This window comes from Polyodon spathula, chromosome 3, assembly GCF_017654505.1.
Source record: "Polyodon spathula isolate WHYD16114869_AA chromosome 3, ASM1765450v1, whole genome shotgun sequence".
Taxonomy (NCBI): Eukaryota; Metazoa; Chordata; class Actinopteri; order Acipenseriformes; family Polyodontidae; genus Polyodon; species Polyodon spathula.
Genome location: NC_054536.1, coordinates 74046531 through 74118619, shown reverse-complemented (window position 1 = coordinate 74118619; position 72089 = coordinate 74046531). Strand labels below are relative to the sequence as shown.

The 72089-nt window shown below is 37.0% G+C and overlaps 3 protein-coding genes across 3 annotated transcripts in view; 2 read left to right on the top strand and 1 right to left on the bottom strand.

The window, feature by feature from the left end:
• Positions 1-27217: 27217 nt before the first annotated feature.
• Positions 27218-33392, bottom strand: xkr9 (XK, Kell blood group complex subunit-related family, member 9). The gene is made up of 4 exons (XM_041241126.1): positions 33310-33392; positions 30953-31477; positions 29523-29713; positions 27218-28417 (listed from the first exon to the last, which is right to left on the bottom strand). The coding sequence occupies exons 2-4, from the start codon at positions 31231-31233 to the stop codon at positions 27783-27785; spliced, it is 1107 nt and encodes a 368-aa protein (XP_041097060.1). The 5' UTR covers positions 31234-31477; positions 33310-33392; the 3' UTR covers positions 27218-27782.
• A 3892-nt stretch (positions 33393-37284) lies between these two features.
• Positions 37285-47675, top strand: lactb2 (lactamase, beta 2). The gene is made up of 7 exons (XM_041245897.1): positions 37285-37570; positions 39105-39268; positions 39362-39488; positions 40231-40409; positions 46630-46778; positions 46932-47013; positions 47464-47675. Exons 1-7 carry the CDS (start codon positions 37449-37451, stop codon positions 47505-47507), a joined length of 867 nt encoding a protein of 288 aa, XP_041101831.1. The 5' UTR covers positions 37285-37448; the 3' UTR covers positions 47508-47675.
• A 12007-nt stretch (positions 47676-59682) lies between these two features.
• Positions 59683-72089, top strand: part of LOC121313402 (translocating chain-associated membrane protein 1-like 1) — a 17657-nt gene continuing 5250 nt past the window's right edge. The window contains exons 1-10 of the mRNA XM_041245896.1: positions 59683-59937; positions 61149-61212; positions 61699-61820; positions 62056-62172; positions 63940-63998; positions 64418-64502; positions 69640-69710; positions 69797-69901; positions 70740-70883; positions 71294-71451. Of these exons, the coding sequence (XP_041101830.1) occupies positions 59815-59937; positions 61149-61212; positions 61699-61820; positions 62056-62172; positions 63940-63998; positions 64418-64502; positions 69640-69710; positions 69797-69901; positions 70740-70883; positions 71294-71451 (1048 nt within the window). The 5' untranslated portion in view covers positions 59683-59814. The remainder of the gene's footprint in view (positions 59938-61148; positions 61213-61698; positions 61821-62055; positions 62173-63939; positions 63999-64417; positions 64503-69639; positions 69711-69796; positions 69902-70739; positions 70884-71293; positions 71452-72089) is intronic.

The window sequence follows — 72089 nt, the reverse complement described above, 5'->3', positions numbered from 1 at the left end:
AAGTTTAGTTATGCTTTCAACATTCCTCTTTGTTTCTTTCCTTTCTTTTGCATTTTTTATTATTTGTTAGAAACTATGACTGGCTTTAGCAAGCGCTTGTTATTGTGCAAGGTACTGTATGTTTGTTTTTTCTAAAAGAAAAATAATGCGTGTGTTTAATTTAAGATTACATAGAAAGTAATGCAGGTGCACCAAGGAATGTTTCATTTCTAGTTTTAAAACATTATTATTATGTACTTTTCAACAAAATAATACTACAAACTGGATCAAAATTCTACCTGTCTCTAACTGTAAATCATACCTATTTACTGTAATAAAATATTTAATTGCATACCACTTTGGATATGGAGAATACAATTCCCTACTAAAGAAAACCTAACAAAATATGACAAAAACAATACTTTTGCATAATACCTTTCAAACAGACACAATGATTCCTCCCTAGAACTAACTTCAGAGAAGAAAAAAATAGCAGACCCTATTATGTTATTAGCTGCCACACATGTTCCTCTTTCATTTATTATGCTGTGCTCGTTGAGATGCTGCTGAAGAAGATCACGTGTAGAAAGGTGAAATGTGTCCAGCACGAGTCGATGTAATCCATTCCAGACATATGTGTAACACTAGAAAAACAGGTGCAAACAATTGAGCCAGCTGTCAGTAAGCTGCAGTGATCTCTTTTGATATCTTAATTGTTAGTCAATCCAAGTGCAACTTTGGCAACATAACTGTCAGAGCAGATTGCTCCCCACACATCTGTGAGGCTTTTTATTTTCTTTTGGGGAAGGCTGATAAGTGTGAGAGTCCACAAACTGTTGGCAACTTTGACTAAATTAGGCATGATTGCTGCCGTTTCTGTTTTCCCCACAGCCCAGTCAGGTAGTTGACAATGTTCATAATTGCTACAGTTTTACTTACTACCATTTGTCATCAGTGCATTCTTTAAAAAAAATAAAAATGTTATGAACGTTAAGGTTACTCAAAGAGTCACTGTTAGTGCACTGTTACAACACATTGAGCATCTGTGTTTTAATGTATTACCGGTAATTATTCTTAATAAAAACATGCATGTACTATGTAAACAAAAATTCCCTCCCTCCCTAGTAAAGTACAGTAGGCCTACACAGACAGTTGCTCATAATGTTTTTTAATGGGCATGCTTGTAAAAATGAAAGAACATTTCTTTATACATTATAAAAGGAATCACATGCCCATTTCAAAGTGTTTTGCTGCAATGTAACAAACTGTTAATGTTATAACATTATACAGCCCCCAAGATTGGTTATGCATAATAAAAGGCCACAAGTTTGACAAGTATGTCAGTAACATATATCCCTGCGATGACTAAATGAAAAATTAGAGATATAAGTATGACAGAAAAGTTGTCTACCAACTACAGGATAAGAAATTGCAATGAATATTTTAATGAAAATTGGTTAGGTGGTATATAAGCCATAAAATATCTTAATGATTATAATGTAGTTCACTCTCCTGGTCTGTGTGGAACAATCCTAAGCCTTGGAGATTTGTTTGAGTATTCAGTGCAAAGGTTTGATGACATATATGCTTTGGCTCCTTTTTCAAAGGGAAGCACCTGCTTTGTTCACAATTACCCACAGAATGTACAAGATGATGGAAATTCTACATCTCAAATGGGAACCTCTGTAAAGCATTACTGCATCGCATTACCATTACAAACAACCAATGATTGCTGGTAGATCACAGATTGAAAACTTATATTTCTCTTAAAATCTTGACTACAGATGAACCACTAAAAAGAAAAAATAAATGATCCTGTACTGATCCACCAAATTGCATGCCGTTTTTTTCTTTTGAAAACCAAGAGGGACATAATTTTATAATTCTTGACAAGAACCTTCCTTAATCATCCCTCCACTAGCCAATTCAGTAACTCTAGAGATAGTTAAGCCCTTATACCAATAGTGATAAACTGACATCATGTCAGGATTCACCTCAAAGCAGTATGGCAAATCATAAAGAACAAATATATGGTAATGCATATTAATAACAAGGCAAACTATTGAAAAAGTCATAGTAATACCATTGGAAAAACATGGTACAGTAAAGGTGCAAAAGTACCATGCACAAATACTGTGGTAAACTTGTATAAGGTATCTCACAAATATAAAACCTTATCTCACACCTCCTTCCAACTCCTAACACTAGTGATTCTACATCTGGAAGTGCAGTCATTAAAGCTAGGGAAGAAAAATCTTCATGGAATCTGAATCTGCATAGGTAGCATTGCAAATGTTTAGAACACAAAGTGCCTCATGATTTAGGAGCAAAGAACATTGCCCTTATACATTCTTGGAATAAAACCATTAAAGTTATGATACAACTTGTTTGTACCACATGCTAAAAGTTGTCACCACGCAAAACTGTTGGTTTGTTAACTGATCGCATCTGATTTACAGAAATCATCGTCACCTGGCTTCATTTGTTTAAGTGCTTGTCAAAACAATCTGTTGGTGTTTCTGGCATGCACATTATCTATGTAATCAGATCTCAAGCAACCGAGACATAACTAATTAATCGTTCACACCTATTTAGCAATTCATAGAATTAGCTAAAAGCCTGTTTTATTTATTTATGAATCTAACAAAAGAACAATAAAGCCGCTATCCCTGGGAAACCATTTCTTGACAGCCACAATTATCACCCTCTCACAGTACAGCAGACAACCATGCTTTACTCGAGTTAAAAGTAATTTCCTATGACAGGTAAAGTAATGAAATTAATGGAATCTTGTCAAGACAGATGGGCTGCAATTCCTACTAATTACTGAACTCCTACTAGTTAAATTTAGATTATTGATTAGATAGACAGAGATAGATGCCTCGCCATGCAGCATTTGTAAATCAAAAGACAACACCACAACCATGCATTACTTAAAAAAGGAATGAAAGTACCCTTTTTATAAGGAGGGTGGAGTTTTCATGGTGTACAGATTACTGCTCATAATAATAGCTCATATTCGTACACCTTCATATTACTTAAAAGTCACAGAGATAACATTGTTTCAATATACTAAATAATGCTGTGAAGTGGATTAAAGTGCTTAAAAACTTTTTTCTAATATGAGTCACCAGGCAGACTGTGAGTCGAATAGCTGCAGGTTACCTGCACACATTTGATATTCCTGAAGCTCAGTGGAGTAGACGGCTATCACTTTTCATTTGTGAAAATGTCACTTAAACAAACACAGCCTAAGTGAAGGTGCCTTTTATATGTCCACAGTGGCAAAACAGAAAGAAGCAAATGAGGGCACTCCCTTTAACAGTTGGCTCAGTAGTCCTGTAAAAAATCACTAAGCTGCAATATCAAACTGGCACAGTATAGAGCATCAAGTGAGTTTCTGTTTGAATTGATTTCACATGGAAACAGATGAAGTGTGATGACACAGCATGTGTCCAGTTAAGTTCTCTTTTAATTAAAGGCCTCTTGTGACCAGCCACAAAGCATGGGATCTCTAACAGGTCCAGACCAACATTAAGGAGAGGGATAGCATTATACAATACCTTCAGAGGCTTTTAAAGAGCAAAGAGAATATATCCAAAATAAAAACTTCACAGTGATGATAACAGCCCAACTCTGATAAGATCAGGTATCAAGGTGGTCAAGCTCTGCAGACATTGAGTCGTTTGTTTTTATTGTGCTCTTGAAATGTGTATATGGTTTTAGACGAGTAGCATGAAGAGGTTAATTAAAATATAACCACCACAGTGCTGATTTAGGAAGCGTATCAGGGAATGTGCATTGCAGCAGGCAGCATCGGTACAAAATGTTCTTGCTGTTATATCTATAGTTACCATTTTTTGGATATTTATTTGTATACAGGTTTTAAAGTTATCAACTAATGAATTAATGGATTAGCAATTAAACACTTAAGCGAGAAACAAGATGAAGGAAGTGGTTCATTTAACAAATAATAACAATCATGTACAGTTGAAAAAAAAGCACTCCCACATCTAAGACTGTCAGCTGTAACCTCAGCCATGTGAAGGGAAAAAGTGGAGTGAGTAATTCCAAAAACTGTAGTAGTGGTTAAGACAAATGTTATAGCTTGAGGACATGCAAAGTGTATAATACATGCTATATGTGTGGTATAAAGTAGACGACTTAACCAGGGAGTACTTGATAGAATAGGAGCCAAATAAAAAAAAATTGAAACCTAAGAGAAATGCTGTATACTAAATTAGGAGTAGAGAGAGTGCAGATACACACAGCTTATTAGGACATGTCTTTAGAGTCTAGCTACAGAGAAACATTATAGAGGAGAAAAATGATTTTGTTTTTTTTCAAGAATTCTAAACCTACAGCTGGAAATTGACCACCCACACACTAATAATATATGAATATACTTACTTATTGTGATGTAAACCGGATATAAGTTAATCTGGGAAATTAGTTAAAAGTCAACAGTTTAAGTCAAAAACATGTATGCTAATTAAAGCAACACTGAGTAATTTAAGAGACATAAACAGAATGAACTAATTTCACAGATGTCTAATGGAAACAAACAAACCAAAAACTGGTATTACAGTAGTGTTTTGGGACACATATATATATATATATATTCTAATGGTAAATTTTTTTTTTTTGACTATCAAAGATGAGGTTTACATGGCAGTCGTCTGACAAAACAATCTATTACACACTAAAAGAAACCACTGCATTCATTAAGGGTAAAAAAAAAGAGCTATGACCAGTGACATTTTCCAAATTTATTTGCTCTATTTTAACATTTCCATTGGAATACAATACATTTATACAAAGAAGGTCAAGTAGGCTTGAATTCATCCCTGCCAGTCACCAGTAAACGTCAGAGGGCTCCTACAAGGAGTAGGTATTTACTGTAGCTCGGATAAAAAGAAAAGAACACATGGCTCATATTAGTAATGTGATCTAACACCTGGGAGTTGGACAACCTTTCACCTTTCAGCAGTTAATGTATATTACTGGTAAAGCTGGTAAATTCAAAGGTTACCCAGTCCAAAACTGGTCAGGACTCAAACTGTCTGGCTAGTTATAACAGATATACAAGAATGAACTGCATAATCCCAGCTCTAAATTACATCTAAGCTTAACAGTAACATACACACATGATAAACATACATAGGAAGAGCTAGACAAGAATGTAATTACCTGACACACTTCATGTCAAAATGTGCGTGAAAAACAAAAACAACAAAATAATGATATGATAGTTCCTGCTATGATTAGATAAACTTTTTATTTATTTATTTATTTTTTATGAATAAAAATGTGCAGGAATTGAAACTGTTTTGATGTTGCTCACATTTTCATACAGTTGTAGTGCCATCTGCTGTCAAAGCTGAGTAGCACAAGTGTTCCACACAGCTGCAGTTTATTTATGAAACGACTGTAAGCATGACGGACCCTTTCAGAAACTATAGATAACAGAGCTGCATTGGCTATGTTTACAACAACTTTTGGCATCAAGAGTGTATGTTTTATTTCCCTCTAGATCAATAAAAGGGTCAAATTTTCCAAAGGGTCAATATAACTACGTATATATATATATATATATATATATATATATATATATATATATAGTAGGCTGGCGACCTCTGACCAGGTAGCATCACACAGGACGAGGGTGTGTGCCTCACAGGCGGAGGGCAGTGTGCGAACCTTTGGACCTCTGGAGAGCGTGATTTCGTATCGCGACTATGACGACATCGTTTTCTCGGCCGAGGATAAGTTCACCTCCATAGCCGAATGTGAGAAACATACCACTAATGTAGTGGATGGTGGGACGACGACGGAGGAAGGCGTGCACTATATATATATATATATATTATTATTATATATTATTATTATTATTATTTATTATTAGATAATAGGATTGGTACTATGTGATGAGTACATTTCGATGACTGTCAAAACTGCACTATGAGACATTTCACAACAGACTTCTATGAATGATCTCAAAACATTTTAATCTTTACAGACGTTTATTTAAAAATAAAAAATGAACTATTTGTTATAAAAAAAATGAAAGGATGACAAATAAAACGCTCAGTTGTAATTAGCCACTTCTGGCACCAAGAATGGAAGTTATTTTTCTAGAATGTTGATGTATTTTTGATGAATTTTGATGTACTATATGTTCTAAATGCGGCGTAAAGCAATGCGTTTCGTGCGATTATCATCACTCCATGGATTCATATGCTTCAAATTCAAGGATCAGATACTTAAAAAATAATTTAACATTCCTTGGAGGAAAAAAAAACAGACGACCAGTATAAAGTTCCAGTTACATCTGCTGTAAACCTAGGTGGCCATGATTAGGTTATTTTAACCTTTCTGTTATATCATTCTAAAATCTTTAAAAAAGTTTAATAAAATGTGTGTTTAAGTAACGGTACATTCTTATGTTGTGTGATATTTGAAATATTAGCATAGCCCTTCCTTAAGTACTGCTGAAGTGTTATTTTCAGGTACGCGGGTAAAGCTTGCCCATGCCTAAACAACTTCCATTAAGAAAGCAGGGAAATGTCCATTCAAATTTGATACATTATGCTGTTTTCGATCTTTTACATACTTTTTAATTGAATTTGTCATATGTTTCTGCCACTAAGAAAATATTATGCAAATATTTATCATGTGCAATACATGGGTCTTGTACATTTTTTTGTTTACTTCCACAACTTACGCAGACTTTTCATTTTGTCTTGTTCGTAGTGAATTGTTTTTTTTTCTTTTTAGAGAAATTGATTGTTTCCAGTTTAAGTTTGCAAAAAAACAATGTATAATTCATGGTAAATGTACCTCTGTTTGACAATAGGAAGCACATTGCAATTGATTGCACCTGTACCAAACTCTCAAAACGTACCACTTTCAGTGTGACAGCGTATCACTTTCTAATATTACACGGGTCAAGTTTTGGTGCATGTACCACATTGTAAAGATGTACTGCTTTTTAACAGTACACCGTTGTAGTGTTATTTCCAGGTATGCAGCGCACTGCACAATGCCTAAAAGACTTCTGCTAAGAAACAAGGGAAGTACCCATTCAAATCGGGTAGGTTATGCTGCTATAGATCTTTTCCAGTCTTACATTGTTGTTGATGTAATTTATCATATTTTTACACCATTTAGAAAATAGTATGTGAATATTTATCATATGCAATACATTGGGTCTTGTACATTTCTTTTATCTGTGCAACTTTGTGGTGGGCTTCTCATTCTGTCTTGTTCATTTTTTTTTTCCTTTTAGAGAAATTGATTGTCTGTTTCCAGTGTAAGTTTGGAGGAAAAAATGTATAATTAATGGTAAATGTACCTCTTTGACAGTAGGAAAACACCCACCAGATCGCAATTGATTGCACCTGTACCAAAATCTGACAGCGTACCACTTTCAATGTGACAGTGTATCGCTTGCTGACATTACACAGGTCATGTTTCTGTATGTGTACCACTTTCTAACACTACACCGGTATCATAAAATGACACCCACTGACACGGCACTTGGAAGTCTGTTTTAAACCCTTGGCAAAATGAAAAAGGACAGGGTCAAGGGATTTTTTTCTGGAATAATAGTGCTATAACCATAGTGTGCTATTTCTATTTTCATTGTAAATCCCAATCAAAAATCTTGCAAAGTCGATTGAAACACCATTTTTAATACAATGTGGGTTTAATTAATAATACAGTGCTTATGATGCATGACATCCAAAATATTAGCATATCCTATGACACTGGTGCGGTACTCAGGAATTTGTTGTAAACCCATGTCACAATGAAAAAGGACAAGGTTTTCTATTTTTGTTGTAAACATAGCCATTCTCCAAAATGTCGATTTTTTTTTTTTTTTTTTAGTAATGGAAACAAACAAAAAACAACTAAATAAAAAAGGTACAGTATGTCAACAAAGAGCGTCTTATTTTCTACGTGGAAACTATATTGTCCAGTCTCCAGTTTGCCTCAACAGAGAAGGGTTACAGAGAATTGTAATCTACAGTATAAAAGGGCACAAAAGGTTTAATAAGTCACATTTCTCAAACTGTTCATGACCCTTTGTGAAAATGCATTTCATGTACTGAGTCCTCTGATGCAGATGGGTTAAATATGACATCAAAGGTTCTTTAATGTTTCACAGAAGTACTTCTCAGATTTCTTCCTGGTATCAGGTTCAAAACTACTGCATGGTCTATTTTTTACAGTAGATTTAATGGATCACAGTTCATAATCAGATTATCACTGCCTTAATGTATAACAAATTTCAGCAGAACAGTATCAAAGACTAGGTTATATTGTAATTCTTCATAGCATCTTTTTTTATAATTTAATACTTTACTGGTAACGAGGAAGAGTCCAATGAAAGTACTGTATGTTCTTTGTGTGGGTGTCCTGTGAAAAACAGGCAACTACTGGGAGTGTAAATTTGAGATTAATTCGGTTTACTAACTGTAAGATTTCTGAAAGCAGTTCTGTAAGATATTGAATTAAAATGACATGTTTGGTCCTAGTCTGCTTTTTAAACAGTGGTGGGGTTTAGATCCACCACTGTTTAAATCAATCTAATAGACCTCCAGGTATCTAAAAAATTAAATAGGATTAGACAAAAATTTACCCCCCTGCCACAAGACTGTTTATATGGTTGTAGGGTCCACCATGAGCAGCAGATAGTTTTAATTGGACTTGTCTAGTTAGCAAAGTGCTTATGTATTTTCTTTTCCTTAAATACCATTATCAACTATTGTTTGAGGGGGTTGCAGTACGTGAATATGCACGTATATGTTAGGACCCCAACCCATCTAGACCTTATTATTTTTTTTAAGCATATTTCATGTCTGAAATGAAAAAGATGTTATCCCCAAGGTGATTGGCAACTCTTGTAATTACATTTGTAATCTTGTATTTTATGTATTCTGATTGGTCCAAATCAATACGCGTGCTAAATATTTGAAACACATACTAAATAATGCGTTTTAGGCCCGGATGACCTTCGATACTAAGGAACTAATTGAGCAAGTAGACTGCTCAGTTGATCCGGTGCTGAGTTGATCAGAAAGTCCTTTGGCTGGGGGACGTACCGGGGAGGATGCATGGCGCTCAAAAAGCATCTGCGCCACAACTCAAGGCTACAGTTCACAGCCTACCTCTGTAAAGCGCTTTGTGATGGTGGTTCACTATGAAAGTCGCTATATAAAAATAAAGATATTATATTATTATTATTATATTACTTCATGGCCATTGCTACACAGACAGGTGCTGAGCAAAAGTTGTGTTTGTTTACATTGAGGAGGAGAGCCTCTTCTCTGCAGGAACGACTACACGAAACCCTTCCAATCCAAGACCGCGCTCATGAAGGCATTGCCCAGCCGAGGCTGTGTGAAAAGGTTGTTTGAAGAGGCTGGAGTCGTCATGAGAATGACGGGACTCCGGGAGCCCAGAATTAGGTCAGTTTAGGGGGTGTTTATTCCAAACAGTGTATAGAAAGGGTTTGCACAGGGTTAGTAGGTTCCTGGAGTGGGACTTTCCTTTTAGTGGGGCTAGCGTTCACCATTTCTGTGACAAACTTTTATTTTTAGCTTTGTTTCATTTTGTTTTCTTTATTAAATGTGATACTAGGGCTACCATTGCTGGTGTCAGCACTTGTGTTGATATTAAATCTGTGCTCCTGTGTGGCATGTCAACACCCAATGCTCTGTGTCTGCCTCTGTATTGTTCAGTGACGACCCACTCACGTAATGAATCCCTGTTACAGATCATAATTTTTAGGTATTTTATTTACCATTAACCTGTCTCCCTGCAACCGTACAAAAGACCCAGAACCACCTTAATCTCCTGTACATCACAGGGGTCAGTCTAGTATCCACTCTAGCTGCACCTCATTCCCTGCATGTGTAACAGGCAGTGTTGTGTAGTGCCCTGCTGTTATGGGCTCTGTTCCCTGCCAGTTATATCAGATAAAGTTCAAAGCTCTATAACCGTGAATGCAGGTGAGCCTGGCTCACTTACTTAGTGGTGAAGACATTAGCTTGCTGCGGAAAAAGTCTCTGCTTTGCACCCTGCCTCCATCCTGCTACCTGTGTCATTTACAGATTAGCATACATGTCAGTTCCCATATATACAACTTCAGCAAATGAAGACATCATTTAGAGAATATAAGATTGCTCCAGATGGCTACATTGGTAGCTGACTACCAGTAAATATCAAATCAACAAGCAAGCAAGCAGTCCTCTTAATCAAACTGGGGTTCTATGACTGCCAGGCAGGATGTGTTGATTTTACCAGGCATTGCTGATTTCATGATGTATATTCCTCTATTGTAGCTGATTGCTGTGCGGGACAGACGTATGCTGGAGGTTTTGCCCAATCCTTCAAACTGGCCTAACATAAATAAACAAAGGCAAAGTACAATCCATCATGCCCTGTGTTGCAAAAACATAACCAAGGAATATGGAGCTTCTGTTTTCTATCTTTACAAATGGAATGGGTAAGACATCCTTGAAACGGTAAAATGTGTCACAGTCACTCAGGCCCCTACGTGAAGATTGTGGTGAAACACAAAACCCCTTTGCAGTACTCTTGATTAAAGCAGTAATGTTTTTTTTATATTTCAGTTTTTTAAATTTCTATACATGTGCTGTTTTTAATCTTTCTTTCTACGCATACAGAAAACTTTGGCCTGCAGAGTAAACAAAGCCTGAGACTCCTTCTATTTAAATTGTTCAATATGCCTCTAATAGCAAGAAATACCGATGGGCACATGGCCTATTCTACATGTTATTTGTACATGCTATGTTTTCCAAAGTGAAAACAGAAATGCTGAACTGAGGTCAATTGAACCCCTCCCCCCTCAATCACCATGAATAGAGACTTAGAGACAGAAACAATTTTCAGCCTGATGTATAGAGCAGGGCTTCTGGTTTTTATTTCGACCGAGCTCTCAATTACTTAACTAAACCCTTAATTTAACTAATGATTTGCTAAATTTCACTTTTTCATTTTTCTCAACTACTAAAAAGTTGCAGATTTCAAGTTACTTAGACAATATTATAGTTAACTTGAAATCTGAGCTGAGAATAATTCAAAAGGTCAAATTAAGCCAATTATTAGTTCAATTAATTTCAGTTGTAATGAAAACCAGAAGACACTGGGGTCCTGAGGACAGGGTTTGGGAAGCCCTGGTATAGAGCAAGTAATCTTTAGTTTATTATCCCCTCCTCTATTCCCCTTATTGAAGAATGCAGTGAGCCAATGAGAAGCTATCGAGTCTATCCTGACTGCAACAGAGCAATACAGATTCTAAAAGTTGTGATAGGTAGAATAGCCAATGTCACAGTTCCATCTACCACAGAGACTGATTTGAAACTGAAATCAGTCCTGTTCATTTCCGTCATCAGCTGATGAGATCAAAAAGATTTGAATTGGGACTAATGGAGGAAATTGTCTATTCTGTGTCCAAGACAGGTTTCAAATCTTGGTCTGCAGAAAAACAAAAAAGTAGGCAGAATGGAGGGCTATGAATTAATTATATTGCTGGGGAAGGTAGGTGAATTAATTTAATTTATAAAAAGCAATTATACAAAAATGTGATACATACAGGCAATATTTGACCTTCATGTAATCCAACTCAGGGTTGTTTCACATTCTGGATGAAATTTGTATGTTTCTGTCTCGAAGACGGCTGTAGTGAGTGACGTCAGAACAGAAACAGGAACCACCCCAAAATAAACAGAGAGAGGTGGAGTTTGATGAAGCTGAGTGCTTGGATGCGCTCAGCATTTAATAAATAAACAAACAGAAAAATAAAAGGTTGCAAGACAAACAAAACAGGGAACACCACTGGTAGCCAAAACAAAGAGAGGAAACAAAACGGACTAACATTAAACAGTGGACTAACAGACAAACACGGTGAGTCAAGACAGGTCTAACTTCGTTATTATACTTTGTTTACTCTCCTTCTCCACATCCGTTCTCCACTCACCGAACACACAACCCCGAGTGAGTGAAAACATGCTGCTTTTATGCAGCTGTACTGAGACTTGATTGCTAATCAATCATTCAATTGGAGTCTCGGTTCAACTGCCTGTGAATTAATAAGTGCAATTCCCTGTGCTCACATATTACTACATTTTACCTCCACATGAAGTACTGTGCAATCCTCGTGCCTAAATACAAATATACATTTTAAACCACTCATGTTACACAGACCCATTTATATCCCGTGTACCAATGACTATACACCAACATTAACATACTACACGTAACATACAACACAAATAAATATACCAGGGGCGGGGCACTTTGCCACAGTTTCATTTTAATTTTATTTCTAATATAACATTGATATTTATTTTAAAAAATATTTTACCAGAATATGGTTAAATAAGATGCAAAATTTACAGTGGGGGCAACAGTACAAGTTGTAAGATACTATTATACATTACTTAAAATTACAGTGTTAGACATTCCACTTGGTGGTTTTACAATAAAATCTTAAAAATAATAATCCAATTCACAATTTCCTATGAAAGGTCCACATGCCAATGCTTGAAACAAAATCCCTACATTTTTCCTGGGTTTTCATCACAATTTTGCATACAACAATATTCCTCCTTCAATCCTCTGCTGAGAACTATAAAGCACAGCTCAGATTTCCATGCACTGACAAGATTGACCAGTCAATTAGTAACAAATATCCATCAGATCCAGTCACACTGGAGAAGTGCATTGCACCTCTGCTGCTTCAAAATGATTGGATGTGTAGAATGTCATTAAACTTGAGTGAGCCAATCAGAAGTAAAGGAGTGCAATAGATCCTGTGGTATTGGTCTTCACAGGCACAATGTTGTGTATGCATACGAAGCAAGTTGAGACACTGGAGACAAAGCTGCTTGAGTCTGATCGTTAAGGAATTATTTGGCAATAAAGTCAGAAACAATGTACTGTATGTATAGAACAATGTTCTAATGTGAGTTTTGTGTGACAGCTTATTGTGTCTTCTATTTTATTTATTTAGAAGGTTGTTTTAGTGTAGTTTTACTCTGAATTAAAGACTACATTAGCAAATAAGAAGGTATTGAGAGAATTTCTGCTGTGCAGCTCAGAGTAATAGAAAGGTGAAATCAGATGATACATTGCGAATGTTGGCAAGTATGAAAGGTAAATCAGCCAAAATCTTAAAAACAAGATTGTTCATTGTATTACAGTATGTAGATGTACATGCTTATACACTTAGACAACTAGGAGCTGAGATATTGTGGAAACTTGTCGGACAGGAACTGTGTTATTTTCCATCATCTCAAACATCCCCCATGTTGAACTGAACTGAAGTATAACTGGTCTCTATTTCAGTTTATTACAGAGATTGCAGTTATTTAATTCTGGGAATTGTCGTGGAGTTTCTTAATACTCTGTTACCAATGACACCAATGACAGTACAGACTATTGTTAGTATGGTATGTGTCAAAGAGGAAAGAACCAGGAAATACAAATTGATCAATAGACACTAGACATCATTACCAACCTTCCCAGAAAATGTAATCTGTGGTATTTGTTGTGTGTACGTCAGACAACAAAGTCAATTTACATCAGCAATTAAAGGACACAAAAACAAAAACCTGAAATGTTAATATTCTTTGAGCATGTGAATTACATCAAAATGTGATTAATACACAATAATCTTCATGAACTAGACAGTCATCTGCTCTTTTGTGAGGAGAGGGGTTTAGTACATCACTGGTGGCTGGTTAGTAATTAAGGGGGTGGAGATCAACTGAGTTAAATAGCCAGGCGGGAGGGGTAGGCAGAACTGAATGGAGCAGGTCAGGAAAAGGATCCCAGGCTACCCAGACCATATAGCTGATTAGCTAAAGAGGGGCTACTTCAGTGAGAGAGAAAGAGAAAAGGAGAGACACAATGAAACAAACAGTATGTACAGTAACTAACCACACTGAAACCAATGCAATAGCTTTTAGGATGACACACTCATAAGGGAAGACCAACAATATTTAGTGTGTTATCTTTGCTGTAAAATATCTACGTTTCTGCCATGCACTCCTTCAAAATGAGATGTGTGTGTTAACAGAAACCATTAACAGATTGATGGGGCCATTTATATTGTTTCTGTGTTGAGTCTCTTCTTTTCATTAAAATGATTTAAGAACATATTCGACATGCCACATTATACAAAACCTCTCAACCATGTCAGCGAGCAATGGGCAGATTTTTTTCCTCCTCCTCTTCTTTTTTTTTTTTAAGTCAGTCCCCCTGTGTTCCATGTGGTCTTTATTTACTGGAGAACACTGTGCCGTTCTATAATCAGCAACAAATGGACTGCATTTAATTTACCTTTTTCATTGACCAATCTATCATTGACAGGGCTAATCTGTTATTGTGTGTGTTCTATTATTATAGAGGGTCAGAACTCTGTTGCTCTGTATACAACTAAACCCTCAGAACCTCAGATTTAGGCAAACCCCTGTGTCAGTAAGACCCCTACAAGACATTTACAAATTGCACAAGCTGCAAATGTGTCTCTGTATGTACCAGTGGACGATAGCAATGGCAATTAAAGACACGTTGTGTCTTGGACGTTCATTAATCACGGTTTATATAGACTTTGAAGTGGTAATGAAAAACAGCCATTGAAAGTTGACTCGAGTTTATCGTGTCTGTACATTTTGGCTTTTTGGGTATAAGTGATTGTTGAGATACTGTTGCAACAGAAAAAAAATATAATGTTAACACTGTTTTGAAAAAAAAAAAAAAAAAAATATATATATATATATATATATATATATATATATATATATATATATATATATATACACACACACACACACACACACACACACACATATACAGGGCCAGCCAAGAAAAATTACTGAGGCACTTGAAATTATGAAAAACACTGGGAATTGTAAATACATTGAAAAAAATATATAATAATTTGGGAAAGCTAATACAAATGTACTGTATGTATTTTTGATTTTATTTGAAATGTGTCAGGCAGATCAATAATGATGAATTAATACAGCAATGAATGCATCTTTGCTCATACTAGGAATTCCTTTAAGAAGCATTTATCGGCAGGTATTCAATAAATCCATTCATTAACATGTTGATTTCAAAACCAGAAATGCTGTCCTTCCCTCATCTTTACAACTGTGTACCAATCAATGGCAATAAACTTCTGGTTTCAGTGTTTTTAAAGCCAATTGGAAGATTCCATTGACCAATTCTCTCATCGTGCTGCTGTACTGGTGTACCAAGGCCATAAACTCACTTTAATTGTTAGTTTACAGCCTCGGAATGCCAGTACGGCAATAAAAACGTCAACACCCCGGAAGAGTGGAAAAATTGCTTCCAATTGGCTTTTAAAACACTCACAGAGCAGTTGTAAAGGCGAAGGAAGGACAGCCTTTCTGTTTTTTTAATCAACTTTAGAATAAGTTAATAAATTGATTTATTGAATACCTGCCGATAAGTGCTTCTTTAAGAGGAATTCTGAGTATCAGTATCAGCACACCCCTAATTATTTATTTGCTTTCTTTTACACGTTGGTCTTTCGTAATCAATCGAATACTTGTTTTGGGTTATTATAAATGAATGCAAATGGCAGGCTTGTTATAGATTGTTTATAAATAATTCCATTGGAATACTATTGATGTTATAATACCAGTGTACTCACAAGAACCCCTGTGACCACGGCATTACATGCAATGGCAACCTATAATGTGATATTGCAGTACCTTATTGTAATGTATTGTGCGTTTGGTTCATACCATTGCCATTCCACTGGTAATATGAAAATATTACTGCTGTGCTACCATTCCATACCATTGTAGTTTCCCTTTACTCTTCATTGCAGAACAATTGCATTGTAATGATGAGTATTTGGTAAAGGAATGACTCACCTACTTTTGCATTATTACATTAAAGATTATGTTGTATGGTAAAACACAATTGTCTCTTTTGTGCACATTAATTGCTCAAGGTTTTAAAAGCAGTAAATACAATTTTAAGAGAAAGTCACTTCAAATAATCACTTTTTTGGTCTTTTTTTGTTTTTGTTTCACTACCTCCTTCGCTGTTTATGATGTCAACAATCATGCCGAGTGTTTTTTACTTTGACGCGAAAAAACAATTAACATATTATTTCTCTCTCTGCTGTGTGTGTGTGGTGAGTTTGCCTGCGCGTATGGAGGAGCGAGAATTTTTTACTTAACTTTTTGGGAGAGAGAGCTAATAAAAAGATCTATTAAAACCAGCCCAGGTGTCCTGTCTTTTCTGCACTTCCATTACATTGTTGTTAGAAGGCGAGGCAGGTACCCTGACACACATTTGGCAGCTGGCAGGGGAGAGTGTAGAAATGCAAAACTAGGCTAGCCCAAATAATTGGCATAGGTAAAACTAGATAGTTGTGGCATATCAAGAAGCTGATTAAACAGCATGATCATTACACAGGTGCACCTTGTGCTGGGGACAATAAAAGGCCACTCTAAAATGTGCAGTTTTGTCACACAACACAATGCCACAGATGTCTCGAGTTTTGAGGGAGCGTGCAATTGACATGCTGACTGCAGGAATGTCCACCAGAGCTTTTGCCAGAGAATTGAATGTTCATTTCTCTACCATAAGCCACCTTCAACATCGTTTTAGAGAATTTGGCAGTACGTCCAACCAGCCTCACAACTGCAGACCACATGTAACCACGCCAGCCCAGGACCTCCACATCCGACTTCTTCACCTGCGGGATCATCTGAGACCAGCTACTCGGACAGCTGATGAAACTGTGGGTTTGCACAACCGAAGAATTTCTGCACAAACTGTCAGAAACCGTCTCAGGGAAGCTCATCAGCGTGCTCGTCGCCCTCACCAGGGTCTTGACCTGACTGCAGTTCGGCTTCGTAACCGACTTCAGTGGGCAAATGCTCACCTTCAATGGCAACTGGCATACTGGAGAAGTGTACTCTTCACGGATAAATCCCAGTTTCAACTGTACCGGGCAGATTGCAGACAGCGTGTGGGCGAGTGGTTTGCTGATGTCAACATTGTGAACAGAGCGCCCCGTAGTGGCGGTGAGGTTATGATATGGGCGGGCATAAACTACAGACAACGAACACAATTGCATTTTATCGATGACAAGTTGAATGCACAGAGATACCGTGACGAGATCATGAGGCCCATTGTCGTGCCATTCATCTGCCACCATTACCTCATGTTTCAGCATGATAATACACAGTCCCATGTCACAAGGCTCTGTACACAATTCCTGGAAGCTGAAAATGTCCCAGTTCTTTCATGGCCTGCATACTCACCAGACATGTCACCTATTGAGCTTGTTTGGGATGCTCTGGATCGACGTGTACAACAGCGTGTTCCAGTTCCCGCCAATATCCAGCAACTTTGCACAGCCATTGAAGATGAGTGGGACGACATTCCAAAGACCACAATCAACAGCCTGATCAACTCTATGTGAAGGAGATGTGTCGCGCTGCATGAGGCAAATGGTGGTCACACCAGATACTGACTGGTTTTCTGATCCACGCTCCTACCTTTTTTTTAAGGTATCTGTATCTTTTTTTAAGCATATCTGTATTCCTAGTCATGTGAAATCCATAGATTAGGGCCTAATGAATTTATTTCAATTGACTGATTTCCTTATATGAACTGTAACTCAGTAAAATCTTTGAAATTGTTGCATATTGCGTTTATATTTTTTGTTCAGTGTAGATTCGCCTGATAGGATGCTGGCGAGTATTGAAAAAAAGTGGTAACTTCGGGATTCGCCCAGAAGCCCTTGGAGAAACTAGATTGGCCCTGGCAAAACTAGACTCGCCAGACCACCAGGTTTCGCCCTTAACATATATAAGGGCTACGGAAAGTCACTTGAAGTGGGGGGGCCATCGATTTTCTCCATCATCGCCACCGCTTTCACAATTGTGCCTATTTGGTTGGTACTAATGTAAATGGGCTCTTGTTAAGTTACATTTAGCCCATGTGCCAATGGAATCTTCTCTACTCAGAGTTTAACAACGTTAGATCAGTATTGAACCCACAACCTTTACTTCACAGACTATACTACCCTTGAAGACATTTAATTAGTAATTGGAAAATTGCTTCCACCATGTTGACATATTCTTGGAAACAGTTTTCCATATTAACAGGAGGTGCACAATTTAAAAATTACATTATTTAATAGAAATATGTGTATTGAAAGAAATGCGAGTTGGTCATAGTTATTCCAAAAAACTGAAACCCAAAACTTGATCGTAACAGTCTTCCAGTGGTTTACCGCTGCATAATTTCTTCATTAAACCTTGCAGCTTTATAGGATGCTTGACAATCATTTGATGTAAGCCAAGTGCTCTTTTAAATAAACAAATAAAGAAGAATTGGATAGAAACTGAAAGAGTCTATTTATTTGAAAAGCAACTACTGTTTCAGGAAACTGCAGCTCATCAGAGTGTTTTGCAGGTGAGCTCACCAGCTCCCGCAGATGTCAGCCCATATATAAATATCCTAAAGGAAACACGTGGATTTCTTTTTTTAGCTTTCACAATATTTTCATGGTAGTCAAAACAAAATCAAATGTGTATGTTACCATAAAACTAATTCAGCAGTATTTGGGAGCCTCCAACGTCCCCTATCACCTAATGGAACTTACTTGGATTCTGGGATGGTCAACACCACACAGACCCATTATAAATTTGTCAAAATGTGACCATGTATCCCGCTCTGACTCAAAGAATGGTAACATCATGCACAAAATAAGGAGAGTAAAACCTATCATCCAAAAAATAGATGTCAGCATACCGGCATAAGAGGAATGGTAGTTCAGTGAGAACTGCCATACTCTATACAGCAAGGATAGTTTACGTGTTTTCCGGACTGTTGGCATAGAAAAAGTAAATCAGCCAAAAGCACCATTTTACTTTTAATTTGTAGTTCCCAACACTCTCAGGTGAAATGTAAAAAAAAAAGTAAATACCTGTGTGACAAAGTGCCCGCCCCTGTGTGTATTTTCTGTTATATGTTGCGTGCGATATGTTAAATGTTGGTGTATAGTCATTGGTACACGGGATATAAATGGGTCTGTGTAACACGAGTGTTTAAAATGTATATTTGTATTTATGCACGAGGACTGCACAACACTTCACGTGCAGGTAAAATGTAATATGTGAGCACGGGGAATTGCACTTTATTAATTCACGTGCAGCTGTTCCACGACTCCAATTGAATGATTGATTAGCAATCGAGTCTCAGTACAGCTGCATAAAAGCAGCATGTTTTCACACACTCGGGGTTGTGTGTTCGGTGTGTGGAGAACAGGATTGGAGACAGAGGTAATAATAACAATAAGAAGAAGAATAATCGTTAGTTAAAATATCTGCTCACCGTGTTTTTTCTGTATAGTCCGTTTAGTTTGGCTCTTTTGTTTTGGCGAATGTGCCATGTCCTGTATTTTTGTTTGTTACAACCTTTTTATTTTCTGTTCTGTTTATTTATTAAATGCTGAGCGAAAGCATTCGCTCAGCTCCACCAAACTCCACCTCTCTGTTGCTTATTTCCTGGCTCTGGTCTGACGCCACCCACTCCGGCCATCTTTGTGACAACCTGTCATACAGTAAAAGAAATGTCACCAAAGCAAGGTAAACATAACCTTTTTTTCCCATTTTTTTGCAGATTTTTGCAGACTCAGGCACTTTTATCAACACTTATGTATATTACAGGATATCTGTGTTTACTGACAGTTAGCTTGTTTTTTCAACATGGAAATATACTAGGGAACACACTTATTATGACATCTACATCATTGATATTAAAAGATTTGTTTTTGTTTTAAAATAGAACATTTGCCTGCCAAAAATAAATTATATCTATATAATATAAATATAAAAAGTCTGTCATATAAAAAAATATAAAAGGTCTGGCATGCATGAGATTTGATGAAACTGTAACCTTCAGTTTGCAAGCGTGTTTTTTTATACTGTCAGTGCTACACGTTTAGTTGAGAATTCTCCGGACTTACTTTTTGTAGATTTTTTTTTTTTTTTTTTTTCGAGTCATCTCATCATTCTGAGATTCTGATCTTGATCTCTGAAAAATTTTTGGTTTCCTGTCAATGTAATGCTCATTGTGGTCCCTATTGGTGCAAGGAAGTACTGTTTCCTCTGATACTGTTTGAGAGTAACGCTATTTGTGGTCCCCACTGGACAAAAAATATATTTGGTAAAAGTAAAACATAAATAAATATTAGTATAAATATTGAAATAAATGAATAGACATGTATTTATTTATTTATCTTGATATTTATTTTTCACTATCATATAAACACTGCCATTTAATACTGTATGAAACAAAAATAAATACTCAACAGTTTTTGTTCAATTATATATTAGTGAAGATCTTTGTACATAATCATGCTTTCATATATTTTTACTTTCAATTTAAAAAATATTGTTATGACCCAGACAATTGCTTTGTTGCATGACTTGTCTGTTCAGTTTGTCTCGTCTGTCTTTTATCTATGATACATGTATTGTAGGGGGAAAGGGTCACACTGTTAGCATGGGAACAGGGAGTGAGTGAATGAGTGGAGAGAATGTGTGTTGCTGTTTTGGGGGGTTGCAGAGTATTTTGAGAATTCAACACTGTCTCCCTGAGTTAGGGTTGCCACCTGTTTGGAATTGACCGGTCAGTCCGGGAATTGGCATCTGTGTCTGGGTGGCAGGAATTAACAAGCCCTGACGCCCTAATGTCTGTTTTTTTAAGTGAAACGCATATGAAACACCAACCTTCCTATAATATTTTCTTTGCCATACATTAGTTGCCTAAACGATTTCCACTATCCTGTTAGAAATGTACTGTTTAGTACTGATCTGTACATTCTACACAACAAACATATCCACGTGATGTAAACAATCCAAGTTAGGGGTTAGTCACGTGGCGGTATTTGCAACCACACAGCAATTAGAAAGATATAATTTATGATGTGCCAGATACTTGGAATTTGTGACCCCTACTGTGCACCACCGGTGAGCAAGCACACTTTGACGTGATTTGACCAAGTTTCTTTTTTCCTTTTAAGAAAACTTATTTACCTGTACATGTTACCAATTAAGAAAAAAAATACATTTTCGATAGTTTGTTACAAAATGCAGTTCAAATATGGATTGTATACAGTATTTCTATGTCTTTCGTATATAAACGTTGAACATATTTCATTAAATAGACTCACAATTAAAACAATGTATATAACACATTTGATATAAGAGTATCATAACTTTGTACAGAGATAAAAACAAAAGAAAAAACTTGTTCTACGAAACGTCAGTAACTAGAATTTATATATTTCCTGTAAAATCAATTTCAGCGAGTGACAGCTAATAAACGGTACTAAACTGTACTAAAAGTACTATGTTGTGCAAAAAAAGGAGCACAGCATTAACAATATGTAAAGTATGTGCAGAATGATTTCTGTTCAGTTTTCAAGTTGCCTAACATTACAGGTAGATGGATGCTGTTCGCAGTTATTGTGTTTAAGTGTTGATGTTTCCATGACTTCATATTAGTTCAGTAAAATAATAAATGTAGCATAATGCATTCTGTTAACGGTAAAGAAATATTTTGTATAAGGACTATGAATCACCAACCCACTAAATTGTTTTAAACTGTATATACTGCAGTTTTGATAGACCAAGGCTGACTGAGAAATAGAGTGGGTTTAGTCTGTGGAAAAGATAGCAACCCTACACTGAGTACAACTTGAACTAAACATGAAAACGTTACAATATACTAAATGAACAGATCAAGCTTATTATGATATCTGCAAAATGAAATGAAAACTTTCAATACAGTTGGGATAATGTATGATCATTATTTACAAAAATTCACTATATATGTTATAAAAACTGTAACTTTACTGCCAACTACTTGCAAATGTGAAACGGAAGTACAAACTTCATGGTGTGAAAGCCACAGCGCCTGCATTGCAAGCAGTATTGGAAGCATGTCTTGGGTTCAATTCTCACACAGGGTTTATATTGCAAACTTAAAAAAATTATGACCATACATTTTATTTATGCGTAACAAACACATTGTTTATGTGAAAAATGTAGTTGATATGAGTGACACTTTCATTGAACATACATACTTTTGCACACATAACTTTAATATTCTAGTCATACTTCCACTCCAACTACATAACCTCTACGCTACACAGATTCGCATCTTAACCTTTTCAATAGATGAGGCAACTATTTACATTTATCCAAATGTTGCTATTCCCATAATGTGTGTGTTATCAGTAACGTGTTACAAACTGCTTCTGCATTTTACATTGTTTATTAAGTCAGTTCTCCACTTGTGTGTGTGAGTGCCATTTTACTAGACATAACATGAAGTTGTTTGTACTGTTGTTTTTAGTTTTGTTGGATTTTATGTAAATACCAACTGTTTTAAGAACATTTCATTCAATTTCACAAATCTGTCCATTGGATTTCATTACAAATGATCACTGATTCTTCTAGGGATTAATGCACATTTCACAAAGTGGTGAATTTAAAGTTGTGAATTCCACACAAATTTGAGGAACAGCCCTCTGAACCAATTGGGCCAGTCGTTTTGCAAATCCAAATATTTATAGATTTTTACTTTGCTGCATTGCAATATGATATTGCAATGTCATTTTATACTACATTTTGTTACTCATGCTGCAAGCTCATGGGAATATGGCTGGAGTCTTAATAAAGTAATTTAATTAAGGCTCCAGGCATAGTATAAAAGACTCTGGGCTCAGAGCAAGAGAGTTAAGAGGAGAGTTAAGAGAATGCAAATGCTACCAGTAAGCTAACCAAGGTACACGTTTTTATACAAAGATAATTTGTTAGTGGGAACAATGGGAACATTACTGTAAGAATCCAAAGCTAAAGCAACGACAACAGCTGGAACATTACTGTAAGAGTCCAGAGCTAAAGCAATGACTACGGGAACATTACCGTAAGAATCCAGAGTTAAAGCAACGATGACAGCTAGAACACTACCATCAGGATCCATACCCTCAAAGACAACAACAGCAAGAACAGTATCACTGTCACCCAGAGCTAAAGCAACAACAGTAGCGTGAAAGTTACCATGACAACCCAGAGCCAAAGCAACAACAGCATTGCGAAACTAACTATGACAACCCAGAGCCAAACGACAACAACAATAATGTTACAGTGATGACTTGGAGCCAAGAAAATCTACGCAAAACAAACATCAAAGACCCTGGCTTCCAAACAACTACTAGAAAAAGTAGCAGATAGAAAACCTCATGCAGGGCAAATTATGCTGACAACATTTTGCTAGAAGACAAAATTTACTACAGGGTCAAACAAATAACTAACACATACAGAAGAGTTGTAAGGCACCATCTCAAAAAACAACACTACATCACACAACTTGAACTTGAAAGACAGAAGTCCTTCTGCAAAACTCATGACAGCAACATATTTTGTTGAACTGTCTCTCCAAATTGCTGTGAAAATGCATGAAAGCTTAGTTTGAGAATTTGTTGCATTACAACACAAAATGCATGCAGGTCTTATTAACATACCTGTACAGGACAACATTTCCCAAATGGCAAACATGTTATGTGGCACAAGTCAACACACATCAAACACTGAGGCTTACTTTTGGGAAGCAATGTATGACACCACTCTTCTATCAATCATTCTCTTTAATGAAAAAGGACAATGCCAAATTATCCCTGTGTGCCACCAAAAGAGCCCAAAAACAATGCTCAGTCTGACGCACTGCCAGACAAAACCACAAGTGATAAAGGGCAAGTAAAACAAAGCTTACACATATGGCAATGTCATGAGAAGATCTGTCGAATTGACTCCAACACTGATCTTATTCCTTGTGTACATGACCTTTCATGAACAGATCTAACACTTTACGATTGGAGTAAGTTGAGAAAATCGGAAGATTGGAAAGCAAAAAAAATACATAATTTCTAGCAATGACATGTTCATGTCATTCACTTTATGATTGATATGCATATGGAAGTTTGTAGCCAAGTGTACAAATAAATACAGTGTTGAACATTTTGGGAAATGTTCATTCTTTTTTTACCATTGATATGGTAAAATTAACAATAGAACAATTAACAGTAAAATTAAATTAAACAATGTGCTGGCGCATATATTTTAGGCAGGGAGGAATCTGATCCTCTCCCTGCTCTCCCTGCTCACTATATATATATATATATATAGTGTGTGTGAAAGCAATATCTGAAACAAAAACACATTTTCAACGAGAAAAAATGCCAAGTTATAAAAAGGGATAAGCCATTTAAAGTGGAGATATCAAGCCAAGTTTCAAGAAACCATTAGGGCAACATTGCCCAGCACAAATTCACAAACTGAATGCAGTAGAATTCAATGAAACATATGTACATGGATTAGGGAGTGGTTAACATTTAGAAAACAGAAAGTACTGATTAGAGGAGAAACCTCAGAATGGAGTACCAGAATTAGGTCCTCTGATATTCCTAATCAACATTAATGATTTAGATTCTGGTATAGTAAGCAAACTTGTTAAATTTGCAGATGACACAAAAATAGGTGGAGTGGCAAACACTGTTGCAGCACCAAAGGTCATTCAAAATGATCTAGACAAGATTCAGAACTGGGCAGACACATGGCAAATGACATTTAATAGAGAAAAGTGTATGGTACTTCACACAGGAAATAAAAATGTGCATTATAAATATCATATGGGAGATACTGAAATTGGAGAAGGAATCTATGAAAAAGACCTAGGAGTTTTTGTTGACTCAGAAATGTCTTCCGCTAGACAATGTGGGGAAGCTATAAAAAAGGCCAACAAGATACATTGTGAAAAGTGTTGAATTTAAATCAAGGGAAGTAATGTTAAAACTGTACAATGCATTAATAAGACCTCATCTTGAATATAGATCAGTTTTGGTCACCTCACTACAAAAAGGATATTGCTGCTCTAGAAAGAGTGCAAAGAAGAGCAACCAGAATTATTCCAGGTTTAAAAGGCATGTCATATGCAGACAGGCTAAAAGAATTGAATCTATTCAGTCTTTATCAAATAAGACTATATGGCAACCTTATTCAGGCATTCAAAATTCTAAAAGGTATTGACAATGTCGACCCAAGGGACTTTTTTGACCTGAAAAAAGAAACAAGGACCAAGGGTCACAAATGGAGATTAGACAAAGGGGCATTCAGAACAGAAAATAGGAGGCACTTTTTTACACAGAGAATCGTGAGGGTCTGGAATCAACTCCCCAGTAATGTTGTTGAAGCTGACACCCTGGGATCCTTCAAGAAGCTGCTTGAGGAGATTATGGGATCAATAAGCTACTATCAACCAAACAAGCAAGATGGGCCAAATAGCCTCCTCTCGTGTGTAAACTTTCTTATGTTCTTGTGTTCTAAAGCAAACAGGGACAACTGTAAGGCCCATGGGGGTTGCCCAGATTGTTTCTTCTAACTTGTATTAAAAACACAAGCCATGTTGGTAGAAACAATTGGGGCAACCTTGACCCCCACCACTTTTACAGCTGTGCCTGTTTACTTTGTGCTGGGCAAGGTTGCCCCAATGGTTTCTTGAAACTTGGCTTGTGTTTTTGATATTGCCACTTGAAATGGCTGTGTACTTTTGATAACTTGCTCAAATATTAATAGACATTCAAAGCCTTTTGAAGTGGTGTATCATTTAAAAAATTGGCCATGAGCACCAAATCTAGTTACATAAATTAGTAAAAAAAACAAAAAAAAAATATATATATATCAATATTTTTCTTTTAGGTATTAAGTATAACAATGTTCTTGAATTTCATGGTTTATAAGAATGATTAAAGCTTACTGTAGAGTCCTATAAAATTAGAATTATCTTCAAGTTGTGCCATTTATTTTACACATTAGCTTTTCAGAACTGTAGTTTAAACAGGAAGTAGAAGTGGAAACAGAGTACGCTGACGTGGAGACAGGGCCTCTTGCGTAGTTAGCTACTCATGGGGTGATTTCAATTAATTCGCCATTATAATTTCTCATTTCCAGTAAAATGCAGGCTTCTTGTGCTTTTGTTTTGAGACACTGTAGTGATCCATAATAACAAAAACAAAAACAGAATGATAGTTTAGTTCTACAAATGTACAGTTTTGTATCATTCATATTTGCTGACAGCCTGTTTATTCTGCCACCTCATATACAGTAAAGTCAAAGCCATGACTGTTTTCTAATAGAGAAAAAAAAAACTATCAAAGCACATTCACACTTAAATAAGAAAGACCCAGCCCTAATTTCAACAATATCATATAGAATAGGGAGCACTGCAAACTTAGAAATACCATTTAAGAAAAAAATAAAACATTTTAAAAAAATTAAAAAAAAAACCCTGGATGACAGAATACCCTAACAAAATAAATGTTATATGTTTGGTCATTAACAGGTGTTTTATAATTTATGTTAATTAAACCAGAAAAAAAATGTAGAAACTGATACTGATAATGTACAAATGGATTGATAGGGTTTTTTTTTTTCAACAAGAATGTAAAAGCAGGTTTTCAGTTAGAATATCTGATTACACCGTGTAACATTTTTTTTGTTGTTGTTCCTGGGTAGTAAGTGTTATTTCCTAATTGCTTATGCCTCAGAAGTGAGTAGTTTTTCGAGATTTACGATTATACTGTAAATTTACAGTATAATCGTAAATCTCGAAAAACTACTCACTTCTAAATCTTTTGTAGTCATTTTTGTATTACTTTAGTATAAATGCATGTTAATTTGGATTCATGTGATGTTTTTTTCTGACTTTATGTGAATGAAAAGACACAAATTCGTCCATTTTCTCATTGGAAATCGTGATATTTTGAAATTTACCTGTCCTGGTCACAAAAGAAAAGTTTGTGGGGAATAATAGCCATTTTCTATACTTTTTGAGGCATAAGCAATTAGGAAATAACACTTACTACCCAGGAACAAAAATTGTGTTACATAGTGTTATTCTATAGCATTGGTGCCACCTGGTGAGCACTCTTTGTAATTGCAAATTTTAAACTTGCATTACCCCTCAAACCACAGTTTGGAAAGCACTTGGTGGAGGACTGTGTACTAGAAACCTTCTATTGGTATCTTTACATGTAAGACCTATTCTGAATATTTACTACTTCAGGGCATGTGCAGTGATAGAATTACAATAGTTTTTTTTTACAAATCAAACAGGAGTTATTTGATATTATGTACAGTATTACTTGTAAAAAGTAAACACTACACAGACAATCTCAGCATGGATGCAACTGTATTCCTTCCACAAACTGGCAACTTCATAACCACCTACTGCTAAACAATGTATGTAGTAGATCAAAATACAAAAATGAGTACAATCTGATAACAGCATCTTTTTTTTTGTGTGTGTGTGTGTAAGTGTTGTACTTCTGCATCTACCATACAGCTCAGGTAACACAGATCGTTTTTGTAAATAACAAACATTTAATCCCAATATAGATATTACTTTTAAAATGTCAAGTATAAATTAACAGAATTTTTATTCCTTATAGCTGCTGTAAATATAAAGACAGATGTATTTAATACACAATAAAAGGCAACATGAGAATCAGAATAATTGTAGTTATTAGCTGTACCTTGGTGAATGTCAGCAGTATAAAGTGAATACAAAGTAGATTTAGAAAGAGGTTTTCCATGTGGGCTTAGTTCACAGATCTGGTGTGTGAGAGATAGCAAAGTCCAAAAGTCTTATTGCTGTAAGAAACGACTTATTCGAGACAATTGTTCCCTGCTTGGTCTAGCTTCTAATCCATCAATTTCATCGGCTACATTTGGAACATTTTTTGTTGGGTGTAAATAGAGATAATATAGTACAAGACAGATTAGTCCTAGTATAATTGTAACAGCTGTGGTTATGGTGACAGCCAACAAGACAGGTTCTGTAAGTGAGAGCTTCTGACACCAAAACAAAATAAGTACACCTGCTGTCTGCAAGACATACAGTGTATAATACACTGTCATTGGAACATGTGTATTTTGGCCTTTTATATTGAAAAAGGTAAAAACTAGTATTACCCCAACCACAGCCCTGTAATACACTTCCAAATATTTTGATGTACAGAAATCTGTGTGTTGTCTGAAGGCCCAAATTGTACCAAACAACCACACTACAGCAACCAATGCTAAAGTGAAGTAGATATTTACAATGGTCAGGAGGGCTATGCTTAATATCCGGGAAGTTATTGTGAAGAGCTTGTACAGCAGATATACAACTGTGGGTAACCCAAAAACAATTTCCTTCATTTTCAGGGATCTTCGCAAACACCTCTGGTAGTCAACAGTTGCCCAGGCAATAGCCATGAATGATGTTAGGATGGTGACATCTGAAAAATTAAGTACAACGAAGAGAAATACAGTCAGACTCCTAATCTAACAGTTTGATACTTATGAAGCTGATTCATGGTTATCAAATATTATTCATCAAAACAGACTTTTGAAAACTTATAAGTTCAAGGAAACCCAAAATGGAAGTAAAATTAAGCCTTAGCACAAAACAAATCTATGTATCTTTTGTATTTATTGTGTGATATGAGCACGTGTTTTTGGAAAACTTGAATGCCAGGACATACCAGACTTAATGGATTACCCAAAATGGGACAGATTTACTAAACTTTTGCTCCACTGCGTTTCACATTCACAAAGCTTTAAGTAATGACTTGTTTAAAGGATTTATTTTTTTTTTTGTAAGTTTTTATGAATAAAATAAAGTTTGATATTTATGAAACAAATCTAGACTATTGATGATTTTATTAAAAACAGTAAAGAACAGTTTCAGGAATATGAAACTTGATTTTATTCATGAAAACATTTTTTAAATAACTCATGGGCTAAAGTTTTGTGAATAGAGCCCAAACTCTTTGAACATTAACATTAACAAATGGTGTAATATTTAGCAGTTTTATTTCACTTTGAACAAAAAAGTGACACTAAAGCAAATGCAAAGACCCATTTTCTCACTGTAATTGTATTTAAGATTATGTGAGTTAGGTGAGTACAGCACTAGACCGATACTTACTACTCTGATTAGTAAGCAGTAAAGGAGCTGAGGGTTTGCATTTACTTTTGCTTTAACATTAAACAGCACCCTCTGGTGAATTAAGCGGTATAGTACAGTATTTCTAAGTTTATTGTGTCTCAATACATTACATACCATGTTTGAATACCATATGTATTACAGTATTGCATATGAAAATAAAAGTAGTTTGAAATACATGCAAAAGTAAAATATAAAAATACCTAGCCTATATCTACTTTTGTTTTTACTGAAAATGTAATGTATATGATATCATCAATGCTTTTAGCTCTTCAAATATTAGTTTTTTGTATCCCTGGTGAAAATTCCCATAGACGACTTGTTAGTACTGTTGACCAAAAACAAGGCCTTGATATCACCGATCTTTTAACTCTGCTGTAGCTAGTACAACTTACACTGAATAGAAAACCTTTCCTTGTGCTCCAGGATGATGGAGATCTGCAATATGAGCTGAGGGGCACTCTCCAGGAAAGTCTCAAACAGTCTTAACATACTCAAGTCAGCTACTATGCTGAATACATCACTGTGGATATCCTGGCTGGACCGATAAACTGCCTTGAATCTCTTACGAAGTACGTCATTGTACCTTGTAAGGGGAGAGAAAACAGCAAATGCAAATTACAATGAGCTGTGACTCTCAACTGCAGTTGAAACATGTATATCAACTCACTTAAAGTAAGCCTCTTACATTATGCTGAAAACTGTGATAACCTCTGCCTTAGCTAAGCTGCTTAGCACATGTTCCCTTAGCACAACTGTTTAAATAACTGATCGTACAATTGAGAAAATGTTGATGGAAATGATATTAGTGTTATCTTAATTAGCAACATAAGTTAGTACAATATATTTATATTTATATGTGTGTGTCTTATATATATATATATATATATATATTATTATATATTTGTGTGGTGTGGGTGTGGTGTGTGTGTGTGTGTGTGTGTGTGTGTGTGTGTGTGTGTGTGTGTGTGTGTGAAAAACTGAATGTGAAACCCTTTGACTTAGTGGGATCTTAGTACTCATGTTAGAACCATGGTATTCAGTCTGGAATACTAAGTTATAGTGCCTGTGTATGTGCATACATTTCATTTAAACCCTTTTAAGATGAACTTGAACAACCTTCATTAATAGCATGTTGTTGGATGCATTTTTCAGCTGCAAATCCCCAAAGTGGCTATTGTTTCATTTAGAAAAAGCTATATATTTCTATTTGCAGCAGCTTGATGTTGCTGCATCTATCTGTCATAGTGTGTTTTTTTCTTAAAATAAATAAATAAATAAATAAAAGATTAGGGATTATTTTACTGGAACTAATTTCAAGGTTCTGTATCCAGCTGGTTGTAAAACCATAACGTTTTCAAACTAGAATGAACCAATGTGCAGGAGCCGTTAATCATTACCGGCTAGATTCGAATAATATTTACTCCAAAATGTCAGTTATTTTTGTCTGAAAAGAAAGAAAAAAACACCAAATACAGTTCCAAAACAAATGAGAAATCACTTCAAAACTACCCACAAGCCCCTATGTTAAATGTCTGAGTTGTTTACTTCCGATGGGTCATTTTATTGGATTTATTTTTACTTTCTGGAAACATCATGCTGATGACGTTTTGGAGTAATCAGCTTTGAGAATGTAACCCTATGTGTTTACTATTGTTTATGGAAAATTATCAGTTTTTATTTGATACAGTTCTTTTTAAAAAGTTTAGTAAATCCTGATTTGGTGGAAACAGAATTAATTTAAAATGAACAGAATTTGCATTGCAATATGAAAATAACAAACCGGACCTACAATTGTTATCAGAGAAGTGAAAAACATGCATACCTTATAAAAATCCCCATCTGAAACCAATGCACTGCGGTAATCTGCCCTGGGGAGCACCTGCGAGTGTCTGAAGGCTCTGGGGGATCATCCTTGAACCAAGAGAGACTGAATATTTGAATGGTTACTGTTGCAATGAACACAAATACAAGAGTCAGTGCAAACCAGGAATAGTGACCCCTGGAAAAGTACTGAAAAGCCACACATATGTCTGCACCAATGTCTAATATATATGTCAGTATTCCAAAAACAGTCCAAGCAAAACGGTATGCTGATAATTTCATTTTTCAATTTTGATTTGAGAACACACGCTTCTCCATGTTTTCTTGCTGATTTGCAATTAGTTGCAATTAGAGTTCTTTCTCAAGTGATCAGCTAGTACTTGTCTCTGATTTCCCATTTTGCTTCGGATCCTATTGCTTGCAAAGTATTGCATATTCAAATGACAGTATGTCTGTCTTCTTTGCTTGGCAAGGAGCAATACACCATTTATTTGACAGAGGAGAAAATAAAATATTCTGGAACAATCTGAAAAAAAGAAACACACAATAACACAGCATTATAATATATACAGTGTTGCTAACCAGTGTTGGAGAGTAACACATTACATGTTACTGAAAAATGTAATCAGATTACAGTAACTAATGGTAACTTTATCAGACGGGTAACGAAATGTGGCAGCACATTATATTTTAAGTGAAAAAATAATAATGTACTTTTAATTATATTTTTAAAAAGTACTATGACTAATACATAACTTGAAATCAGAAAGCACTTCAGTGCAAGTCACATTATATCACCTTGCTTGAAAAGGGCGACAGAGCAGGTAACGAATAAGTTCAAATACTGGATCTTTAAAGAGTATTTCAACCCTGACTAAACCTATATTAAAATATCGCTAACATGTTAACTGTGCCATAGAAGCAACTTGTAACTGTAACGGACCACTTTTTAAAAGTTACTTTCCCACCACTGTTGCTAACATACACTACTGAGAAAAATGTTGCTTGCATTGTATAATAATATTAGGAGTAAATTAGAGGAACTACAGTATGGGTGGAATGTGTTTGGTTTTAACTAGCTAGGATTCAATCCTAACATTCATTCATCCGTCCGTCCACTGAGAATGATGGCTTTATTAATCAGTTATATTATTTTCTCTAGAACTATTCATATCTGCCTTTAATTTTTATCCATCTGCCAGTACAATCTGACCCCAGTTCAACTGTTATCTCAAGATATAGCAGAGAAGCTGAGTGGAGGCATGAAACTAAAACATAGGTGGAGACCTATTAACCAGGCAGTGTTATTTGCACTTTCAGGTCCAAACCCTGCTATGTCAATAGAGAAATTTGGTCTCAGGTGCTTTTAAACCAGTATAAAAAATGACTAAATTCAATATAAAAAACATGGAAGTTATATTACCACAGTGTAGATTGCAAAACGACTTTACCTCCCTCTTTTCTAGTTGATAGATTTGGACATATCATGGAGCAGTTTATGCTATTTCACAAAGCAGCCTTTGAACTCTTTATTGATTAGTTAGCTGGTCTGAGCTGTATGTGTTTTAGTGCTGCCTGCCAACATGGCTCTTCTGCACACAGGCAAGTATTCACATACTACAACCCACAGCAATAGGAGTCATATTAAAAGTAATAAAACATATTTTTGTAACAATCAAAACATAATAATAAAAAATTACGAACGAGGAGTCCCTTAATTCTGTAGTATGTGTTATTAATTTATATTGTTGTTATTTGAGCTGTTTATACCATTTTTAATGTTAGTTTTACTTTTTTATTGTTTCTGAGTTGGCCCCTAGATTGTGTATTTTTATAAAGCTATCACAAATAAAGTGTAAACCATGCAGTGTAGTTTAGTTAGTTTCACCTAGTTACGGTATATTGTATGTAGGAATTCCTTCAATGAATGAATCAAATTCCTACAGTATTGCTAACAGAGAACGTACTCCACCTTTTAAAGTCAGACACAGAAGATTGTTATAGCAATCATATGACATGAAATAAATTATATTCAGACTAAAGTCCATTATGCTGTAGGCATGCGCAAATAGGGTTATCTGTTACTGGGCCACTACCTTGGCTTCACAAGTGGGAAAAAAAATGAAAAATTGAGTTATAGTAAAAAACACTGTTCCTCACACAAACCCACCCTACCCTCAACACTAGCCTTAATCCAGTTATCACCACAAAATCTACTGAGCATTCTTTCACAAGGAGGTAAGGAGTTAGACTATCGATACAAACACAGCTGTAGTACTTAGAAAGTGAAACCATGAAGAACATTCCTACAGGACCTTTAGTAATACTTTTGAATGGTTTAAGAAAAATGTTTCTTACCTTAAATAAACACCTTCTGGTCTCTTATTTGTACTGTACATACTAATGAGTAAATACAACTGGTTTCTTCCTTTCATTTTCACACACTGAAAATGTCCCACTATCTGTAGTATATATCATTACAATACCACACCCACCTGATTGGAGACTTGTGCTGCGCCAATGAGAGATTAGTTTCTGTTCCCTGAAAGTCTCTAAACTGTAACAGAACATGTTTCATTACTCCAACGGTATTTTACACTACATATAAGGAAAGCAAAAATGCTTAATGTTTTTCTTTAATAAGGTAAGTCATTGTTGGTGGTTGTGCTTGAAGTTGCAATATCAAAGTAGTGTGTAACGACTGCAGTTGCAGTTGACAAATATTTACATTTAGATGAGATCATTAATTATTTGAGGATGTCGTGCATGTCCATTGTAATTGGGACCCCCCCCCCCACTGTGTAAACATCACTATGAGCCACACAGGAAGGGATATAAATGGTTAAAAGGTTATCTTGTTAAGTTATAGTTTCAGTCGTATCATACATTATCACTGTGCATCTTTTAATGTACTATAAATCCATAATATTGGATGTGCTGGCATTTCATGAAGTTGAGGATAAAAGCAAAAGGTGTAAGACTCAGAAATCTGTATTGCAAAAGCACTAGGATTATGAAACATAAAGTATTATAGGTTAGGTAAGTCAAATGAGTATTTTACATTTGAACAACCATATCACCCACTTCCTATTATGTATATTCCAAATATAACTTCACTCCAACTGTCCTCATCGTATTACGTATGAAGAGTGCACCCAATACATATTTTACCATTATCCATTCGTGCAAGTGTAGTTTCCTGAAGTAATAAAGAATGAAAAGCTGTTCATTAATATGCTGATTTAACTACACCTCAACTGACATAAGGCTTGGGAATAATGTACATTACATTTATTCACTTGACTTCCCTTAAAGAATGTGCATGAGTCATTATTGGAAGTTATGTTGTCTAACCTGTTATGCCATGCATGCTGTTGTGTTTCAACCTAACATGACATCACACTAATTTAATGTAAAGTAGTGGTAATTAGTATGGCTACACCTACATAAGCAACATCCCAGCTCCAATCCTAATCAAGCATTCCTTTACCCTATTTTAAGGTCTTTCAACATTGCTAGATTGGGATAGTGTTTGGTCTTTAGGTAATTCAATGAAGTAATCCAGTGCATAAATGTAGATGTTGTCCATTGTTAGTAAGTCAACTCTTACCCTTTTGCTTAATTTCTCAGTTATATCTACATACACTTTCTCATCATCTGAATGTTTGAGCTTAAGCCCCTTTAACACTGGCATGTTCTACCTAGGTCAGAACCTACCCAGGTCAGGAACCGGTATCATACAGGTCGGCCAGGTGATTTCACATTGCTTTTGATAAAGCAGGGTTGACCTGGGTGACAGACGCAAGTGCACAGTGCGCATACCAATGCCACATAAGCAACAGCTTCTTACAGACACTTCCATCCAAGCTTCTCTAGATTGAACCATCAGCCCAAATATTGATTAGAGCAAACATTTCTATATCCTGCCTTAATTTGGCTCATGCCATGTCTCAATCAACAAAAATATGTCTAAACAGAATGAAAGAAATAATTTCCCCATTATAAAGTTTTGTTATTGGAGGCTGGATAAGTATCAGTTTTTTAAAACATGTTGGCAAAAGGTTATGTAATTCTAACTTACAACCTAGGCTGAAACCACATTCTTCAAATAATATTAGCACATTAAATTTTTCTTATTATTACTGGATCTTTGAAGCATAAAAAAACACATTTACAGGTGTATGTACATATGCTAGTTTTCTCTTTTGACAATTACTAGACTAGAAATCACAAAGCAGATCACTTTGTGTGTGAATTCCTTGTACAAATATGCAACTGTTTTGTAAATTATGTCAATTCCATGAACTCTCTTTGTCAATTTGTCTTATATAAAACATCTGTGTCACAGTTGTTGTTCTGAAACTCGTTTTCTGGGTATCTGGTATGTGAATAACACCTCAGTTACCTTAGAAATAATGCATGTTTATTATAGTAATGCTTATTACTAAATGCAGCATACTACAGAATGCTGTATTGATAAGATTTTTTAATTGCAAAACACTGTTTTTCTAGCAGCACTGAAATGAAACCTACAAGATATTTTTGTTTTTAAATTGAAATGATCAAATAGATTTTACTGTCTTTTTTAAGAGCAATAACAATGGATGCTTACCTTAATATTTTGCAATATACAGAACATATAGGGGTAGATATGGGTAGGGGTATGATAAGGATATGCGCAAAAACCCCACAATGCAACTATAAATTGTGTTTAGCAGCTATAAGGTCTGATTTTGGCAGCTGCTAAAAATGCAGCGTATGTAAAGAATGGTGTTCACATGGCGTTCTGCACCCATTATCAAATTTGCACTTTGTCATCATTAATCCATTAAAATTATATTGAAATGCATTCAAATGAAAAAAAGAACATGGAATTGGATGAGCTCTGGATACTAAGCGGGCGCAAACATTATAATGTGATGTAAGGATTTTGCCTTGCACTGAGGCAATTGCTGACCCTCCAAAAACTTTACACCTCTTCTTACAAGGTGCAAACCATTGTAGAAACATGTAATTAAGAGCTGTATAAAAGCACACACCTATAGAGACCTGTCATTGGCTTCAGGATGGCTGCTGTGGTTCACCTCCTGATGCGGCGACACTTGTTGTTGAGGAGAGGCAGGAGCATGTTTGGAGAAGGATAAGACCCCACATATTCAATCCCAAGGTCACTTAGTTTGGGAATGCCAAAGGATGCGGTGCCAAAGCATTATCGTCTCACTCCGCAGGTCATCCTAGACTTAACAGCTGAATTGAGAGATACTAGCCTCCAGTGTCAATCTAGGGCCCGCTATCCCTCCACATGTGAAAGTGCTGTGTTCTCTTAGTTAAGATTAACAGGTGTTCCAGATCTTTAGACATTGTAAAGATACCTATAAAACCTGCTGGATAGGGGCTCTCCAGGACCAGAGTTGGAGACCCCTAGTCTAGAGGGATAGCCCAATCCACCTTTCCCAGAGCGCTAGGCACATTTCTGGATACCATGCTGAAAAGGGCAGCCAATGCATATCATTTCCTAAGGATACTCACATAACTGTCTAAGGCTTTTCCAAACAACCCAGTTTCATGCTGAGTGACCTCAGCCATAACGACTCTCAGCTCCTTCTCAGAAAACTTATTTTCTTTTCCGTGTTCCAAGACGACTTTGCTGCCCTTCCTCTGACATATTTTTTTTGGTTTGTATTTTTGTGCTCCACAAATGTCATACAGATCCCATTGCTCTCTGTACGTCATCTTTGGGCTGCAAGTGCGACCAATAGACCAATGTGCTCACTGAGATGGTAATTACCCCTCACTATCATAATTGGAGTAATTTCCATTGTACTTCAGCTTACATAGGGTGCAGTGCAATTAAAATTTTGCGCCTGCAATTATTTGCACTGCTCCCCATAGTGTCTTATAAAATATTTATATAAAAATGTAATTAAATAAATGAGATTTGTTTGCTAAAAAACAAACTGCTTGAATATAACTTTTTTGTATAACACATTTTCTGGTCTAAGATGAAATAGGGATTGCAAAAAAGCTCACCAAATAATGTATGCTTGCAAAAAACACTTTTTTTGTTATTTTCTGTGGCTTGTTCTATTCCAGCACCGACCCCCTCAAATACAATAGATACTAGTTTGAGAAATGTTTGTTATTCAATACTTACAAAATATTACAAATATTAATACTGTATACACTGAATATTTAGATGACTTTTCCAGTATGTTAGTTAAAACAACGTACCCCCACTGAGCACCAGTCTTATCTCCTACGCTCCATCAGGGGGAGCCGTTGTATTTTACGCGAGATTGTCATAAGGAAATCAAAACACACCGCCTAGCGGACGATAGCTGAAGTGACAAGTACACACATTTGGCATTTTATATTCGACCTAGAAAAGACACGGTTCAAAGTCTTCTGAATTTGCCGTGTGATTTACCAAAACAGTTTGCGGTACACTCGCACTGAAAGTACAAGTAATCTAGAAGTACCTGTGTACTATTTTTAAAATGACAACTACCCTTCCCCGCATCGAGCAGCTGTCCTCCCGAGTGATCAGAATCCTCGGCTGCAACCCTGGGCCCATGACTCTGCAGGGAACTAATACTTACCTGGTGGGAACGGGGAAGAGGTAAGGTTTGGGATATACAACAACAATAATGGTGTTATGATAGTGCGTGTGTAAATAGAATGTTTACTTTCCTTAGGGCTTTGAAAAAACGTGCGTGTAAACAGAGCAAGCCAACTTTTGACCGTGCGTGTAAACAGAGCAAGCCAACTTTTGACCGTGCGTGTAAACAGAGCAAGCCAACTTTTGTTGACCGTACCTGCCTTGTTTGTATAGACGAGAAAGTACAAATGCCCAAAGAGCAAATTTCTGTTCCTATGAACATAGCATTCTCACAATATCTGTGGCGTCGCCGTGTTTTGACTTTTGGTCGAGGCTAGTTCCCATCAGAGGAAAAAATTATGTAATGCCATGGGAACTAGACTCTTATCACGTTTATGCAGTTGCCGTTTGATTATGCCTACTTGTATTTTTAAAATTTTGAATTAACTGTATTAAAGAAAATTGTGAAAACATTACTTGACCTGGCTTAGTTGCCTATTACCAACGCCATTCGGCGAATATAGAGGTTACTACATGCTGCACACACACCAGCCTTTTCAGATGTCACTGCCTTGAGTTTTGCTGAAACTCCCAGCTGCTTTTCGAGAGAGAGAGACTTTAAAAAGACACTGCGCTCTGGGCTGTGTGCTGTTTGTCCTCGCAACCAGGTCGAGACAGTTACACCTTCTAGTGCAGTGCTCCAAATATAATCCATTAAGGGAAGCCTTTTTCCCCCAAAAATATAAAATTTCTGCAAACAATTCCCAGACCTGCCAAAACATCAAAAACTCACCATCCTCTTAGGAGAGGAAACAAGCTGCATTAAAGAGATGGCCCAATTCACAAGTGCCTGTCACATCCTGGGGGACAGGGAGTGACACTGAGGCTCCTCACACAGGGAGGAAAAGAACAAGAAATAAATACGTAAATAAGTGTGTGTGTATATATGTTGTGATTTGTTGTAAGTGTACAGTGGTGTTTTTGTTTTATTTACTTAATGTAACATTTACATATGTTTTCCCATCATTGCTTTGGCAATACTTGTAATAATCAGCCAATAAAACACTTGAAACTGAAATTGAATTGAGAGAGAGATATTCTGTAGCATGCATCAGATGCAAATCACCAAACTGGAATGTGGTAGAATAATTAAAATATATAATTTAAAAACTAAAATAAATACAAGCCTGGGAGGACAAATACATATTCACTTATCAGGGTTTTGGGATAGTTATGTAACAGTTGTTTAGCTTCAACAGTAGTCACAATAAAAGTTACTGTGGCAGAATTGCCAATCCCTCAAATTGCAGTAATCTCTTAACAGTGATTAAACTTTTTTTGGACATTCTACAGCACAATTTGTTATCAGTATTGTTTCGGGTTAGAGAAGCCTGACTGTCCCTACATTTTTACATTTGTATGTACGGTAGATGCTGGTCATGTGACATTGTTTTATGATGTCATGATCTTGGTGCTCTGATTCTGTATATTACTGTAATGGTGGGGGAAATGGAGAAAGTTACTAACATAAATACCGTTTTTTGTTTTATTTTAGGCGAGTCCTTATAGATACTGGTGAGCCGTCAGTTCCGGAGTACATTACTTGTTTAAAACAAACTTTAAACAAGTTTAATACTACAATCCAAGAAATCATTGTCACCCACTGGCACATGGACCATGTTGGTGGGGTTGCAGATATCTGCAGAGACATCAGCAGTGGTAAGCATAGCCAGTGTAATTACGTTTCCTAATGGTACTGGTAATATGAATACTCTCTCAATGATGTGTCTTATATGTGTTTAATTTTGATAGGTTCCAACTTGCGCATTAGCAAACTTCCTCGTAATCCTCATGTTGAAGATGTCATAGGAGAAGGAGAGCAGCAGTATACTTACCTGAAGGATGGTGATGTGGTAGAAACTGAAGGAGCCACCCTCAGGTAAGTCTATTAAAATGTAATGTGCGATCCTACCATTAGTTTTGGTTTGTATTTTTGTGCTCCACAAATGTCCAATACCAGTAAGACCAGTAAGACTGAGAAATTACTGTGGGCTTTCAGGTTCTTTTCACTGGGCATTAGTTATGCAATGGTAAGAGAAGTTAAACGTCTTATATAATGTCTTGGTTATAGAAGATATATTTCTCACAAATACAGTACTGTGCATTGTTTGTTTTAATACTCTGATTTTGTTCTTTTACTTGGATTGGGTAAATTGATTTTTGTATATTAGAATTAGAATTCTCACATGCATACTGTTGGCTATTGTATCTGTAGAAACACTGCAAAGAAATATTTTATTCCATCCAAAGCACATGATAAATGCCAGCTGTTTGCAGACAGTAAGACCACCTGTTATTTGTGAAAGGAAAACACACCAATAATGAAAAAAGAATCCAAAAACAAGCTTGGAAGCACTTAAAGTGAATCCATAAATTTTAGTCATCATAGATTTCATAAAATAAATGTTTTGTAATATACCTTTTCTGGAAGTTACCACATTTTACAGTTTATCCTCTGCCTATGCCTGATGTTTCTAAAGCCAGAGTCATGCCTCAGCATGGTTAGTATTTGAGCTACATGGCACTACCAGCTAAGGTTACTTTACTTGCAATGTGCAGGTGATTGAGCTAGAAACGAGTTGGCACACAAGTTGAAAACGTGTGTGTGTTTTCCTTCATAGGATCCTTTTCACACCTGGCCATACAGATGACCACATGGCTTTATTGCTCGAAGAAGAAAAGGCAGTGTTTTCCGGAGACTGTATTCTTGGGGAAGGGACAGCGGTGTTTGAGGACCTCTATGATTACATGAAATCGCTGGAGAAGCTACTAAATGCCAGTGCTGAGTTGATTTATCCAGGTTTGCATTTTTATATTTAAATTAGTGTTTCCAGATTTTTTTTTTTATTGATTTACTTTATTTGCCACTGTAAAAGCTACTCCAAGAACTTAAGGCAGCAGAAGACACTGATAGAAGTATAGTATTGCTAGCTACCACTTATTTGCTTTGTACCTCTTTTGGCTGCACCTTTTTGTTTATTTAACTTTTTCCAGTTTCAGTAACATTAAAAACTCCCTGAATGTACTGCTCAAACATGCAGTAAAGCAGATGTATTAGGGAGAGAGGCAAAGTTAACTGGTAAGATATCGTAGTTGTGGACTTTGGAGAAATGTATTTAAAAAAAAAAAAAACACATTGGTAAAGGCTTGTCAGAATGGCACTGGAACTAAAAATAGGCAGTAAAATTGCTTTAAAACATTGGCATGGTATTCAGGTATATATTTATATACTGGTAATTGCTACTCTGGCAACTTCACTTTAATCTGTTTTTCATTCATCCAAATTAGAAAATGAATATCATACCTTGAATCTATAATATATAATTTAATACGTATCTTAAACATGAACTTATTTTAATTATGCTTGAAAAGGTTACCTGGGGTCCATCCTAAAATGTGCCATAAAATGTATGTATTGTGGTAGAGTGACTGATGGCCAAGACAGACGGCAGTAGAAAAAGTCGACACTCGGGCAGAAATTGCAGTTAAGTGTGGTTACGCACTTTTATTGACAAAGACAAAACACAAAGCCATTTCCCTGTACAAAAACCCATTTGAGTTCTCAAACCACACTATAATCCTTTTGTTCTTCCAAACCATACACCAACTCCCCACAAAACCTCCAACTAACTACACCCTCTACTTCCTGAACCCAGCATGCCTTTATACCCGAGTTAATTGTGCTTAATTGCAAAACCTCAAACAATTAATGAATGAACACATTCATCAGATATTCTGAGACCTTCAGCCCTAGAGGCTACTGGGAAATGTAGTTTTTATTTGGTGGTCATGATGGTTTTCCCCTGGACTAAATTTTACACCAGAAACTGCTCTTTTCATTGGCAAACTTACATATTTGCCACATGTGATTGTGTGTTTGTTACGGCCAATGTCTGTCGTCCAATGACATCGGTGCCCAAGAGCAGCGGACAATGACTGGGCGTTGACGTCATTGCCAAATTTTGTCAGTCCATGTTATAAAAACCTAAATAACAACATTGGCCAGGCAATGAAGACATCGCCCAGTACTAGGTGGTCAATGTTAAAACAATTGTAAATACAACTGCTAAAATGTACTGGAGGTAAAAATAAATAAGCAACCCCTGTATATTTTAGAATACTTAGTTGCTTTATTCAACAAATTGTATTAAATATTTAAAAGAACCAACTATACAGGTTTAAATTAACAACAATGCATACAACATTTTAGAAACTATTGACTATCAATTTATAACAAACCTCCCTGTCAGATACATTCTCAACTTATTTTTAAGAACAATATAAGAGATACAGTTTACACCCTCACTGAAAATAGAACTTCTTAATAGCAAACATGAAACAGGAAAATGTATCACTCAAAATATGTATTTACACAGTATTTGCAAATGCTTGGAATGAAATGAACAAGAAAAGTAACAAAAACATGTATATGCTTTGAAACACAACCAGTAAATCGGGAATAACAAACAGATTACTAGCAGATGAGTCAATTTTTTTAGTATCTTTCCATAATCTATACTGACTGAACTACAGTGGATTACAAACTTTACAAGGAACTCCATTACAAAAAGTCTGCTCATGACCCAGGATGTCTTTTTTAAAGGGATACTAATGGAAAACCAAACAATGGGCTCATTTTTTTTCTTTCTGCGTACCTTTTTCTTTTAAAAATTGTGCTGCCTGGCCAGGCTTACTGCTGCTAAAAATAAGAGACAGCAGGCCGGGCATTGCTGTCAGTGCCCAAGAGCAGTGGCCAAATACGTCATTGGCCTAGTTTTGGACATTGGCTGTAACATTGTGTGTGTGTGTGTGTGTGTGTGTGTGTGTGTGTGTGTGTGTGTGTGTGTGTGTGTGTGTGTGTGTTAATGACAAACCAGGGGCGTTTGCCACATGCCGGACCCTCTTCACCTGTCTTAGTGTATTAACAGCACTCCACAACCACAGGTAGGTTTTTGAACAGGACAGTGCCTGTATATTCTATTTCCAAAATACAAAACAAAATAAACAAAGCAAAAACCTAACTCCTTTTCAGGAGCGTTAACGAAAACTTTTACCAAGTTCAAACTATCACTGGACAGCTAAGCTGTTTTCCTATCACCAGAACATACACTTTCATAAGTATTGAACACAATACCTTTCTTTCTCACAGCACTCCACTTCATAAACCAGCTCCCTGGTGTTCACTCACATAATGGAGCTGCAAGCTCTCTTTTTTTTTTTTAATAGTTTGTGGCTGTTCCCAATTGACACCAATTATCTCATTTGGGAACAGCTATATTCTCACATTTTTGACAGTGATAGGAATTAACCCCACCCCTGCCAAAACACATAAAATACCCACACTTTATTTACAGACAGGGCTCGCTGTCTCTCTCTCTCTATCTCTCTCTCTCTGAGCAGCACATGATTGTGAGATAGATTTGCTTTTATAATAAAATGGTAACATTTCATGTGAAACCTATAATGTATTTTGGTACAAGGTGTTCCAAGATAACTGAATCCTACCTTGGAGATGTTAAGGTAGGTACTATAAATGCCAGACATTTAAGAATGACAGTAGAAACATTTTTTTTTTTTTTTTTTTTTAAATAGTTGAGTAAGTTTACTGTACTTTAACAATAACAGAAAAGATAATGCACCTGGGGATAATACCTAATATAATTTGTATAAGGTTAGCAATTCCGACACTTAACATTTTAATTCTAAAATACTGGATCAAAAAATCAACATTGTTATAAAAATATAGTTTAGATATGAATATTTTGTATGGGAACTTAATTTTTAGAAATGTTGTTGTTCTGAAGTGCTCCGTCAGCAGTATAAAAAAAAATGTGTGATGCAGGTTCTATCTAGCAGGTAGTTGAAGTGCAAAAGATAAAATATGAACAATGAGTTGCTTGACTGTATAACAGCCATAAATTCAAACTCATAATAACATGTAATTGTTGCATAGCCTCAAGCATCTTGTCTCTGTTTTAGCTGCTGTAAAAAATTGTAATTACAAGAGTGATTTTACTACCGTATAACGGGAAATTTTGGCGGGGAATTTATTTTGGCTTTACGGGCGGTTTTGATTTAATCGCCAGTATTACTTCTTCCAATCAAAAGGGTTGAATATAGTGAGTGATCCTGCCCTCTAACAGACTGGTATGCAGAACAGATTAAAGAAGTGCTGGGCAAGGGAAAGAATGTGTCAGATGTCAAATTGGCTTGAAAACATTAAAATATGGAATGTATGATGTGATCAGAAACTCGGAGGCGGTGTAAACTGCACCTGCTACTGTGCTACCTGTACGACCGTTCTTTGTTAAGCATTTTTGTGCACTTTTATTTACAAGGGGTTAATTAACAGCCAGAATTGTTCCTGCTAGACTTGTTAGAAAGTCTGTCACAAAATGGTGCAAATCTCATTTGGATTGTTGTAGGGCTGCAATGAAGAGTACATTTTGACCTTCGAAGGTTCAGAACACATTACCGAAGGAAGGTTCAAATCTTCGATGGTACTCATTTGCATAATTTACTGGTGACGGCACCATAGCTACTAGTTTATATTTGATTGAAAATCCTATTTTACAAGTAATCCTATATAAATGTAATAAAACATTTACATGTAGTGTAAAAATCTGTTATAGATCAGTATTCGTGTTTTTCTAATTTAAATAAAAATAAATGTTTGTTTATATGTAGTTGATGCTGCTTGCTATATATACAGTAAGCTTACATTGCAGCAGCACCAACTGCAGCAGACTTAGGCAAAAGAGTGCCTTATTTAAGTCACCATTCTAATCAGGTTATCTGTCACATTTTACTAAGAAGAAGAAGAAGAAAAAATAATTGTCCATGATACATCAACAGTCGGGGCATTTAACAAAGTTCCAAACAGCAGAGGGGTTTTGAGACATTTCTTTCAATACAGCTTACACTATGCAATGTATGTTTGCTTCTGGATCATACAAGGGGGGAGGGGCGGACGGTGCTTAGTTTTAAAAATTAAAATTGTTAGTGTTAGCATATATTTTAGTATGTTTCAAACTTATTCTGCCATAGCTGTTCTCTTACACTGTCTTGTACACTAGGTATTCAGTACATATTTTACTGAAGCACTGCAACCGCTATAGGTACCCCCCAGTACTTTGGCATATACCCTGCTCCATACACGGCAGCAGCCACTTATAGAGTTGCTACATATAACGATTTGGTAGTGGATTTTAATACAACTTTCATTTACATAATCGGCATTATACAAATCAAAAGATCAAATTTTTGCATGCGAGTGACATTTAATGTGCGTTTTATAGTATTCGCACATTGTCAAATGGTTTCTGTTAACAGGAAAAAAAAAAAAAAAAAAAAACCCTCTGTGCCTGAATGTCACCTGACAAACCTTCGAAGGTTTAACCCTTTGCAGTTCATTTGTTCAGCTCTTGTCAGGCACGTCAGGTCCAATTTATTTTTGTGTGCGTTCTTTATTTTACACGAGCTGTTTACATTTTTTTCAGAGTAAAACAGGTTTAAAAGGCATTGAATTGCAAAAGGACACTAAGTACTGTATCTACAGTCAAGCCCTACCCCTTGTTCGCTGTATTTTTCACATACCTATTTATAGACGTGCATACTGATAAATCCTCTCCTGATCACTCGTTTTATTACCAAACTCCTCAACAATGTGATCAAAGTCATTATTTTGTTACTATACATCTCCAAAAAGCTCTGCAAATGCCCGTGATATTCTTTGAGCGGTGGTTGCAGAAGCAGCTACCTTTGTTATGTCCGTGTTATCTCTGTTGATAAGCCCTTTTTTCGGTTTTATTTGGCTCCTATTGGTCTCACTCAGCCATTGAAAGGTTTTCTCTGCTTTTTCTGGAGAAAAAAGGACTAGAGACCTGTGCTTTACGTCTTTTTGATTTCGAACAGGGTCTGAAATTGGACTGGAAAGGGAAACTTGTAATGTCGGACCTGGTCAGACCTAGGACTGCAAAGGGTTAAAACTGTCTTTAAATTCCTAGCTAGCAAACGAACCATCGAACACAGCCCTAGATTGTTATTGTTGATATGTTGTAGATAGCACTATTAATACACCCACCTTGCAGTTATTGCAAAGTCCCTAAAAAATGTTAAAATAAGTGAGTTCTGTACCATGTAAAACTGAACTGATTTTGTCGGTGCTTGCTAGTTTTAAATTATTTCGAAGCAAATTTAAAGCATTTTCATTTTGGCTTGATTGATAAAGTTTTCTCATGTGGCTATACTATGCTACAATTACCAAATAATATAATAATTATAATCTTTATATAGCGCCTTTCATAGCGGACCACACTTACAAAGTGCTTTACAAGATATGAGACTAGGGTGTGTGAACTATGCATCAGCTGCAGAGTCACTTACATGTCTTGCCTGAAGGACAGAGTACAAGGAGGAAGTGACTTGCTCGTGGTCACACAATGTGTCAGTGGCTGAGCTGGGATTTGAACCGGGGACCTCTTATTTACAAGGCTGTTTCTTTAATCACTGGACCACACAGCCTCCTAAATGAAATAGTGATCATTCCACTGTGTTATGTTAGTGAACCATAGCTAAGTTAAAACAGAGTTAGCAAATGCCTGTCGTTAAAGTTTACTGCAGTTTCTAATCCTTCCCAATTACCGGTACCTTACAATTAAGGGCCATATAAGAATGATAAATGCCACAACTTAGCCACCTTGTTGCGCTTCAGTAGTGACATTGTCGGCGCTTTAACGAGTTACTGTAAATAAGATACTGTTTTAGCAGCAGACAGTAAACATTCAAATGTTTTATTTTTTTTTTTTTTATATTATAAATGCAAAACTGTGTGGCATTTTTCTTTGTGAATATGCAAAGTGAAACAGTAATTCAAAAAACGTCAATTCACCAAGGTTTGCAAATCCGCTTAATTTAGTAGCAGCCAAAATGTTCTTTTTACAGTATTTTGTGAATGCCACAGGTATGAACCTAAAACATTTATCTTAACTACTTATGAATTTCTGTTTATTCAACCACAGGTCATGGACCAGTTATACAAAGTGCTGGTTCAAAAATAAGAGAATACATCGCTCACAGGAACTTGCGCGAACAACAGGTTCTAAGTGTTCTCCATGAAAACTCTGGAAATGCCTTCACATCCATGGATCTTGTAAAAATTGTTTATAAGGTAATTTCATCTCACAAATCCAACTTGTTCTTTCCACGTGCTTTCACCTTCTGCAGCAAGAGGTGAAAGCATGGGGACAGCTACCAAGGCTGTGAAGTGTACAACTTTTTCATCTTGATCGTGGTTGTGTTAATAACCTTTTTCTTTTATTAGGAAACTCCTGAACACCTGTATAAAGCAGCAGAGGTAAACCTTGTGCATCATTTAAAGAAGCTAGAAAAAGAAGGAAAATTATGTAAGTTATGTGTTATTTTTCCTGAAGATGATAGTATAACTGTTGGGCTCCCTGTAGAAATATAACCCCAAGCATATGGGGTAATACTACTTGATCCTAAAAAAACTATTACATGTTTTTTTTTTTTTTTTTTTTTTTTTAATTATTATAAAGAAATATAAGTGAAGATGAATAAAATAATGGAATTATATTTTGCACATGGCCTTCATTCTTACCAAGAAAGTTCTGGTTAACAAAATATGTAGAGATATGGTTGAGATCTGGCTATTTATTTTGGCAAGTGAATATCTTGTTTGTAACAACAAGTAACAACCTCTACATTGTATTGAATTAGATATAATAAGAAGTAACACACACAGTGAAAGTTGTTTCTTGCTTGTTATTTAATTAGACCACTTGGAGTTTGAATACACAGGGCCATTTCTTAAATACATCTTTATTGTTTTACAGCAAGAGATGCATCACCTCAAGGAAAATGGAAAAGCAATCTATAATTCTTCCAGTGGGCTCTTGGGTTCATGTTTTTTCTTATTTTTAATGTGTCTTGTACTGTGAAGTGGGTATTGTATGCATTGGTTTCCATTGTATGATATCTTTTTAATGCAGTCATGTGTAAATTATGTTATATGAATGAATACAGATATGGTTATTTTTGCCATACATTTAAAGCAGTGTTTGTTTGAATACTCAAATATTTGTCCCAGCACTTGTTCAAAGTACCAAGTTCTAGTTGGAAAACAGTCTCAATTGCAACATCACAAAGCACATTAACTTTGTATTTGTTTTGCTTTAAATAATTTTGACTACTTTTTACACTTGTAATATACCAGTTTATATATATTCATATGAGCTTAACATGCAGCCTACAGCACTCAGTATGCCCAGGTGGTCTCCCATCCAAGTACTAACCAAGCCCAACATTGCTTTGCTTAAGCATTGCATGGTAAGTTTGATTTGAAGAGCTTTTTGCCGTCAGAGACGTTGCCCAGGGATCACTACAAGGAAGTAGCTCTTCTGACCCCCTAATATACCAGTAATACTATTTGATAATTAAATATGATGTTAATAAAACATTATCTTGTAATGGAAATATTTTATTTGCATGTCTGAGATGTTGAAATCCGTTTGATTAGTAAATCATTATTTTTGCAACATGCAGGTTTGTTTGGAGTGTGGTGTGCAGGCAATGGATAAGTTGGACATTTTCCACATCACTGCTCAACTCCAAACAGCACAGAACAAAATTAAAAACCAAGAACATAAGGCTTGGCTTTCCAGACCCTTTTTAAATACAGATGACCAGTGTTAATTGATCATCAACTGTGGAATTGACACATGGCCCCCTGCTGCACTTCAGTTTCAATTAGGCAGGGAGTAAAGTCTAACCTCCCTACCAGCCATATTCAGTACACACTTATTTTTTACAAAAAAAAATATTTTTAAACCAACAAACCATATTTTTAATGAAACAAAACTATTTTACAGTGGCAGACCTCAGCCCTGCCAAAGCTATTGTTTGCTGCCTGTAAATGGGGTGCAGCAAGTACAAGGAACAACCCCAGCCAAAACACCAAACGATGGGTATTGTTTTAGATTTCTCTCTTACAGCTGGATCGTGCTGAGTATCCCTCACACAGTCGTACAAACTTCAATACTTTGCTGGGTCAGTTTCAGAGTTTCTTACCAGTATGGTCTTTTAAGGGTTAAAGGACAGTGAAATAAATTAACTTTGGCCCTCAAGGTGGTCAGACTGATTAATGACAGTGCCTGCTCCTCAGAAATGTATTGAGATCAGGACCTTGAGGAATACTTGAATACCTGTATTAGTAAATGAGATCAGCAGTGCTTGACCTATTTGGAGAGGCCTGGATCGGCAACAAGATGCCATGTTAATTTATGCAATTGGCTCATCTTTGTGACAAAATATGATTTGTTATGGTTCAGGGGGCCCTTTAACAAAGCCTCCAGAGAAATTAGTGTTAAATAAGCATTTGTTAATGTACCTACCTTGCCTGAGTACTCCATCATTGTTTTCACATTTACATGGGTGATTTATATGTTGCTAAATCTGAAGAGAAACTAGGGCAAAATGCTTTTTTGTAGCATTTTTGAGCACTAAGATGAGACGGGCTGATATACTTGTTGGTTTAGAATCACAAACCTTTCCTGTACAACAGTAGCTAAGCACCTGTGATGCAGCAAAAGAAAAGAAGTCAACAAATTGCTATCTAATCAGATTGGATTTCCTATGAAATGCAAAGGTTACAAACAAAATCTGACCAGTAAATGTCTGTTGACAAGAAAGCCAACAAGCACATTGAAATTATAAAAAGAAAAGCACAGTTCAACGAACAAGGCTTGCAGAATTCTAGGACATCCTTAAGTAAACCTAATGAGATCTAATGTTTTTAGCTGGCATATGCTAATTGGTTAATTATATGCAGTTATAATAAGAAGGATTTGAATTATTGTCATTAGAACAGACTTTTTAATTACTAACTTCAGTCTTTGAGACATATACGATTTATTTGATATACTATTAAGGGAAATAAAATAATAATGTATGCTTGTAAGACATTACTAACCTCAAACAACTAATAGCTGACTTGTGATTTCATTGTCATAGCGAAAGCTTACAATAGTGGCACTCTATTAAAACACATTACATAGCTGACATTTTGTCTTGTCCCTTTCACCATGTTTTTGAAAAACATGTTTAAAAAGCTATTTTGAAGGATATATTGAGACAAGTGTATTTTGTTATCGGATAAATGTGGCACTTTCGGTGTGTTTCACTCAATCAGGTAAGTCTGCACTGGGCGTAGACTAATGCTAGCACACACACACAAAGTATTTACCCCACATTAGAGGACTCTCAACTCAGAACTCGACCAGGTGCTCTGAATGTGAAGAGTGGTGGCATGAGGAATGCACTGGTTACAAGAGCATAACATTCATGTCTGACTTGCACAGCGAACATCTTGTTGTTAGGAAGATATTTAGTAGCGGTATACCATTAGGTACACTGTTCGTAGCTATTTAATGGGACCAATATGCAATTTGGCAAGAAAGCCAATATCCCATAAAGGTGGAGTTTTCTAATTGCTTCGCTTTGGTAATGTGTAACAAAGATGTGCAATTTAGGGCTGACGAGTGGCGCATTCGGTAAAGGCACTGCGCCCTACGGCTTGGAGATCGCCGGTACGAATCCTATTGGCCACGCGCTGCCCGGGCAGGGGAGAGATTAGGTCAGCTGGGGAGTCCTTGGCTCTCCGCACTCCAGCGACCCCTGTGATTGGCCAGGAACCTGCAGACCGGCCTGTACCAAATGCAGAATTGCGTGGTGTATGAATGAATATGGCTGCACAGCTGGCTTGCAGAGCGTAAAAAAGTGGACGGCTGACAGCACTCGTTTCAGAGGATGCTAGTGCCCGTCTTTGTCTCTCCTGAGTTAGTTTGGGTGTTGTAGCAGTGAGCCAGGTTGAGTAATTGGACATTACAAAATTGGAAAAATTAATAAAAAATAATTGTTCCAAAAAAAAAAAAAAAAAGGGGGGGGGGGGGGGGGGGGGGGGGGGGGGGGGGGGGGGGGGGGGGGGGTTGTGCAATTTGAAGTTCTGTTACATCTACAGGATTTCCTCGGTACAGTATGTTTTTTGCAGAAAATTAAACAAAAACCATAAAGGCACTTGTTCTTTTTGTAGCCATGTAAAATGTGCTTTTGCAGCTTTTAGTCCATGCAAGCCATATGTCCAAACCATCATTCTGGTCACGCTGTAATAATACATGCTATCCTATAGTACAGGTTGTACTGCATTCTGAATCTGCATTCTGGCAAGTCATACAGTAAGGCAAGCTCAGATTTGTTCATTCCTTGTAAAATTGACAGGGACTGTGTCCCCTCATTACGGTACATTGGCCCCTTCAGGCCAGGCGTCTGGTGAGATTTAGAAGTTAAAGGCTTTTTGTACTCTAGGGGCCAGTAGCTCGCAGACATCTGTTGTCAAGCTAATGGGTTTAAGAGGCAATTGGCTTGCAACACAGGTGGCATTTCAGTCATGCAGATCTGTGCAGCCAACTTGACACGTCTAGCTACATGACACTTACCTCCAGCAAGCTGGCTGCACAGATAGTAGAATCTGCAGCTTTTAAAAGTAGCTGTGAAAGCTGGGCTGCAGCTGAAAACTAAACAGATGATGCAAAGGTCAAGGTGTACCTACTGATCTCAATCAAAATAACCTGCAACCCACATACTGCCACCTTGACAGTGAAGGTAAACGATACTTGGGTTCGCTATTTCTTATAACAATAAATTATGTTAGTAAACATTTATACAAATGCTGATTATTTATATAAATGTGGTCTTGTATTTACCTTATTGTTTTTGTATCTAATAAAAACAAATGTATTTTGTGTGACTTTAAGGTATTTTACAGAAATGTAAGTAAATAAATAAATAAATAAATACGCCACATAAAAAAATGTCAAAAACCCACTGATTAGCTAAAGGGTTATGTGATATAATGAGCTAAGGGGAGCTAAGCCACAAATTATGGGGAAAAGACTTGATGGTGGAGAATTAGGCACAAAGAAGGAATTTCTCAGATTTCAAGCACCAGTTGTGCTATTGTATTCAGGAAGAAAGAAGCTAGCTTTACAGTGGGCATCTTGCTCTATAACAAAAACAACAACAAAACCCTCTGGGAGAAATTAACTAGACTTTGAAGGCATGTATGTTCTCCTTAGCCCCATCCTATACTAAACTGTGGGAGATGGTTAACTCCTTTTACCCCAATCAAGTATTTATAATTTTGTTGACCATTTTCTACTCACTGTACAAAGGTTTCCTGCAATTTGTTGAGGCCAGTCAGACATGATTGGCAGAGCTAACAATCATACCTGAGAACATGTAATTAGCACTGCTAAACTTTCCACCTGCCCTCAACCAAGATGGCCCTGAAGCCAGAATAGCCCACAGTGCCTTCACATACCACTCACTGGGTCCTAAAGCTCTTATTGTACTGTATGGCCAGTAAACGTCATCACAGGGTATAACTCAATTGTTCAGCACACACATACTAGCTAGTTAGTTGTTCTAGCTAGTTGTTCTACTTGTTGCTGCAGTTGATGTCAGGCACAGTTTACTTAGGAGAATGAAACGCCACCACACTGACCTTCAAATGAGCTGTTGCTGTGTTGAAGAAATACCAATAAAGATAGGAATGCTGCACAAACTGTGCCAGACATGTAGCATGTTAAAAAAAGTCAGAGATAACTGCTAATAGATCAGATCCAAATTGGATTTACAGATTTCTACTTGCAAGGGAGACTGCTGTCACCAGTTACATAGAACTGTGCATTAATTAGAAAACTGGATTTGTCAGTCACCGAATCCACACTAGTCAATTGTTCTCTCTAATCCTTGTTTATCCTTTACTTAATACATATGACACCCCATTGTCCACAATCCGTATGCTGTCTGAAATACCTCAGCATAGAGAGTCTTGTATGCTGTAGCTGACATTTTAATGTTTATCTTAAACAAACCTAAACACATAAAAGAGCAAGTTTTTTCTATAAACAATGTCAATTGCTTCAATACAATAAAATGTCTTGTGTAAATGTAATCAAATAGGTAGAGATGTGTGCTTATCTTTAAGCCTGCTGCAAATGGAAAGTGTTCCATAACCGCTGATAAGGGCTATTATTTGCATTTATATATGTGCATGTTTGTTTTTATTTAAATACAAGATGACCTTAGGAATGTCACCAGCAAGAAATACAGAAACCCCTTGCCAAGAAACACGATGAGCTGCTTCTAAAACTCATCTGTTAGAGTCCTTGCTTTAGGGCCACAAGGTCAGCATCAGAGAACCCCTATGCAAGGCTGCAGTGGGTGCGCTACATACCATGGAGGCAGGGTGGGTGTATATATAATAAGTAAAGAGAGTTAATGCCTATTTGAAAGATACTTAACACTGTCTAGTATTTCTGGTTCCAATAACCGCCCTCTCTCATCTCCATTGTGTAAACCTATTAACTGTGGATGGGCAGTAGATTTAAAACAGGTTGGTGAAAAAAATCTTCCCACCTGATGTAACTTGCAAAATTAGTTTTCTTGACAAATATATAATAACAGAAATAACTTTTTTAAATAACTCTCGATCTTCCCAATGGGAAACTTACATTGAATAATAAATACTGGCTATCTACAGTCTTGATCCTCCATGTCCCCATGTGGAGTGTACATCATCAATGTATGGTTGTCTCTGCACATTTATTGTTTATTTAGCAGACGCCTTTATCCAAGATGACTTACAAAGACTAGGGTGTGTGAACTGTGCATCAGCTACAGAGTCACTTACAACAATGTCTCACCTGAAAGAAAGAGCACAAAGAGGTCAAGTGACTTGCTCAAGGTCACACATTTACATTATATGGTCCCATGTTCTGTACAATTGTCAGTGACCTTTGTGTAATTGTTGAGCTATGTGACTTACGCTTTGCAATAACATATTAAAAGCAGTGCAGTGTGGTTAAGCACGGTGAAATGTAAAACACAGGCACATATTGCAATATACTATTTAAATATTGACAAGGATTTAATAGAGAAGGAAATTAAGTTACACTTATTAAAATGTGCTTAAACCTAAAATTTTTCTTAACCAATTGTTTGAAAGTTGCACTACTTTTAATATTCCAGTGCCACGCAACATATATTCCAAATGAAGAGCTACAAAAGTATTGGCTCCCTACACTTAATATAAGCTCATTCAAGAAAGCATGTTGAATACAAGCATTTAGTGAACACAAAGACAAAGACCAAAATGTACAATTTCTGTGTGGCAGGGCAGAAGCCTGCCATGTAAATAGTGGGTGTACAGGATTGTTTTGAATTTAAGTTTGGCAGGGATGGGGTTAAGCTGTCGATAGGCCCCTCCAGAGTGATGTCCTCGGTCCCACCGCACCGAGGTAATAAATAGTCACTGCACGGAGATATCAGTCTCTTTTGCCTTTCACAGACAGGTAGGCAAGGTGAGTGAGTATTACTCTAATCTTTTCCAGTTGTGATTGATTCTTTAGAGCTCCTTCTTTTAGTTTTTTGTGAGTTCCCTTGCAATTAATTGCTGAAAGTAGACAGCTCAAAAACTAGACAACTGATGGCTGAGCTAATGATACACAACTGCGTTTCATTTAAAAAAAATAAATAAAGAAATCTTCAACAACCTAGATCGCATAGCGATTGTAGGCTGCTTTCTAACCTCTGCAGTTTGCTGTATGTTCTTTACTATCACTATCCTCTGCATTTTGCAGCTGTAAAAAAAAAAAAAAAAGAGAAGTGAGAACACAACCCTCCGTGCATCACCACTCACCCATAAAGCAGTGTGTTCATGTGTAAAAAAAAAAAATGGAACAGATGTGTTTTCTTTTTCTTCTGTCTGCCTCGCTCCCTTCTCCAGGTCCATGACTGCACTACCTCTACGCACTTTACCAGTTGAGGGCTACACGTGGTCCAAACACCATCTTGGGTGCTCCACTCCAATGTAAGCTTTGCGCTGCACTGACTGTGTGACAGCACTGCAATTGTCTGCAGGCTATGCTCCACGGTACCCTCGGCATTTGGTGCTTGGTGCTTTGGCGCCCCCATGTCTAGGCCTCGATGCCCGTGGTACCCTTGGGTCCTTGATGCCTCAGAGCCTCGGTGCTACGCCCCCTTTTGGTGCACTAAAGCCTCGACGCCTCGGTGCTTCAGTGTCCTCTGCGTTCAAGTGCTTACGGACATTGGTGGCTTTGTGCCTCGGTATCTCGGTGCTTTGGCATCCTCAATGCCTTGAGAGCTACATGCCTCAGTGCTTCAATGCCTCAAGGCCTTTGGCACCCTTGGTGCCACGCTGACCCAGAGCTTTGGCATCTCGAGGACTATACACCTCAGCGCTTCAACACTTCAAGGTCTTTTTTAGCCAGTACCCTCGAGACCCTCGGCCCTGGTGCTCCATAGCCTCAGTACCTCTGTGTTTCGACACCCTTGGTGCCTCGACGACTTTGGCCCTTCCCCAAGCACACGCTATCCCCTCTGGGTTTTTCGGTGCCTCCGTGTTACACAGCTCGGCGCCTCGGTGCTTTGGCCCCATCGTAGCTCCAGAGCTAAGCACCCAGACTCTTTTTGAGCTGGGTACAAGAGCAAGCTGCAAAAAAGAATGGTGCTTTTCTCAAACGAGAACCCTACAGCCAGTCTAGGAGAGCCATCGTCGGTCTCAGATTCCCAGGCCTCCCCTCCCCACCATCTGGTCCTACGCAGAGTATTTCTTGTGCACAGGTTCCACGGCACCCCCACAAATCAATCTAGCTCTCCCTCGAGGGGCATGAAGAGATCTAGAAATGTGGACTGGGCGAGGGGTATTGCAGAGCTAAAGGGCCAAATAGTCCAAATACTTGAGCATTTGAGCAGGCAGTAGGTCCCTCCTGCGCCTGCCCCAGCTCCACCAGCTTACCCCGGCTTTGCCAGTGGTTTCTGCAGAGGTTGAACAATAGGACGTGGTGATGAGCAAGGAGGAAAAGGATGCACTCTCCCTAGAGGCTTCCTGGGATGAGAAGTCATTCTTACGGATGAAGACTCGGGACCAACACTTGACTCAGGTAACGGCCCCTAGCTCCAAACTCACCTCAGAACGTGAGATTCCAGTGCCCTCAAACTCGGTTCGGGCATTGATGGAAGGCAAGTTCTGTGCAGCATAGGTCTGTTTTCTGAACAGCACAGGTCTGTTTTCAGACCAGCGCAGACTTTGAACCACCTAGCATTTTCCAGCATTCCTGGATTTTCTGGAGGTCAAATCCTCTTGGCAACACCCGGCCTCAGTGCCCAGCGTGTCCAAGAGTGCAGCCGCAATTGCCTCCATGGAGGGAGGCTTGTCCAAGGATCCTGGATGCTCTAATGACTAATACAGGATCATGGAAGCTCACCTGAAAAAGGCACACACCGCTTAAGCACAGGTCACGAACCTGGCTAATACAGGAGGCCTTTTGACAACCTATCTGGACGGCATGCTACACTCAGTTACCCTTCCCGAGCTGCTAGCTTCAGAGCTACACGCAGTTTCGGGCACCTTAGGAGGATGACTGTGCACTCAACCAGAAGTGTGGCTACGTCATGGGCCCTCTTCAGAGGTGCCTCGTTGACTGATATATGTACTCCAGGTAGCTGGACTACCGCGCACACATTTACCAGGTTATACCGATTTAATGTCGTAGATCCCTCTATGCCTTTAACAGGCACCAGAGTCCTTGAGGTTGCATGCTCACACCACCAACAATAGATGCTGTCTGCTGGCGGTCATCTTTGAATTTAAAGGGAATGATAGCTTATGGTTGTAAACCTGGTTCCCTGAAAGAGAAGATGACCGCCAACCTTGTGAGGTCGCATCGCTTGCATTCATGGGTTCAATGCAAAAGAGACTGATATCTCCACACAGTGACTATTTATTACCTCAGTGAGGCGGGACCGAGGACGTCACTCCACGGAGGGGCCTATCGGCAGCTTTGATATAAAATGCTCAGCGAATACCTGACAAGCAGGCATATCCCAAAAGTATCATTGGCGGTCATCTTCTCTTTCAGGGAACCGGGGTTACTTACATCCATAACCTATCGTTATCCTGCTGCATTGGTAGTTTAACAAACAATCTTTATTAAAAATATAAAGAAAAAAACAAACAAACAAAAAAACAACCACTTCGGCAATTTCAAATATTTGGTCATGACAAAAGTATTGGCACTTTATGTTAAGTCCGTAAAAATGTGATAGAACAAATGTAAAACTATATTCATTGAATGAAAACCAGTACACATTAATTAAGCTGCATTGTAAAGTCAATAGCCAGAAAAATAGGTACAGTACCTATTTCCAAAATCTGCTGAAGAACGTTTTGGCAACAAAGGCAGATAGCTGAATTCACGTTTGAGAAAAGCACTTGTAGCAAACTACAACAAAGGAAATTGTTACCGAACAATATTAAATGAATTGATTGATTGCTCCGATTCCTGCAGAACACCTTCACAATCCCTGCACATTCCTGTTAAAAACCTGCAGGACTTTTTTGTAAGGGTATGTTTTGTAAAAATAAAAAATAAAAAACAAACATGTTTTTGACCGGTTAGTTTTTCTGCTGATGTATTTATTTTCAAAAGTTTATCTTTAAATGGGAAAAATGATCCCCCCGGACTACTTTCCTTTTTTGTTTTGGTTTTTTCGAACTCAGTAAGCAGAGCAGGCTTATAATTAAGAGACCCACGACATAAATCACTGAATCAGAAACATGGAAACAATGGAAACAAATCGTTCCCACTAGATATTAAATCGTTCGATTGGCTTTCTGTAAATGATTTGCTATTCTTACTGTTTGTCTTTTGAAATGTCTGTTTTTATGCTGCTTTGTGAAGTGGTTTGTGATTTTAAATGAAAATCACTATAAAAATAAAATTATTATTATTATTATTATTATTATTATTATTATTATTATTATTATTATATCGTTCCCACAAGATATAAAATCATTCCCATGAGATATTAAATCGTTCCCACAAGGTAGTAAGTCCTGCACACAAGTATCAAATTGTTCCCACAAGAGAGTATGTCGTGCGCATGAGATATTGAATCGTTCCCACTGGTTTTTTTCCTCATGTCTTTCCAGGCTCCTTAATACGTTTTGTAGGAAAAACTACGAACATTATTCCGGCGGGTGGGGCTACTAGCTCAGTGGCAGTGGCAGAGACGCAGTGCCGACACTAGGATTCACTGGGCCCTAGCGCAAGACTGTGAAATAAAAAAAAAAGAGAAAAAAAAAAAGCGCAGCACAACCTTAAGAAAACCATGTGAAAATAAATAAATCAGCAGGAAAATCTGTACCGGTCAAAAAAGTGTTTTTTTTTTTTTGTTTTTTTTTTCTCCAACAAAACATACTCTAACGCAAATAAATAAATAAATAGTATAAGATGACTGTGACCAAGGCAGTAATCAATCAAGGACCACTTTATCCAAACATTTTAATAAATCAATTATGGAACAATTTAGTTCATATTGAAACATATTAATAGCTACAAATTAGTCACAAAAATATAAATCATAGGCAGCAATTAGATTTCTAAATTAATGTTATCAAGTACAAAAGTTAGTATGAAAACGCTCTATAAAAAGAAAACACATACGTCTGCATCAAAACTTAGCCCATAGTGCAAATGCATTCAATAAATAAGCGAAAACAAACATTTTATGAACACATTTAACAAACGAATATACCAAAAGCATGTCCTTTACATCTGCCAGTGGAGCAATCACATGACATTAACAATACTGGCCTATCCAGAGCGCTCGCTCTACGTCCCGCCTCCAGATAGACAATTTGTTAGCTCTGATTTGTGGGTTTGTGTTTTGATTGACAGTCTGACAATACTAGCTTGCTATGTTTTTTTTTTTTTTTTTTTTTTTTTTTTTTTTTTGATTCCCAGTAGATTAGACGGCTCTGTTGCATCAATATATCTCATATGACGTACATTTCATTATTACATTGGGCTACAAACGTAGCAATTTCTAAAAGGCACAGTCTGGTAACAGGCGTTATTGCAAATGATAATTTATTCTCATGGGTTTTACTTGATTAAAGAAAAGGATTGATTGATTCGTATCAGGGTTATTCCGCAATTAAAATAAAAACGCTAAAATTGAGTGGCCCCCCTCGTCACGTTTATAAGATACACAAGCATACTATTGAATAACAGTTTGTTTTTACAGGAAGCATTAATTGTTACACTTTCAAATTCGAAGGAAGTTCCACAAACTCACCAGAGGCTCGGCCCAGGTGGAGTTGCCCAACTAAGCAGAATGAGCCCAGCTTTCACCAACAATATATAACATACCTGTTAAGAATTATTATAAACGTCTACAAGCCGTAATGAAAGCAAAAGGAGGACACCCGAATTTGGTAACAAATATGTGCTAAATTACTAGAAATTGTGTATTTTGCTTTTTGTTTAGTTTAAAAAAAGTAATTAAAGTTCACTAAAAAATTGCCCTTATTTTGTTACATCGAGTTATGGTATAATAAAGCGTTGGGTGACAATATTTTTGTCTGCGATTGTATACTACCACAAAAAGTATTAACATGTACTGACCATATACCCCAAAACCACAAAGAAACATAAGCATACCATATGTGTCAGTGTGTGTGTGTGTGTGTGTGTGTGTGTGTGTGTGTATATATATATATATATATATATATATATATATATATATATATATATATATATATATATATATATATATAAAAAATAACTATTAGAATTATATATATATATATATACTGTATATATATGTGTGTGTGTGTGTGTGTGTGTGTGTATTCAAATTTCTAATAGTTATTGTTTTTATACAGTAGGCCTATTCAGTTACATTTTTGTTTTCAAATGACTAATAGTTAATGTACTTATATGTAATTTGATGAATTTCTTAATTTACTGGGAAATACTTCGAAATAAATGTTTGTTGGAAATGGTTAATAACTTATTTAACGCCACGCTGCCAGGTGGCGCCGCTTTGTTCAAAGGCTGAAGAATGCTGCGTGGCTTTAAAATGGCCAAGAGCAGCTTCCGTTTATTAGCGTGTCGTTGTAGGAAGGAGTTGCTGAACGAGTAATTACCCGGACGGCGAGATCACAGCAGTAGTGCAGACGTGTTCTTTCTGTCTGCAATCGCAGCTTCTGGAGTACCGCACGTAGACAGGTCTTCTTGTTGTAGTCAACATTTATAAACATGGGAATCCGCAAGAAAACTAACAAAAATCCTTCGGTTTTTAGCCACGAATTTATCATCCAGAACCATGCAGATATTGTTTCCTGTGTTGCTATGGTGTTTCTTCTTGGGCTGATGTTTGAGGTATGACAATTAATTTTATTTAATTACTTGGTGTTCCTTAGTTTCATTTTCATCCTCCCGTGGTAATTCAGATTCTAGAAACAATTTAACATTGAAGAAATGTAGTAGCTACTTTACACGAAGATGTAATACTTTCTAATCGGAACATAGACCATCTACTTAAATTTCTTTTTTTTTTTTTTTTTTTTTTTTTTTTTGTCAAATTAAACTCATCCAGAAACCTAAGTTAGTAAATAAACAATTCTCGTTTACAACTTAACTTTCTGCAACTTTAAAAGTGTGAAATAATTTGAGAACGTTCTACTTTTATTTATTGTGTAACTTTTATAATGGACAACGAAATAGCATACACAAAATGCCAGATAATCTAAATTGACAGATGGATGTTATCAATACATTGAATAAGAACTATCTATATGTGATTGTAACTCTGCAGCTAAAACACGTATCCATAGCGATGAGTGAGTATTTCAGTGTTGCGCTGTAAGCTGGATTGCTTTGTTTTTCAAAGAGTGATACGTGGCATTCACTCGCTGACTGGGAGGTTGTCACCCAATCGGTGATACGTTTTGTTATTAATTATCACTTCACAGTATTATAAACGGTTCTAACGAGTCTTTGTATAGCAACATAGTTATATTGCGTCTGCAAGGTATAGAAACTATCGGAATATACCGCCAAATATTATCATTAAGTAATTTTGAGCTACTGTGATTAGTGGTGCATGTTGGGAGTTGCAGTTCTCTCAAGTTTTCTACGCCAAGTTTGACGTTTGTACTACAGCTCCCAGAGCACCGCGATCTGTCAATCGAGTAAATGGAACGAGTACATATTCTATTTGGTACTGATTTAGGTGACTTGTACTTTTTTTTTCGTTTTTCTTTAAATGTGTAGGAGGCACGTTAAATAATTGCACAAATAAACAGTCTTAATTGTCCCTTTTCTGTATTTGATGGAAAGCGCTGCATCTGGAGTAACTGTATTTAGATTACATGGAATGGGGAGAGAGGGGAACATTTTTAATAAAGTTGAGTACCGTTACATATGCACCATTTTGGACATGGCAACCATATAATAAAAATATGGTGTAACTTAATTTTAATTACGTAAAACGCGTAGGTCAACATGTTGAACCTGTTACTATGTTGAAATAGTCGGTGAATGCTCCGGGGTTGTGTGGTGTGTTTTTTTTAAATAGTCGTCTATTTTAGGTTACGGCGAAGTTTGCTGTGCTGTTCGTCACTGTCCAGTATAATGTGACCATCACAACCAACGGTAAGTCTTTTTTGTTTATATACATTTTGGTGTTTCTTCTGGAATGTATTGCTTGCCAATTCGGCAGTATTTACCTTGACTTGTCAAATGCACAATATTACACTGTTCCTGTAAAGAGTAACAGTCGTCATCCTGAACCAACATTAGATTTGATATTGCATTCACTTTGCCCAAGCTAAATATAATCGCTACAAGCCAAGCTTTTTGGTTTTGTTTGATGTACAGTAGTGATATTAGGATTGCTCAGCTCATTGACTGCTTCTGTCAAGCCTTATCCATTCTGCAATATAAAGCTTATTAATGAAAAATAGTCACATTGTCAAATGTAGATCTACATGTTTATACTAAACCGTGTATTCATATAAAAGCAATATGTACATTTAAATAGAAGTATGCATAGATTGCACACGTTAGTTTAAATATACAGCTGGTATGGAAATATGTTGATCTATAACATAACTATTTTTATTTATTTATTTTTTACAGAGGGACCAGATGAGAACTCAATCAATTTTTTCCATCATGGTTTGAAAGATTTGGCCACGGTTTTCTTCTATATGCTTGTAGCAATTATCATGCATGCCATCATCCAGGAATATGTGCTAGATGTAAGTGTAGAAAAGTGTGCCTTTTTGACATTCAGTATTGATTAAATATGACTGTATGCTGTAGCTAGTTGCCCACGTGAAATTGATGGTGATGCAAAGTTCATAGCCACCACTGCAGGTGTACTGTTTGAATGTCCAAGGAGTCCTATAACCACTTAATTGATAGTTTCATGACCGTAACATTTTCTGTAATGAATATTTTAACACTTTTTTTTTTTTCTTATGGTTTTGATAGAAAATTAACAGGCGGATGCATTTTTCCAAAACAAAGCACAGCAAGTTTAATGAGTCTGGACAACTCAGTGCCTTCTACTTGTGTTCTTGTGTCTGGGGCGCAAGCATACTTGTCTCGGTAAGTACCTTTATGTATTTATTACCAGTGGCTTCAAAATGGATAACAAGAACTGTAGCCCAGCAGCAACACTTACTAAAAACCAACCAGTGTTTTAGGGATGTGTATTTATTTAGTTCAAGTTTTAATTAATACTGGGCACATGTGGCAAAGTGGCTGCTGATATACACCTACTCACTAGCGGGTGCGGTGCTGGTGCAATAATCCAAAGTAACCTATTGATGACCACGTACTGGTGAAAAGGTTTAGTATCTGTTTATAATCCAAGGGTCTGACCAGACAGTAAATAATGAGCTTGCAGTACACCACCATGTGTATTGAAAATGGGTTGCAGTCTCTTAAATACGCACAGTACTTAAACACACAATTAGACACACGATCACCAGTCCAAAGTGAGTGCTCTCGGTGCTTGTGGTGCAGTACAATATATTACAGGCTTTATTTGTGAACGACAGTGATAACAGTGTTAATCGTGACGGAAGTGCAGTGTTGATCCGGTTTGTGCTGGCCCTTGGCGACGGCTCCGGATTTGTTTAGCCATCTAGTGCTACAATCAGAGCACTACTAAATACACACAGATATTTACAATATGATTTCTCTGCTTCTCTCCCAGTTCTTCCAGTTTCTCACAAAAACCCAAGTGAAGGAAAAGATTAGTGTTTCTCTGGCCCCTTTTATGCTACCCTGCATGACTCCTTGGTAAATGATTCCAGCTGCGTCTATTGTTTGCAGCTGCCACATAGCTTACCTTTCGGGTCAATATGTTCCTGCAACTCTCTCTTCCATCCAGGCTGACCGACTTCCTGACCTCGGAAATGAACTGTTAGGCCAGCCCATCCAGATACTTCTCCTTTCACTATTTGGCACCCTCACAGGTCGAGAGGGAGATTTACCACCAGAACTCCTTGTATTTGTCACAGCACAGTAGTATATTGTGAAGCTAACAAACTTGTAAAGATGTTGAGCAAGGGTGATTTAATTCATAATGCAAGTAGTCCCTACCAGCAAGAATATAATACTATACATTATGGCTCGGGCTATTACAGGTGTCATTGAATGTAAACTAGGCATGTATTGTGGTATTTAAGATATGTACAGGTCTGTAAAGTGTATGCGACATTTAAAGAATAAGTAGGAGGGTTCTGAAAGTGTTGCATGTTCTCATGTGGTGCTATAGTTCTTTTAAATAACATACCTGTAAGTTCCTTTCATTAACATCCTGACAACTTTTTACAGCAATAATGTTCCATGATGTGCTTCAAAATGGAAAAGCCAGAGGACTTGTGTGGTGTGGGTTTCCCACCAGGGACACTAAGTTAAGCAACAGTGAGAAATTAAATTGCAATTTGTGTCCTTGCCTCTAAGCAATGAAAATAGCTTGCAGATCCCTAACCTCAAAAGCTTGGAGTAAGGCCCTTTTTTAATTGGGTCATAAAATTGACCTTCCAAAGGAAGTGATATGATACCAGGGTGGAGAAAGTATGCTATTTTTTAGCAGAGTGGTGTGTGAAAAGTCTATCCCAGATTTAAACTAAATAATAAACAGGCAAAAAGATCAGCATAACTGTAAGAAGACCTGTGCTGTAAGTGCTAACAGGAGCAGTGATAACTTATTTTAAAGCCTTGGCTGGGACTTGTTTCACAAGACAGACATGTTCCTGGCATGAATATCGAGCTGTTTAAAAAGGAAAGGAATAATACATGTTTTAGGATTTGTTCTTGGTATATGTATACTTTATGTAGTAATTGTGTTCCCTTTATTTGCAGGAACATTTTCTATCAAACCCTGTCCGTTTATGGGAAGGCTATCCTCATACCCTGATGTCGTGAGTAATTATTTGTAACATATTTGTTACAGTATTAAACAGGTAACACAACTGAACATTGATTCAAAGCCTGTTTACTGGGTAAGAGAACTGAATTGCTCCATTGCCCCTTAGAGTGGTCCCCAGTGCAGGATTAAAGCATGCCATGGGTTTAATGTGAGCGTAGTTTCTATATTGCCACTGCTAGGGCTAACCCCCCTATGTGGATATAGAGGTCTCCAGCGAAAACAATACAGCATCTTTTCAGAAGAAGTTATAATAAGCTAACTTTTTTTTTAAAGAGAGAAATGTAAATTATGTATTAATTGAACCTGTGAACTCCTTGCCACTGCTGTAAATTCAGAATTGTAGAAAGTGGCTCTGCCAGTAGTTTTTTAGCATTTTATTAGTACACTTTAAAAAACTTCCTTTGTCTTCAGGTTCCAGATGAAGTTTTTCTACATTTGTCAGATGGGATATTGGTTACATGCTTTACCAGAGCTCTATTTCCAGAAAACCAAAAAAGTGAGTATACACCTGTTCTGAGATGGGTATTACTATGCATTTTCAATTTTGGCTCGCATACCCAAGCTCTTAACCCAGTTTATCGACGGGCACTTTCGCTTAATCGTACGGTTTACAGTCATTGTTTAAGAGATGTTCAGCCTACTCTGTTCTTGCACAGTCCAACGCAAGCAAACTTATCATTCCTATTCGTTGCATGGAGATGGAGAGAGCGTAATATCATTTGTTCATTAAAACCATACATCAGCATTCCATTAGAGCAGGGGTGAAATTCTACTGGGACTTAATGTAATGCTGGTGTCATGGGAAACAAATTAACATTTGACTTTGAGTCCTAGAACTTAAAGGCAAGGGTCTTTGTGGAAAATGCATGACGCTATTTGTGGCTTTTTTTGAGAAACGAAAACAGGTATTTGTTTAAATATGTTGTCATTTATCGAAGTTTATTGCAAACTGTTTTTTTTTGGTTTAAAAAGATAACATTGTAGTATACTTACTTTTGTTATAATCATTGTCTAATTTGTCTACGCATAGTTAAAATCGCTGTCAAATGTGTATTTCCTTTCAAATGTCATTCGTGGACATGTCATCCTGTGGGGTAAGCAAATGAGTGTTTGTCGGCTCACTTTAACGGTTACATTATTTTCATCGTAAATTTGCTCAGTGATTTTTGAACCTTTTCAATAAATTGAGTGGGAAAGTGGGTATTAACACTTCATGTAGAAAATGTTTTAATCAAATCTACGTGGGATATCTAAACCTGTTAATGTGTACATTTTCTTAGTTGAAAAATACAAAATGATTGGCTTACTATCCACAGCATCCTAAAGTGCAGTTAAATTATTTATATGAACATCTGTAATCCTAGCTGACATGGTGGATGTACTCGCACAGCACCAAATACTGTACTAAAGTCAGATACCTCTAATTTAGTGTAGTACCCTGTGCAAGTCTCTGATCCTCACTTCTACAATAAGTCCACCGGTCGTTTTATTTCAGGAAAGATAAAATGTATCACAGGTTATACTTTTTACTTCTGGATTATGTAAAACTCTGATACTAAATAAAAAATGAGTTTATAGAAAGTCTACACCCCCTTGCACTTTATTCACATTTTGTTGTCTGTGCCTCAGTTTCATGCATTTTAAGAGAATTTTTTTTCCACTTATCTACACCCCATACTCTACACTGTTAAGGGGGGGGGGGGGGGGGGGGGGTTATTGAAATTATATATTAAATACAAAACTGAAAGATCATAATTTGATAAGTCTCTACCCCCCTGAGTTAATACTTGGTGGAAGCACCTTTGGCAGCAATTACAGCTGTGAGTGTTGGGATAGGTCTCTACCAACTTTGCACACCTAGATTTGGCAATATTTGACCATTCTTCTTTACAAAACTGTTCAAGCTCTGTCAAATTCCTTGTAGCGTTGATGGACGGCAATCTTCAAGTAATGCAACAAATTTGATTGGGTTTAGATTGTGGCTCTGACTGGGCCACGCAAGGACATTTACCTTTTTGTGCCATAGCCTCTCCGGTGTAGCTTTGGCTGTGTGCTTTGCGTCATTGTCATGCTGAAAGGTGAACTTCCAGTTTGAGAACAGCAGGTTTTCCTTAAGGACTTCTCTGTACTTTGCTCTGTTAATTTTCCCTTCTATCCTGACAAGTGCCCCAGTCCCTGCCTATGAGGAACATCCCCATAACATGGTGCTGCCACCACCATGCTTCAAAGTAGACATGGTGTTCTTTGGGTGATGCGCTGTGTTGGGTTTGCGCCAAACATAACGCTTTGCATTTAGGCCAAAAAGTTCCATTTTAATTTAGTCAGACCACAACTTTTTGCCACATGTCTACAGAATCTCCCGAGTTTTTTTTTTGCATACTTCAAATGGGATTCAAGGTGGGCTTAAGTAATGGCTTCCTTCTTGCCACCCTACCATACAGGCCAGATTTATGGAGTGCTTGGGGATATTGTTGTCACATGCACACTTTGATCAGTCTTGGCCATAAAAGCCTGTAGCTCTTACAAAGTTGCCATTGGCCTCTTGGTAGCCTCTCTGAACAGTCTCCTTCTTGCCGGCCCTCCAGTTTGGCAGGGTCTTGGTGGTGCCATACACCTTCCACTTCTTAATAACTGTCTTGACCGTGGTCCAAGGGATATTAAAAGCTTTTTGATATTTTATTTTTCATACCCATCCCCTGATCTGTGCCTTTCAGCAACTTTGTCCTGGAGTTCTTTTGAAAGCACCTTGGGGCTCACTGTTGAGTCTTTGCTTTGAAATGCATTACCCAGCAGAGGGAGTCTACAGGAACTGCTGAATTTATCCTGAAATATGTGAATCACTACAGTTTAACACAGGTGGAGGCCACTTAGCTTAGTGTGTGATTGGTTACACCTGAGAATTTAGGATTGCTATTACAAGGTGGGTGGACACTTATCCAACCAAGCTATTTCAGTTTAATTTTCCACAAACTTCTAGAATATTTTTCACTTGGAAGTTGTGGGGTAGGATGTGTAGATAAATGAAAACAAATGTATTTCTGCTGGTCATAAGCCATATACAAAATGTATTTCTTTCGCTAATACTTGCAAATACATTGCAAGTACATGTACGAAGAAAACCAATAATATAAAAGTAGCTAGCGATTAAATGTAAACTACTTAGTCTAAGGTTAACATTATGAAAAACATGTTCATATTACAATGTGTTTTCAATTTTTACCATATAATGTAGCTTTTAATAAAGATCCTGACCGCATTTGAGAGACAATTAACTAGACACTGGAAAGATTGCAATAAGTCTTAAAGTTCAAAGAAACTCAGCGGCTTAACCTTGCCTTTTGTTTTAAGAGTCACGTATGTATAGAAAAGCTCAAAGGTAAATGCTGACTTATTTCCTCTGACAACGACACCTAATTGTGTACAGTTGTAACATGGGAAAATGGCATGCTGCAGCTGCCATACTCCACGTTTAAGTCCTGCTTTGACAGCATGTAACACACAGCTCTTATGATTACATGTTACTGTCTAAATTGCTTTGCGTTGGTTCTATTTAACTAAATTGTTACTCGATTTTTATCGCCCTTCTCGCAAGTGCGTTTATTAAAACGTGGTAAGCACCCCCACTTTACAGACAGATGCCATAGACACATGCTTTTAAAGAGAGGCTGCATTTGTGTTGCAGGTGCCAATGCTCCTAACCCCCAAAAAAACCAAGTGCAGATTATTTTATTTTTTATTTTTTTTAAAACTAATGGTGTTCAAGAAAAATCTGAAATGTAGAAGAATTCTAAGTGTGGAAAATACTCAGCAGAGACTGGTCCCTGGGATGCACAGGTAGCACTTTGCTAGCGAGCACAGATGTTGCCGATAAATTTGAACGATTTAATGTTTCTAGTGTAGCTTGTGCGTATAGCAGGGATGTAGTGTAGGCTAAAAATCAGCTCGGTATAGCCCATGGGGGGGGGGGGGGGGGGGGGGGGGGGGGGTAGTTGGCAAACTGTAATTTTAAAGTAAGTCAGTGTTTGGTGTGTTGTGTGTGAGAGAGAGAGAGATTTTATATATTTTTTTTTTAGTGTGTGTATTTAAAAAAAAAAAAAAAAAAAAAAAATGTAGTAGCCAATTATTTGTAGGCTCACCACTACCACCCCTGCGTTGAGTCGGGAGGGGCAAAGACGAACACATGCTGTCCTCCGAAGCACTACTTGGGAGCCCCCTAAATCGTTGTTTTTAATCAGCCTCAGCAGTCCAATCAGTCTTGGCACTAGTATCGTCAGTCTTGCCAGACCCAGCAGTGGCAGCGCCAGTCTTGTTAGTGTCTGCATTTAACTTCAGTAGTAGTGAACCAAATGCAATGAAGGTTTAAACCCATCTACTTATTCATATTTATAAATTATATTCTTGTCCTTTTTAATATCACATTTCTAACCATGTGAATAGGATAATTTTAGCTTTTTGTTTTTGCTGGGAGGTTTGGTTAAGCGTCATGAAATTTCAAACATCATCCAAGGTGGGTCACTGTGAAACTTCTACTGGTTTGCAGTAATACTTCATAAGGTAACATGAACACAATGTGCAGGTTTATTTAGGCAAATTTAGATTTTTGCCTTAGTAAAATCTATTCCTAGCTACACCACTGTATAGTTATCATACCTTCACAATCTGATGCAGTCTGTAACTGATGGCGATGTGCTGTCAATCTGATGGTTTGGTGGGGTGCCCCTGTGCGTAGTTTGTTATGTTGTATGTGGTGTATTTCATGTCTTATGTGGATATAGTGGTGCATGGAATATAAATTGGGCTAGGTAGCACAAGGGTTGAAATATGTTAATAGGCATGGGATTTTGATGCTATATATTATAACGCCTGGTACATTAAGTACAGCACTACAGAACATACATAGTCTGCTTCTGACTGTACAACAAATATGACATGTGGCGGTTCAGACTAGTTAAATTATGCCGATGGGGGGGGGGGGGTTATGTTTTTAAAAATGGATTTGTAGATTTTGTTTCAGCTTTTTGGCACACTGGCCTGTTTTCCTGGCTTAATGAAACAAAAGCCTTGTTCACTACACTATATACATTATACAGTTAAATATTATCAGCCCTGTTGGGCCTGTGGTGCTTCATAACTACTGGCCAAACTGCGATCTCTAGCGGGCCACGGTTAATGACGAACCCTGAGTGATGCATGCAGAGGGTACAAAGCTTTCATTGTTTTCAGTTTGTTTATGGTGAATTGGTATGTTTTACCAGTTGTTTAAGTGTTATTTTGTATTGTCAAATGTCATGTACTTTTTAAAAATGTATTCATTGTCAACCTTTGTTTACACCTGGCTGTGCATATGAGTACCTGCACTACCTTTCAAGTTGAGAAGCTTTAGTGATTAGCATTTAGGTTGTGTTAACAGATGTCTGTAGAGGGGTTGGTTTAACACTGAAGAGGTTGTGTCAGTTGGGCAAATTAACTGATGGGAACTCTGTTCAGTTGCACAGAGGAAACAAATCCTGCACCTTGCTGACTTTGTAGACAATGAGAGGGAAGTTTTTAAAATAGCCATTCACTATTCTACCTGCCATTTGTGTTTCTTCTATGATGTTCTAATAACTTTACGTACGTTTTTGTTTTTACAGGAAGATATTCTACGCCAGCTTGTTTACATTGGCCTCTACCTTGTCCAGATTGGAGGAGCTTATCTTTTAAAGTGAGTATACCAAACGGAAAGGGGGGGTGTTCCTTTCCAGAAGCAATTCCAGCACGCCATGTGTGTAATTTGACTTTGTTTTACAGCCTGAACCGCTTGGGATTGGTCTTATTGGTGCTACATTATTTTGTAGAGCTCCTTTTCCATGTTTCTCGTCTCCTCTACTTCAGCAATGAGAACAAACAGGGAGGGTAAGTGTCTTGTGTTAATTTCATACAGTATTGGTTTTTAAAAAAAGATGAATTGCAAGGGGTTGAGACGATTTTGGCATAATTATACTTGCCATTTAAAAAAAAAAAAAAAAAGCACATTTTGTCTGTGGTAGTCTAGAAGACTTAAAGGGGAATTATTACTTGAAGTGGGGGGGGGGGGCGCTGTGATCCAGGTTAAGATGTTGCATTATGTTTTCAGTTCTGCAGTGTCTTTTTGCCATTCCTGTACTACCTCTGACCCTGATGCTATACTTTTTCATACAAGTGTAATACTACAACTATCGACCATGCTGGACTTTGTTGCATCAGCTTGTACTTCCACTGAATGGCTTCATACCTTGCTGCATTCAACTACTGCTCCTACCTATAACTACTTACTATGTCTTGTATTTGATTTTACTCTTCGGTATCTGTACTTATGTTTTCTGTAATTGCTCTTATTTGAAATCATTCTCATTTATTTGTCATACTTGCTACGTGTTCTACTGGAGTTTAGCTCATATAAACAAATAGATACTATAAGGTTTAACTGCACTTAGTCAAATTCACTCTTGTATGCTTTATTTTGCTCTTGATTTTTATTGTACTTTCATATTTGCTTTTATTTGTATGTTCAATGTGATATTTTATAATGTGATACTTTGTACTGTGATAACTTGTAACAATTGTAAGTTGCCCTGGATAAGGGTGTCTGCTAAGACATTAATAATAAATGTGAAATGGTGTGCACATATTAAAAAAAAAAAAAAAAAAAATAAAGTACGTTTTTAGGAGGGTTGTTAAATGTGTCCTAATACTGTTGTATCTGTTCTTGCAGTTTCACTATTTGGGCGATCCTGTTTGTCCTTGGCCGGCTGCTCACACTGTCTCTGTCTGTCCTTACCATTGGTTTTGGCCTTGCCGGATCTGAACAACAAGGCCTGGATCTCCCTTCTGGAAACTTCAATGTGCTGATTGTGAGGTATGCGTTTTAAACACTACAATAGCTGTCCTGTTTGCATGCCATCTACTTGTTGTTGATGCAACTATGGTTTTGTTCTAAGTGTTATAGAGTTCAGAATCTGTAAGCAGGGGCAGTGCACCTAAACCTCCTTTGCTCAGCTGCTGTTGTGGCTTAAGTACAGACTAGTTAGTTTCCAAATGTCACGTTTGTGTATGGATGCTTTGAATAAAGCTACCCCTGCATTCATTTTCTGGTATTCCTGGAATATAGGTTGTCCTATGTTGAATGCAGCTGGTTCCAGTTGTACTACGTGGTGTGTTTTTTTTTTGTTTTTTTTTTCCTTCCTAAGATGTGCTGCGTATGACACCTAAGTCACTTTTCTGATGAATTGAAACTAGGCTTTTTTTTTTTTATATATATATTTAAAGGACTACTGTGCTGGCGGCAATCTGTGTCACACAGGCCTTCATGATGTGGAAATTCATCAACTTCCAGCTGCGCAGGTGGAGAGAGCATGCTCAGACACAGTCCATGAAAAAGAAGCCTGTTGCAACAAAAAGCAAGTCGTCCAAAAAGGAAAATAAAGGTTGGTCAGAAAGCAAACATCAGAATCTGTTCATTAATGGGTTGACGGTATCAGCATAGTATGTTGCTAAAAACAAATGCAAACAAAATAAATGCAGGCTCCTGTGGGGGATGGGACACGCACTTGGATCTGTTCTGTAAATGGTGCTGGTTAATCAAACCACAATGCTTTGCTTCGGATGCTCCACATTTTGGAGGTTTTTAAAGCGTTGCAGAAAACCCCTGCAGTGTTTGCAAGAAACACATTACCTTTGCTGTATCCTGTGTTGTCTATATTGCAATCTATTAATATTAGAGCCCTGTGAAACTGTTTGTTTTTCACATGTTGTCTTATTTCAGATACAAAAATTAGATGTTTGTATTCGCTACAAATACCTTGCAGTTATTTACTGTCTCACAGGAATTTGCATGACAGCTTAAAAAAAAAAGCAAATGAAAGATACAGCAAATACTGCCCATGCCCTCAAAATACAAGATGTAAAATATTTAAATTCACACCTCCCTATTGTGGGGCTGTCATAATTGCACATACATCAATCTACCCATTAAAAAATAGGATTTGTATTTGTTTCATTGAACTGAAGCAGTATACAACAAGCTTCGGGCTTCTCAGTATTTAAACACTAAGCAAAGCAGATT

Bases quoted from the DNA above. Each gene is read 5' to 3' on its own strand.
- xkr9 (XM_041241126.1), bottom strand. From the start codon at position 31,233: ATGAAATTATCAGCATACCGTTTTGCTTGGACTGTTTTTGGAATACTG. The intron at 29,714-30,952 runs GTATGCATGTTT...TCCCCTTACAAG, and splicing joins CAGATGGGGATTTTTATAAG to GTACAATGACGTACTTCGTA. The intron at 28,418-29,522 runs GTAAGTTGTACT...TTAATTTTTCAG, and splicing joins GGAAAGGTTTTCTATTCAGT to ATGTCACCATCCTAACATCA.
- lactb2 (XM_041245897.1), top strand. From the start codon at position 37,449: ATGACAACTACCCTTCCCCGCATCGAGCAGCTGTCCTCCCGAGTGATC. The intron at 39,269-39,361 runs GTAAGCATAGCC...TAATTTTGATAG, and splicing joins CTGCAGAGACATCAGCAGTG to GTTCCAACTTGCGCATTAGC. The intron at 47,014-47,463 runs GTAAGTTATGTG...ATTGTTTTACAG, and splicing joins AGAAAAAGAAGGAAAATTAT to CAAGAGATGCATCACCTCAA.